The 54,882-nt window shown below is 36.8% G+C and overlaps 1 protein-coding gene across 1 annotated transcript; it reads left to right on the top strand.

Annotated features, from left to right (window-relative positions):
• Nucleotides 1–23,070: 23,070 nt before the first annotated feature.
• Nucleotides 23,071–48,460, top strand: TTK (TTK protein kinase; the record flags this gene model as incomplete). Its single annotated transcript, XM_079550151.1, has 21 exons — nt 23,071–23,218; nt 23,476–23,701; nt 25,298–25,404; nt 30,036–30,179; nt 33,287–33,395; nt 33,484–33,559; nt 33,641–33,738; nt 34,472–34,571; nt 35,253–35,376; nt 38,040–38,221; nt 38,336–38,472; nt 39,787–39,913; nt 40,622–40,714; nt 41,795–41,952; nt 42,032–42,183; nt 43,609–43,733; nt 43,909–43,992; nt 45,803–45,979; nt 46,695–46,785; nt 47,054–47,151; nt 48,371–48,460. 21 exons carry the CDS (start codon nt 23,071–23,073, stop codon nt 48,458–48,460), a joined length of 2,646 nt encoding a protein of 881 aa, XP_079406277.1.
• Nucleotides 48,461–54,882: the final 6,422 nt, after the last annotated feature.

The following is a 54,882-nucleotide window of genomic DNA, read 5'->3' as shown; positions in this document are numbered from 1 at the left end:
CATCTGCTATGACATAACTGAACAAAGGCTCTCACATCCTTTTCCTGGAGGATACAAGTGAAAGTAATGGAGAGGTTATGTGGCAATGGCAAAGAGGAATGATACACGACCACAAAGACCATGGGGTTCCTGTACTGGACTTACGAGGCAAGGTTTTGGTAGGGGTGATGTTGCAGGGATGGCTTCTGTGAGCAGATCTCAGCACTACCCCATGTCAGTTCAGAGCTCCAACTGCTCCAAAAGGGACCCGCTGCTGCCAGAGCTGAGCCATGAGTGGTGCTGCGGGTGCTCTGGGAGAGTAGATTTAAGAGAGGGAAAAACTGCTGTGCAACAGCAGCTGGGGGATGGGAGTGAGAAATGTGATAGACATGGTCTGCAGCCATCAAGATCAAAGCAACCTCTACAACAGGTACATACTGTAGTTCATAGTACGTTGAGTCCTCAGGTAATGAAGAAATCTCCTTCACTTGAAGAGGTGGAATTACACCTATCTTTTCCATACTTTTCTCTTTCTAGAATCTCCAAAAACAGTATACTTCAGGACTTACTGAGTATGAAGTAACAGTGAAACCAATTCTTTTAACAAGACCATGATGTGGTATTGTGTTGTATTATTATTTTCACTAGCAAATTCTCCTTCACTTTCCCAGTTGCTATAAGTTTTTATTTGTTAATAAATAAAGAAATAAAGAAAATGAGCATAAATAAAGTCCTAAATATAGTTTCTGTTTGTTTATTTTGGCAGCTTTTGATTCAAATATTTCAAAATGCACAGTATTTCAGATGGGAATAAGTGCGAGTCACGTTGATAAAAAGTCCTTGCTGGGCTTTTGGTTTTGCCTAGACAAAAGAAAAACATTTTAAAACTTTTTTTTTAAAAGTATTTTCAGTTGTTCTGCACATGCTTGTGGTTTTGGACATGCTTTTTTTGTTTTGTTTTGTTTTGATATATTGTGTGGGTACCCTTCAATTGGGATTATGTTCTTGATAGGTGAAGGAGAAGAAAGTTGTAGCACTCCAGTCTTAACAGTAAGTCTATTCAAGTTCAGTGAAACCAAAATATCTTATGCACAAAATCAAAACAGTCCATAATAGAAAATAAGATATGCATTCCGCAGCAATGCACAACGCCCCACATGCCCCATGTTTGCCTGGCATTCTTTCATTCCTGAGCCACATCACACTGCAATAAAGTATGTGGAAGCATGAGGCATCCCTCATTTTCCTTCAGTGCCTCCCCTTAGCCTCAAAGGGAGGAGATATGATTTTTGTCTGTACCAGATCTACAAGCTAAATGTATACAGAGCCTGCCATTACCTCCTCAGGTAATGAAAGGATAATGTAAGAAGTATGTAGGTGCTCTCTGCATAAGCTGCAGCATACTGCAATGATATGGCCAGGAGAGCATCCAGGTGTTTCCTTAAGTAATGACAGCCTGCACATTCGATTATCATCCTGCAATCACTTGGCATCGTGGTAGGAGCAGGTCAGTGGGATTCCTTGAAGCAGTGGTGGAAACACATGTGTTACTGACTACCTTGTTGGTAAGATTCTTGTTTTTCCAGAAAAGGAATGGAAAATCTCTTCCACAAGTTGAAAATATATGCCTGTGCCTTTGCTTCTTATATATACATAGATGCATAGGCACAGGCACATACACAAGCATGTTAAAGACAACATGAGAATGGTGGGATAGCAGTTTCAGTTATAGACCTTCCATATGTTCTTCCAATGGAGACGAGTGCCCCAAAGTACCTGGAGATCTTGTTAAATCCAATTTCAAATAGCTGCTACTTTAGCCATACCTGAAGAATTTGCCTACAATGTGTCATTTCAATGCCATTTTTACTGACTTCACATAGTGTCACTAACAAATGAATTAAAAGACGCAATAGCAATGATGTATATGGCTGTAGGGCTAGATTTTAATGCAAATAAGAAGACTGATGTGGATGAGGAAGGGTGTGGATCTTCCCGTTTGGGGAAAAATACATGAAGGCAGAGAGAGTAAGAGTATAGTTTTATCATGTGGAATTAGGAAGGCCTTCACCCAGATAGGATTGTTTTTTTTAAGAAGACGTATAAATACAGTAATGCCAAAATGATGTGAAGTGATAGGGCTGTCACTTATGAGTGTGCATGGAAAGCTGATGAGAATTTGGAGTGGAAAAAGGGGAAAAGGTGAATTAATGGCTAAGTGGGACCAGGCTCCAGCTTTTTTTTAATAAAACATGCATACATGTTGTGTTCCCAAAGAAAGGGAAAAGATCTATGAATGCTTCCATTTCAGTGGCTTTCAGAAGCTTGCTAAACAGCCAGAAGTATTTGCATGTGGTAGTCTTAAGACAAAAAGTAAAATAAACATGGCCATGTAATTTATAGCTCCAGGACATTTATTTGCAACAAAATCTGCTCTATAGTTAATGCTGCATTGGGAAGAAAATGGAATAAGGTAGTTACAGAGATAATGAGCTGATACTGATAAAAACTGGCATAATTCCATGGCAATTTCATTAGTACAAAAAGTTGTTTTGAATACTGTTGAGTAGGAGTTCCAAAATGTTCAGTGTTTTGTGGAATCTGGTGAAATGGACTTCTGCTTACCAGACAGTTTTCTTTTCTTTTTCCTTATCTGTCTTTCATTGTGTGGCAGGTTTTCAGTGCCAGTGTAATTTTGAAATCATGCTTCAGTAGTGACCAGAGCTACCTTATCCTGTGGGGAATTGTTCAGGTGGACATCTGACCAGCATACACAGCATTTTTTGCTGTATCACATTACAGTTGACTTTTAAACTCACTGTCAAGAAATCTCAAATTAGTTATTTCACAGAGTTTATATCATGTGGGACTATGAAATGAAAATCTGTGGTGACATGACTCACTGCATTGCATTTTATTTGCACTTACATACAGCAAAATACATTTTTTACTAAAATATACTTTCAGAAAGAATTTGATTAAAAGATTATTATTTGCCACTTTTAAAAGCTTTATTTCAATGGTAATGCTCATGCCATGCCTGGTTTCCATTTTAGATACATCCATTTTATCTTTCAGACATCATTTCCTTTGAACGTTTTTTCTACTACATTAGAGAGCACTGCAGTGCCTATTTTTGCTCCCAGTGAAGATACGTACATAAAATAACCAAGTTACCTCCCAAGCTTCATTTCTTTGCCTTTTCTTTAAATAACTAAGAAAGCATTTTTGTTCATATCTGAAGTACTTTTGTGATTCTTTTGTGAATTGTAATAACCTTTCTTTTAATGAATATTCTTTTGTCTAACATGAGATTCACCAGCACTGTATATGCAAATAAAATGGTTTACTACCTCCTACACCCTTTTACCTTATTTTTACATGAGACTTGAATAATTTCCTTCTGCAGTAAAATCAGAACTTTGAATTTTCTGTCCTTAAAATACACACAAATTTCAGAGTTTTATAAGATAGAGCAAAGGTTTGTAGTTACAAGACAAATTATAGACTGTTTCATTGCAAAAGGTCTCATTTGGTCTACTATGTGATCCAGACTAGCGTGTATATGAATGTCCTACACTGAACCTCATTCACCCTTACCACTTTGGTGACCTCTGTATCATCTCCACATTAATCTGTGGTCAATTGACAATCAAGAAAACTGATCTTAACAGATTATACCTTAACATTGATCCACAAAGAAACCCACTAGAGATAACAAGAAGCTCTCACCATGAGTCTTCAGTGCTATTTTTCTTTTTATCATGATCACATGCATTAGTCAATGAAAATATGAATTGTACATACATTGTATTTATGCACTTATTATCAAATAACTGTCCATCAAAGGGCATCAGGCTTGTTTAAGAGCATTTTATAAAGCCAGAATACTGATAATTTATTTCTATTTACCATCAGTTGATTAATAACACATTTTATTTTTCTCATGATTACTAATTGATTGACCATTCTGAAATTACTTCATTCTGGTTGCTTCTTGAGCACTGAAAAAATAGTATTACTTAATTTCTCCAGAATTTTCTGAAAATCATCAATAGAATGACATCATCTGTTTTACAACTTCAGATGCAAAATATTTGAGTTTACTGATTTTAAAAAAACTTATCTATGTGTTTTTTAATATTCCCCTTCATTACTAATATATACCAGATATAATTTGGCTTGAATATGTGAATATGGGTATATAATTCTTTACTGAGTAGAAGAACCTATTTTAAAATATTTTCTTTTTATACATTCTTAGTTTATTGTCTCGGTCTTCTACTTTATCCACATACTTGCCATTTTGCCTGTACCTCAGGATCACAAGATAATTAAAGTTGGCAGGGATGTCAGGAGTTCTGCAGTCCAACATCTTGCTTAAAGGAGAAATGGAGAAATGTCAGCTTCTCCTTACCCCAATACATATTTTTTTACGTTTATTATTGGACTTGTTCCACAGTACAGACTGAGCAGACTCCTTGGATCCCAAAAGAAATCTCCATTATTTTTTGGATCTTTTGTCCCTTTGACATCGTCTGCAATTTATATAATTGAATCATATCTAAGGTACGAACATTTGTGGAATTTTGCAGAGTGATAGAATAGATTGGAATAGGTTGGAAGAGACCTTTAAGACCATTTAGTTCCAGCTTCCTTGTCATGGGCAGGGACACTTTCAATTAGACCAGTCTGCTAAAAGCCCCATCCAACCTGGCCTTGATCTAAGCTTCTCTTGGCAGCCTGCTCCAGAGCCTTGCCACTCTCGCTTTTCCAACTTTTCCTTATATTTCATATGGTGAACTATGTTCTTGTCATTTAAATGGTAAGCAGTTTTTAATGTAAAGGTAATTTCAAATCACTGTTCACAGAATCACAGCACTGTGGAGGTCAGAAGCCTCTGAAGATCACCTCGTCCAATCTCCAATATTTCCTGAATGAAGGTAATTACTCTTCCCAAATGCAGTTACTGTCCGTTACCAATAAGCAACACAATTAACCACAGGTGAACAAAATGCCGGGTGGTAATTGAGGGATTTGACCTGCCTATGTGTTGATAGGTCATTGCTATCTGCTTATATGCCCATTCAAACCTTATGTTCAAAGGGAGGTCGCTGAGGGATGATATATTAGCCACATTCTTCAGAGATTAAATCAGATAGAAGTGCATGGTAATGTGGGCAATTGTGGAACAGCTGATTCATCATAAATTCATACCCTATCTTAGCCCACAGTAAGTGTCTGATAAGTTTGTGTCTTCAATTAGCTTGCCTGGTATTAATATGAGACCACACTTGGTTTCTTTTCAGAAAACGTGCAACATAAAAACTAAGGTGGGAAAAAAAAAAAAAAAAAAAAAAAAAAAAAAATGCAATATTATTGGTTGCTGTGACAGTTTAAAATATTTTGGGATTTTTAGACATGGCAATTCAGATTTCAATCTAACAGCCAACAAGGAGTGTAATGGTGTAGTATGGTGAGAAAAATTTAGTAGATCTGTCTAAAGTTGGGTGAGAACTCAAAGCACTTTTTTAAGGTACTTCATAGTTTCAAGGAAGAAGTGGTATAAACCAGATAGTCAGCTGCCATAGACTTCAGGAAGACAACAGAGTTTTTGGGGACAAAATAGGAAAAATGGAATTTTCACAGCAGATTAACATAAACTGTAAGGCATTAGATTTGTTCCACTAGGAATGTTGTTTTTTTCAATTTAACACAAAGAATAAAGATTTACTTCCTCATGTATTTTCATAGAATCATAGAACAGCTTGTGTTGGAAAGGAACTTAAAAAGAATATTAAATTCCAACCCCTGCCACTCAACAGCTCAGGCTGCCCAGGGCTCCATCCAATCTGGCCTTGAACTCCTTCAGGGATGGGGCATCCACAGCTTCTCTGGGCAACCTGTGCCAGTGTCTCATCAGCCACTGTGCAAAAAATCTCCTCCTAGCATCTGATCTAAATGTCTCTTTTAGTCTAAATGTCTCTTTTAGTTTAAAACTATTTTGCCTTGTCCTACCACTGTCAGACTTTGCAAAAAGCCAGTCTCAATTCTGTTTATAAGCTCTTCCTAAGTATTGCAAGGCCACCATGAGGTCTCTCAGGAGCCTTTCTTCTCCAGGCTGAACAAGTTGAGCTCTCACAGCTTTTCATTGTAAGGAGAGGTGCTCCAGCCTTCTGATCACCTTTATGGCCCTCCTGTGGGACCTCATTCAACAGCTCCACATCCCTCCTGTGCTGGGAGCCCTAGGTCTGGATGCAGTATTCCAGATTTGGCCTCACAAGGGCAGAGTAGAGGATTATCACCTCTCTCACCCTGCTGGCCACCCCTTTTTTGTCTAACTTAGGATACTGTTGGCCTTCTGGGCTGCAAGCAAACACTGTTGGCTCATGTCCAGACTTTCATCTACCAGAAACCTCAGCTCCTTTGAGTATGTTGGATTTGAAGGGTAAAGTGAATAATTACTACTCATGCTCTGATAAGTTTTATTAATTTACCTTCTATCATCTTAAGTCATCATTTATTTTTTGGAATGAATATCTTTGGTTAAGACAACTTTTACTTGTAAACTGTCTTTCTAAGGCATCTTGAAAATACTGTTAGGCAGTTCTATGTGAAGGAGTTAGTAGGAAGGTTTGAGACTTGCCTGCATTGGTTAGTGGCTTTATAAGTAGGAGTACCCATAAACACCAAGGACCTTTGTTTTATCTCTATTCACAGAAATGATAGAGATCATCTGCTGAAACCACCTTTAATATCTGTGGAGTAGTGTACATCATTCACTGATAGGTCAGATTAAGTGCTAACTCAAACATATTCCAGTCATCTCCTCTTTTAGCTCAGTCCTCAGTCTTTGCTGATGCCTTACTCAACACCCAGACTATCTCTAAAGGGTTCAATATTTTCTTAACATAAAGTGGAATTTCAGATACTAACAGTTTAAATTTTCCAATAACATTCATATTACAGTGTTAAGCTTAAAAGGTTTCTGATGTGTCTTTATTCAGAAGGCAGTCCTTTCATTGTTTTTTGGTCTGAAAGCATCTTCCTTTGTAATAATCAAGGAATTTCATTTCATCATAATTAAATTCCCTTCTTTCTATAGTGAAAAGGCACGAGTTTTTCAAACTAGTTATAAACCAGTAATAACCAGTTATAAACCAGTTATAAACCAGTATAAGCATACTCTACAGCTTCCTTTGGCAATATCAGTGCAGGGAATCCTTAGCTGAGAATGAAGCCAAGTGCTAACATTCTGTTGAGTGGCTACTGTTGCTAATCATCAAATTATATTTCCCTATAGGAACTGGCTGGCATAGGTAAGATCAAAATGTCAACCACTTTGCTTTACCTACCTGAGATGGTACTTCAGTTTTGACAGATATGATATTAGAAGTTTCAAGATCACTTAAGGTTCCCTGAGGTCTCTTAATCACTGAATTTCAGCATTTCCAGAGCATGAAGTTAAAAAAGAAAAGGACAGCTGGAGCGTTTTTCTCCTAGATAGCATCAGAAATCTGCACTCCCATGATGGCTCATCTTCTTTTGTTCCTCTATTTTTCTCCCTTGAGAGAAATCCTCCTGTGATGAAATCTCTTAAGTACTGAATAACTGGTTATTCTCATGTCTTTGATTAAATAAATAAATGAGGTTAGGTTTGTCTTATTTCCGGCTACCTGATTTGCTTTGCTAAACCCAGGTTTAGCTCCCTGGGTTGCAGACTGTAATATCTCAGCTGGCCTTTTCACGTCTGCCCACAAATGGGATGCACAGTGGCAGCGCTGCTAAACATTACATGTAAGGTATAACCTGGCTACCTCAGTTAACTGTAGCAGTGATAACTAACATCAGCAGTAGCAGGAGTTATGCAATGAAAATAAAATACATTGATTATTCGCTCACACTGTGCTGCCCATGTCTTAACAGCTAATTTTACCTCTGCTGATTAAATTATAGCTAAGTCATGCATGTCTATTCAAGGCTGCTCACACTTGCACTGAAAGCAGAGAGAACAAAACTTTCTCACTTCTTTTTATGAGTGCAATGTGTCTGGACATCTTTTAATTGTTAATTTTAGATCTCAGGCCTTCCATTACATCATTCTTGGTGGTTGATTCCTTTGTTCTATTTATCTGTGAGTTACTTTCTGAGTAAACTTCTTTCTTGAAAAACCTTGGGAGAAGGCATTGCTTCAGTGAGTTAACAGTAGTACATTTTGCTACCCAAGCATTGGTTCCTTTCCTAACTTTCAGCTGCTTTCATACCCACCAAGTAGAGAATTGTGCAGCTTGGCATGCAAGATTTGATTCCTAAGGAAGTAACCTGATTTTTTTCATTATCTGCATTTCTGCAGATCTGTCAGGACAGAATAGAGGAACTGGCTCTGCAAAAAATCAGGATCATATCTTAAGTTACAGACAGATTTCCACTGAGCAAGCAATACTTTTTATCAGCCTATTTAGCTTATACAGTGTCATATATTGTAGATATTCCTTAAAAAATGCTATTTGGGTACCAAAAGCAACAGTGAGAGCATGGAGAAGCACGTGGGATAGAGCACAGCCTCACAGCTCAACAGTTCTGGGCTGAGTGTGGGAGTCCACATTGATCTCTGTTGCTGCCCTTGGACTGCTTTCAATAACCAGGCTAGCTCATTTAAGATGAGCTAAAATTAAGAGCTCTAACAAAGATGTCCTGAGGTGGATGTTTTGGCTCTCTTGCCACTATTTACACCTGTGATAAAAATCAGTTACACATTTATTCCTAGTAATAAGATCTTAAAAAGCACCTCACTTTTGGCAGGCTTATTTTATTTATTTTTTTTTCTTTTAAGAAGCTCCTGAAGCTCAGTTCTGGGCAATCTGCCTAACAGCAGCTTCCACTTTCTTCATTTCATTGTGTCAGCTTGAACCACATTTTCAGCTGGGAGAATCAGGCCTTTTTATGGGAAAATATAATCCAGAATAATGATTTCAAACCTTTTAATAAGTCATTATCGAAGACCAGACTTTTTACTTGAGCTTGTAATTTAATGCTTTATAGAAACAGCGTCTGAAGCAATTTTGCATTTTCAGTTTTCATTCCTTTTGTGTAAGTATTTTAATTCCAGCAATGTAAATACACACAGTATTTGATATTTCAAATCCAACATACATTATTTCAGTTTAAGCAGTACTCACAAGCAGGTATTTTTCTGAGACAGCTCCACAGAGTTTATCTTTCAGAATAGTTTGCTCTCTGAAAAGGTCTGATTAATCTGTATACAGTATGTGATTAGAAATAACAGGGTCCACTTTCTCAACCATACTAATGAGTAGTAATTACTGTGTACCTCCACAGAACACTCAAGACGTTATCACCAAGATGATGCAACACAAACCTGACCTATCTGCACAGCACTTGAATCTTTACAAATAAAACTCATTCAGTTTTAATCCCTTTTTTTTTTTTTACCAACTCTGATTTTTTAATGCTTTTCTGAATGATTTCCAATTTGTGATTTGTATGATAAGTTGAAATGTAATAAAGAGAAGCAGCGCTAATCTTTTTGATGCAGTCTATCTAGAGCTGTTAAGAAAAAGAAAACAGGCATGTCTGATCTGCTAGTTTTGGCAGCAAAGGAATTTGTGTCCCCACTGTCCTGAGTAAATTAACATGCTTCTCTGGTAATAGATCATTATTTTGCTGTAGACTTACAGTTTATGTATGCTAACAGTTCATCTACCACATCAAAATCCTACTGAAGTGAGCGGATAAATGCTTAGCCCAGTTGGAGCCTCCCATAAATGTGAGACAAATGCCAAACATTGCATGTTGTTAGTATTTGAGTTGTTTTCACAAGATTATTGGCAAACACAGTGAGAACTTTGAAGATAGGAACAAATCTATCCATTAACAGGGATAGGATATGATTTTGACACTAATTGACCTGAACGTTTTGATCATGTTATTGATAAGAAGTGAACCAGTCTGAAAAAATCACTTCATCCCAATGCCAGAAGATACACTCCCTTAAAACAGAATAAAATATTTGAGCTGCATCATTTCAGCTGAGCATTCCATGTTCACTGGTATTTAAGAGGTGCACTACATTCTTCACCTGTGTTACAAAGATAGTGACCTCCAACAGAAGAGCAAGAAAATAGGTAAGGGGTGAAAAGCAGTATAAGCAGTATCTATGAGACCTTGCCTGTCAGAGTACTTAATTACTTAAAATGGTGATTTGGAGTGGCAGTTATGACACATTTATATCCTTGTGTAACATCATCTATATTTCCCCTGCAATACTATTGATTACCCACTTAGTTCTTTTTGAATGTTTCTACTTTTTCTTTTTTTTTAAATCATTTTCTTTTCTGTTTTGTATCCATCTAAGCTTGTTGTATTTTACTTCTGTTTCAACTCCTCCCATTCACTTCCAGTTTTGCTACTATTTTATTTACTACCTTCTTAAGGTCACCAGTAAGGATGAGAATTGGTCAGAATGCAATCTCTGTAGCATAATAATACATTGTTTGGATCTACTGATAATTCAGAGGGTGGAGCACTAATGATTGGCTGCTTAAGTAAATTCTGAATCCTTTTTCTTCCAGTCATGAGGGGGCTCTACATTCCAGTACAAATATATTATTATTTATGCAATGATGACAATAACTACATTTGCATGCTTATAACAGTATCTTTCACATGCAGATCTACTGTAATTAAAAATACATTATTATAATCACTTTTCATAGATAAGAAAGAGGAGAGAAAGCAAAGCCCAGAGATTTAGCAAAATGTCAGTTAGATAGTCAGATAGAAGACTCGTAAAGAAAAGGCAAGGAAAAAAGAAGTCTTTCATCAGCTTGGTTTTTATAATATTGTTGAGGGATGCTGGGAAAGGAGGCAGTTGGCAAGTCACATGTGGCATAGATGTGGACAGGTCCTTGCTTCTGAGGGCCAGAGCAAGTGTTCTGATCTGCTGGATTTGCAGTATCTGAAGGTCTGATCCTGTCTCAGTTTGTTGGACATCATTTGTATCTCTCAAAAAGCCTTGCTGTACTTTCATCCACACAGCTCTCCTAACTCGCTTGGTCTACTCTTTTCTAGCAGATGATGTCTGGAAGAACAATTCACCCACTGCATTATTTATCCTCCCCCATTTTTTTCTTCTGATGTTAAATATCATAATTTTGGTGGGCTTGTAGGAGCAGTGTATGAATCTAGTGTGATATGAGTGATATGAACTGAAATCTTTGTTAAAGATTTAAAGATGCTCCAGTTCACAGAATCACAGAATCAAAAATTTAGGTTATCTGAATCTACATTTTGCTATCACTTTTTCAGGACAGGTCAAAATTATACGTGGTATCTATTTTTGTTTTCACTGTCTGTGGCGAAGGAGTTATTAAAGGAGTCTTCCAACAACTATAATTGTGTCTATAGCTATTGAATCTGTAGATGTGGTAGTTTAACACTGGTAGGTAGCTGAATTCTACCATGTTGTCCTCCATGTTCTGAAAATTTCCAATATATGCACACACACACACACACACAAACTTGTTTTCTTCTGTTCTTTTTACACAGACTTTCAACAGAACCTGTGGATCCAGCATGACCCAAAGCTTAGAACCTGCACAATAATTATTCACCCTATTTCTCAATTTTGTTCTTTTCCAGTTACTTCCAGCCCACATGAATCTGTAATTCAGTCTAGTCAAATATGAAGTAAGCTGCTCAACAGCACCAGCTGGATCTGATGAAACAGACATGCACAGATGGATATTATCCTCCCACTGAAGGTACCACAACTCACATATCATCATTGATTTCCTGTGTGGCCTCATACTTTGTATTAGACATATAATAGAACAAAATATAGAAGAACTCCACTTGAAAAGTCATCCAAGGAAGATTAATAATTATCCAGTATCCAGATGAGTAATCACCTAATATTTGTTGTAGCTAGTGACAAACTGTAGAAATGGATATATTAATAGCTCTATAATTATCATTGTTTGAAGTGAGTATGTGTAATAATGCACTTTTTCTCAGAGATTATTGCAGCCAGTGATTACTAAATAAATTCTCAAACAAGAAAGTACTTAAAGTGCTGGAATTGCTATCAGGATCTCAGGGATTGAGGTCTCAGTGTCTTTTGAGCATCCTGTATGACATGAGATACACTGTTCATTTTCCCATGTCCTAGTTTTCTAGTATAAATTGTGGATAATAACTCTCAGCTTTACATAGGTGTTGAAAACAAAATCTCGGATATTTCAAGGTCCTCTCATGCAATGGCAATGCATAGAAAAGCATCTGAAAATGAACTGTCTTTGACAGGATAAGAATGCACATTTTGCTTGTGTAGCAATTAATTACTGCAATGAACAGGCTGCCTTTTTATTTCCAAGAGAAGTAAGTTAAGATCTGGAAGTAGGCAAGAAACTGAATTAAAGCCATTCCACCTTTAGCTTAAAAACAAGACACAGTGAAAAAGTATAAGTATATCCATGAAGGCAGAAGGCTAGTAACAAATTACGTTAGAAGATGCAGCAGAGGACAGGATAAGGAGAAGCAAGCAGTTTAGAAAGAGTTTGCTTTGCCTTATTTAATTGATAGTGAGTTTTGCATTTAGATCATAAAAAGTGTGGACATTTCCTCAACAATCAAGACAGATGATCAAGTATTCTTCCTGAATGTCCCTTACTGCATCTGCAGATTGGGAAGACGTAGGATTAGGAAGCCTTCCCTGCAATGGCTGCAGGTGGTCTGATGGTTGGTGACCCTGCACACAGCAGGGGGTTGAAACTAGGTGATCTTTGACGTCCTTTTCAACCCAGGCCATTCTATGATTCTACGATCACTGGCCTTTTAGATAGCTCAAAGGAAGTTAATTAACTCTGCTCTTCCAGTTTTTATGCTCTTAACAGTAGCCAAAAACTTAATGCTAGCAGTTATTTGAAACTGCAATAACAATTAAACATTGCACCACCAAATGAGTAAAGATATGTTGGAAATTAATTAATTTACTATAAAAGCAGTATAATTAACCCCATCTTCAACATGGCTCTTGCTTGTGCAATGGCTGTTTCCAGGCAAGTAGCAAAGGTTTACATCCAGATTAACTTGTTTGGCAGAGTATTGTTTGACCAGGTCTTAAGGAACAAAACAAAGAGAAGAACAAAGAAAGATAAAGTGCAAAAAATGGAAGAACAAAAAATTAAAACTTATATAAGGTGTAAGAAGTCTAATCAGAAATATTTATCTGATTCCCCAGGAAGCAGGTGCTTTGAAGAAACAAAACTGGAATAAACTGTGGAAGATAAGACCCATATTTTCCAAGCAATAAAGAATGCTGAACAATGCTTGAACACCATGGATGTCTCTCCTTAGACTTACGGATTCACATAGTTCAAGGTGGAAAGGACCATTGGATTATCCAGACTGATCTCTTCTTAGCACAGCTTAGAAATTTTTACGCAGTAGCCCTGAATATTGATCTGAACAAGTTATGCTTAAATATTCGTATATACATCTTATTACAATAATTCTCTTGGAGATGCCAAAAGCAGAATGAATGTGTTTCATTCCAGGTCTTTTCCAACTCTTTCTCTATTTCTCAGCTTTCTTTTTGTCCACTCTTGTGCCTCCTTCTTCTCTGTTACAGTCACCTCCCAAATACAGAACCCCCCTCTAATTTCTTTTTCTCCATTGTGTCCAGTTTTGATAAGTCTGTATTCAAGTTCTGCTACGTATGGTACCATTACCTAAGAGATCTCGCATGTGACCTTATTTCTAACACAGCTATGTACATGGTTTTGGTCATGTAGGACCATTCTTCACAGAAGGTTCCCTTTCAAAATATTCCCCTTCGGATATCTGTGAAGTATTTTTTATTTCTTACATAATATCCCTGTAAGCAAGTATTACTCAAAACATGGCACAGTTAGAACCAGACCCTGGAGTATTCTTCTGAAATGAACAGCACAAAAAATTCTTACTAACTCTTCCTTCTAGGGAGCTGTTGATTGAATCCATTTCTAAATTGGTCACATTTACATACAAACTGGTACCTATCAGATAACACACAGAATCTAGGCACAATGTTTCTTATTATTTTAGTGATCAAACATGTCTATCATTAGGGAAAAAAAATGATTATTCACAAAGTCCAGTCACAAAGCGTGAATCAAATGTGTAAATAAACAATTATGGAATAAAATCCATTGATGTAAATAACGATACTGTTCTCTCTTCCTCTCATTATTAAAACAAACAAAACCAATAAATTACACATAAAGTTTGAAGTAGCCAGTAATGAAAAGTAGTATGTCACAGAGATACAACACCTAGGATGAATGTGAATATTAGACACCTGGTGGTTATTCTTGCTGCTACAAATCTTTTGTTAAGCAACTACTTATTTCCAGAACAGCTTCTCAGTTGTTTAGTCAACTCCACCATCTAGAATGTTTGTCTCTTCTTGTGGACATATGTACGTTGTAGCAATGCAGAGGACTGGTTTGTGTGCTCTCAATAAATAAAGACTTTTAGTAAATAAATACTCATCAGAGCTCTCTCCAAATGCACTTTTAACCAAATCAGTTACACTGAATGTCTGTCATTAGCTGTAAACAATAAGCTACCACCTCTACAGTCAGGTTGGATATTTGAGAAAGGTTCTTTGTCAGAGGGTGTTCAGGCCTTGGAACAGGCTCACCAGGGCAGGGGCCATGGCAGTAACCCTGCTCAAGTTCAAGAAGCATTTGGACAACATTCTCAGACATAGGGTTTGAATTTTGGGTAGTCCTGTGTGGAGCCAGGAGTTGAACTTGATGTTTCTTGTAGGTCCATCCAAATTCGGTTGGAATTGGATTCTATGATTCTTAACTTTAGATCAGCCCTTCACAGCAGAGACACTGATTATCAAATACCTGTTCAAGAGGATGCATTGGTTACTGACAAATTTTCAACAGGAAGACAACCTTTTTCACATAAACATATCAGAAAACATCATAATGTGATATATAAAGGTTTTATTAACATTTGAAAAATTCTTTGTGATTCGTTTGTGTATTTATCACGCTTGGATTTGCAATAGGGACATTCAAAATAATCCAAAATCTTACATATGATCAATTATTAAAAATAATGAAATAGGATTCACCTGGTGCAACTCTTGACAAAAAACTGACCTCTTTTCTTTTGTCAGCCATTTTTTTCATCACATCATTGTTTTTCTGATTATCATGTCACTGCTGTCATTCAAACTGGAATCACCTTTAGGTGTAGACTTCAATTGGTATACTTCTTAAATTCCCTATACATCTATGATTTTAAAATGAATAACAACCATAAATAAGCAGTTAAGTAATGGTTCTGCCAGCAATCCAAACATCACACATTTTATAATTCACTGTAGGGTACTATATGGAAGCGTCTTTATATTTTTTTCTACTGGTATTACAGCCTTACAATCTTTCTTTCCTTGATCTCCTGTCTTTGACATTTTTTCCCCCTCTCCCAGAGGTCAACACATCTTCATTCTAATATTTGCTTCAGCTTTGCTTAGATTCTTTCTACAAAGCATTCTAAGTTCTACAGAACTCAAATGACCTGCCCTAGAATGACTCTCATCTCCTTAGGAACCAATCAAAACTCCTGCCAATAGAATACTATGAACTTGAGTAAAAACAGATCCAGACTGGATTCACATGACTTAAGCCGTGTCTTTCAGTTGTCACAAGGTTCAGATTCTAGTGCAATATTAGAGCTCCAAAACAACCACACCATCTCTAAATCCATCAAAGATGTATAAATACAACGAGTAATGTAGTGGAAGCTTTGCACACAGAGGGTGGTGATGCACTGGAACAGGTTGCTCAAGGAGGTTGTGGATGCCCCATCCCTGGAGGCATTCAAGGCCAGGCTGGATGTGGCTCTGGGCAGCCTGGTCTGCTGGTTGGTGACCCTGCACATAGCAGGGGGGTTGAAACTGGATGATCATTGCGGTCCTTTTCAACCCAGACCATTCTATGATTCTGTGATTCTCAGTACTTGAAGAAAAACAGGCATGCCCATAGGATGATCCAGTACATTCTAAAATAGGTGTTTGGACTTCATTTCTTTTTTCTCTCTTTGCTTTCAGTGCCAAATGAACTTGTATTGCTATGTAGGACAAGATACTTGTGTTTTATATGAGCACGAGATGACTGAGTTTAATTCCAATTAAAACCTTGTTTAAGTATTATCAACACCACACGTGTTCTCTAAGGAAAGTAATGTTAAGCAGCAAGTTATTAAATTAGCATTATATATATATATATATATATACATATATACATATACATACATATATATATATATATATACATATATATATATATATATATACGCTGCAGGGAAACACCCCCGGGGCGGGTAACGGCCCCATCACGATCCCGCTCCCTTATTGCGCCTGCGCATAACCTCCCACCCCTCCTTCACGAGGCACCAATAGAGAAGTCGCTGAGGATCTGTGACTGCTGTGGGGGCGGTACCACCGTGCCTCTCCTCCAATAGAAAGGCGTGTTCCCGATGTTTTTTGGTTGTTTTTTTTTACTCTCTTAGCCAATCAGCGCTGGCCTTGGGTGGGGGGGCATTTTCAAACTGGGAGAGGTGCGCGGCCTGGGTTAGTCCGCCCCGTGCGCGGCCTGGTCCCGGTCCGAGCTGGCGGCGGTGAGCGCGGAGCCGCGGTGAGTGCGGAGTCTGGCGCGGTGTTTCCGGCCGTGGGGTTCCGGGTACCCGAGCAACGCAGGCTGTGGGCCTTGGGCCGCTTGCAGCCGGGCTGGCTTCCCGCCTGCCCCGCCCTCGGCTCCGTGCCGCGGGTAGGAGGCGGGTGCTGCCCCGTGGGCTGGGGGAGCGGGGTCTGTGCGGGTGGCGGTGGGGCTGGCGGGGCTGCCGCAGCTGCCGCAGGTAGTGGGAAGGCACGAGGGTAGAGCTGGGCGGGGATGCCCGGGGCCTCCTAGGAGCATTGTAGCAGTCTGTGCCGGTAGTTGGGCGAATGTGGAGGGGCCTGTGGGCTAGGACGGAAAAAAAGAGACGGATCTTGATGTGTGCTCAGTTCAATTCCGGCTGGTGCAGGTGAGAACGCCACGGATAGAGGCACTATCCTGGGTTGTGCCCAGTATCCGGTTGCTGCTGAGCTGCATCTTTGAGCCTTTAGAACCGAAAGCCTCGTTGCCCTTTGTTGCTGCTCGGTTCTCCCCTGCCTGTTGGGAGCTCTCACACACCATGCAAGTTGCAGGTTGGTTGTGCTGCAGCTGCTCACCTGCATCACTGGTGCTGAGCCTTTTCCTGGCTGGCACTGTCCTTTATCTTCCTGAATCCTTTTGTGTTTTGTAGCCAACAGTTTCTGTATTTCCTACTTGGAGTTAATATTACTAATTCTCTCTTTGTGTGGTGATTTTTTTCTGGAGGTTGGGTTTCTCTTTCAAGAAATCATGATTTAGGTTTTAGTGTTTATAGGTGAATACGAACAATTATGTACATATGTATATTCTCTTACATTTGTGGAGAAGCTTAGTTACTGTGTTTCACTGTGCTTCTGCTGGTGAGGCCCCACCTTGAGTACTGCTTTCAATTTTGGGCCTCTCACTGCAAGTAAGACATTTGGGGCCCTGGAGTATGCCTAAAGAAAGAGCAATAAAGCTGGTGGGGGGCTTAGAACACAGGTTTTTTGGGGAGCAGTTGAGGGAGCTGGTATTGTTTAGTCTGGAGAAGAGGAGGCTTGGGGGAGACCCTATCACTCTCTACAATTAAGTGAGGGGAGGTTGTGGTGTGGAGGAGGTCAGCCTCTTCTCCCATGTGAGTAACAATAGGGTAGGAGGTAAGGGGCTTAAGCAGTGCCAGGAGAGGTTCAGGTTGGATATGAGGAAACACTTTTCAGAGTGGTAGTGCATTGGAGCAGGCTGCTTAATGAAATGGTGGAGTCACCATCCCTGGAGGTGTTCAAGAGAAGGGTAGATACTGAGGTGTATGGTTTAGTCGGCATGGTGGTGATGTGTTGATGGTTGAACTAAATAGATTATCTTGGTGGTCTCTTCCAACCTTAATGAATCTATGATTCTGTTTTGGTGAAAATAATGGCTAGACTTGGTGGCTACACTTGGGAATAGGCTAGAAGCAAGTTATTGGGTTTATCTAGTTGGATAGCTTACAAAATCTTGTAACAGTTATTGTAATCAGGGAATCATGCGGGATGTGAAGGGAGCTGAAGCTGGGGAGGATTTGTAAGGTAATGCAACTTGTTGGATAACAGGTTTTGTTCCACGAGCAGTTACCTGCTTTCTAGGAAGAACATCTTTTAAAATCTGTCCAGGCTAACAAAAGTTACAGAATTTTTTTTTGTATTCCTATCATTGCAATTTGTTCTTCTGACTTAAACCTAAAAAATTGCCTTTTTTTTTTTATTAAGCAAGCTCTCTGCTTTCATGACTTCTCCCATTTGTTTAAAAAAAACTCGGTGGTTTGTAAACTTGACTGTTCCTTCAAAGTTGTAATAAAGACTGGTTTCTGCTGCAGTACCTGTGGACTAAGTGGATATATGACAGAATGCCAGGCATTTCTGATGATTTGCCATGTGTTGGTACATGCTTCTGTTCTTCTTTGCCTTAAACACAAATGGTAAAGTCTTGAGGAGCGGGACTTTTATGTATTTACATAGTAGATTCTAACATTCATAAAAGGTCTGTATTATTACTGTTGTGCTTAAGCAGTGTTGATATAACTGCACTTATGAAGGATTGTAGTATAGTATTGCTCTGCTTTCTGTAATGGTGACAATTTTCTGTCCTACCAACAAGCATGTGCTTGAGCAGTCAGCAAATTTGAAATATTAAAGAGAGTACAAGAAAAACATAATGCAAATGCTGTAGAAGATAAAGGTTATGTTCTGTTTTACCTTCTTTATCTCCAGGGGCTGGAGCTCCATCCCTACAAAGACAAGCTGAGGGAGCTGGGCTTGTTCAGCCTGGAGAAAAGTAGGCTGCAGGGTGACCTCATTGCAGCCTTTCAGTACCTAAAGGGAGCCTACAAACAGGAGGGGAATCAACTCTTTGAAAGGGTTGATAACTAAAGGACAAGGGGAAATGGTTTTAAGTTGAGGGAGGGGAGATTCAGGTTGGATGTCAGGGGAAATTCTTTACTATGAGGGCGGTGAGGTGCTGGAACAGGCTGCCCAGAGAGGTTGTGGATGCCCCATCCCTGGAAGTGTTCAAGGCCAGATTGGATGGAGCCCTGGGCAGCCTGGTCTAGTGTTAAATGTGGAGGTTATTGGCCTTGCATGTGGCAGGGGGGTTGGAGCTTCATGATCCTTGAGGTCCCTTCCAACCCTGGCCACTCTGTGATTCTTCTCTGTGTGTAATTTCCCTGCCTGTAGGGAAGGCGAGATAGCTTAAACATAAGGGGAAAAGTGCTAGAAAAACAACAAAAACGTTCCTGATTTGGTGATGTTGGTGGCATTTTTCCTCTTCTGCACAAAAGATTTAACTTTGTTATTCACTGTGTAGTATCTTTGTAGAAACTTTAATTGGGCCATTGGAACAGAGCTAGACATATGTTTTATATAATAGCTCTCATAATAGTAGTCTGGAAGCATAAGAAAAATCTAGGTAATGGAGTGGCATAAGTGTCTTCTAGTAAACTGACTTATTTCCTTTTTTATAGTGTATAGTATAGTGCCAGGCAGGCTCTTGGGCACTTGCTTAAAATTTTGACTGCCTTCTGCACTTTCTTGGATAAGCAGATGTATTTTAGTAGATTCCAGGAGCAGGAAGAGTATGTCTTTTTTTAAGTATTATTTAACAACAAAACAACTTCATACTTTATTGAAGTTTCCATCTGTGGAAAAACTGCATCTTGATTTGTTGAGAAACATTGCGTGACATTGCAAATCCATCATTCCAAGTCTGATTGCTATTATTCTCTTTATTATCAAAAAGTTTTATTGGTTCTATTGCACATGGGAGCCTGTCTAACAGACGTGACCACTTCATGCTTTTACAATTGAATGTATGTATAATTGCATGTTGATGTTATAACTCTTCGCTGTCTTGTCAAATTTTGAAGATGCTTCACAAATTCATGGCAGATACTTTTTTTGAAAGTAATGTAGCAGGTTTAGCCATTGTGATACTCTGAATACTTGCTTGTGACTGGACTTTGGCATGAATGAAAGAGTAGTTGTGACTCATGACAATGCACAGATGATTATGCTCTCAAGGTATTTTTCATCTATACATTTCATATGCAGCAGATGCTTCTGGAAGTGTTTACATGTAGTCCACAAGTAATTCTTGAGCTTTTTTTTTTTTTTTTTGTTGGTTAGTACTGTTAGTAAATAGGAATAGCTTTATTGGTTTGTTTTTATGAAAACTCAGTTTTTGTGATGGTATGAGTATGCAGGAAGCTTACAGTATGTATTGATACCTGTGTACTTCTGAATATCTAATCATTCAATTTTTGATACTCAGGAACTTCTTCAGGATGAAGGACTGCATTTCTTGCCATTGCTGGATTCTTGGGATCATCTGAAGTAACCTGACCCTCATCCACTTCAACTTTTTGACAAAGCATATCAGTTCTTCAGAAGTTTTCTCCATATTGCACATACTGAATCTTTGTCAGTTAAGAAGCTACGTACCAGAAATGTAAGTTTGGCAACTGACTTAAGGTCAGGTATATATAGAAAATTACTGGGTTTTTGTCTGCTGCTGATGACAGTTTGTCACTAGAAAAATAAAACCTTAGTGTGGATGAGGAAAACAGAAATAGTGTTTTGAAAAAAATCTATCTGGGAATCATTAACAATTATAGTTTTAATGAAAAATTGTAGTACTGGAACATTGACATGAACATGACATTTCTTTTTATGTTCTTGCTGTTTAAAGTTGTCTAAGGCTTAGCTTCTGGAAGTTGACTTCATCCATACTCTTAATGGGAACAGCTCAAGGACTGATCTTTAAGAATGTTCTCAACTGTAAATAGGAGATCTGGAGTGAAAATTTCTGTATTAATTTAGGGCAAAACTAAAACAGGCACCAAAATCTTGTCAATAAGGAAATGATCTTATTCCTGTCAGGTAATTAAGTATCGTGTTTGGAATGGCGTGTAAACAGCCTTTGCTACAGTAATCACCTCTCATTTTTAACAGTGTGATTCCTAAAAGATGGGATTGTTTATAGATGCTGTCTCAGAACTTCTCCTCTATGTACTCTGGGGAGGAATGTGTGGTGAAGTACTTTTTTTTTCTTTAATATGTTTTTATTAAACGTATTTCTCTTGTGAAGAGAAATGGGGGGGGAAGTTCTAGTCTCATCTCACTGAAAAATTGCTTTTCAGATAGCACTGACTGATACGTTGTCTCTAGTTTTCATAGTCCTTTCTGTGTAGTTCTTGATTACATCTCTGGGGGTTATGTTTACTTGTGCTTAATTCCACTGAAAGTACTTATTTTTCTTAAGAAAGGAAGGAATCATTTGCAGAACTTAGTGGATCTTTTGCTGCTCTATAAAGATATTGTAAGGTGAATGTCTTTAGCACTTAACACACTTTGTCAGGCTAAATCTTGGGCTTTACATAGTAGGTTCAAAATGTTTCTAAAATAACCTTTTTATGTAGATTGGATTGTGCTTTACATTCCTGATAGCTATTTCTAGTGCAGGAAGGATATAAGTTACAGCAGCTTCTGCTGTATAAAGAAGTTCTGTAAGCATGGCGAACTTTCTGGTTGATGGTCTCTAGGAAGAGCCGAGTCTGCTGCTTTCAAAGAAGTGCGAACTTCGGATGATAACTGCTCTAAAAATTAATCTTGAGACTCCTGAAAAAGAGTGAAAAGCTTATCTTTTAGTAAGTGGGATTTGGAGGTGGATAGATGAACCTTTTCTTATTCCATTCTGTTGCTTCTCTGTAATTAATCTAAAATAGATCTTAATTCTCCCTTCAAGCAACTTTTCATCGACTTATACCTAAACGCAAACATTCTATAATATTTATTACAAGCAATGCTGTATAGTAATTTGTTGCTTATTTTCTGGTTCACCTTTATTCACTACATTCACTGTTTGTGTAATATCTTAGAATTATTTTGAAGTGAGGCCTAGGATGTAAAATTTTGCAGCAGGAAAAAGTAATGTGGACTAAAATGGGGAGATGTTTCAAAACGTTTGGTTTAGAAGCTCAGTAATATAAACAAATGCTGCATGTTTTTCAATTAGTGCTACTTTAAGGAAGAATTTTGTTAAAATTGAGGCATAACCAACCCAAATATACAGATATTTTTGAGTGTCTCACCATCCACCTGTATATCTGTATTAAAAAAAGAAAATTATCTTGCCCATGGAGGGAAGAAATAAGGCTGAAAGATGAGTCATAACTACAACATGGTTACTACCTCTACTGTAAGTTATACCTGTTATGGAAATGGAGAAAAATGAGAATTGTTGAAACTTCTAGTTCAGAGTATCAAACTTTCTTGTGTAAAACATGTTTACACTTGGTGGAGTTGTGGTAGATGAGACAGTTAAGCCAAAACACCAAGGTAATAATGAATAATGTAAAAATATGTATATATTATAAATCCTATCCCTATTTTTAAAGTGAGATTAATTTTTTGTGGAGTTTATCTCTGAGCCAGGTCACCATGAAGTCTGACAAGTCCTTGTTCTATTACTGTTTGTTTGAGAGGTGTGGCAGAATGTGTGGCTAGAAGGAGAAATTCCTAGTGATGCAAAACTGTGGATTTAGGTTGTAGGTTAATAAAATAATCCTATATGTTCAGGTACTACTTCTCTTGGACAGTTAAGACACTTTATTGGGAAGGGCGACTGTGATGCATGGACTAACATCTGGGCAGACCAGTGAAGTGTATTGAATGCTTTTGTTCGTTGAAGTTGACTTTTATGAAGTTTACTTGTGTGACTAAATTAACCAAGTCTTGTTAGACTAGTTATTTAATGTAAGTCTCAATTTGAAAAATATAAGTGAGGGACTCACCTGTGTTGATTCCAGTTAATGCCAGTTACAACTGGGCTCTTCAGTAACTTCCCTGGTTTCACCTTCTGTCTGCAGATGGAGGAGGAGGAGGATCTAAGTGAAAGAGGATTGCCACGAATTGCTTCAATCATGAGTAGGGTTAGAGACTTGAAAAACAAATACAAAAATGAAGACAATATCACAGATGAACTGAACTGTACTAAAATATCAGCTGATACAACAGGTATGTGTTTGTAATTTCTTTCAGGTATGCAACTGAAGGAAAAAGAACTATTAACCAAAAGGTTTTAAACTGTAGTGTTTCTCCAGTATTAGAGACCATGAGGTACATTTAATCTCCCTACTTAAAAAAAAAAAAAAAAACAATTGATAGAGGGGGAGAAAAAAACAAAAACCCCATAAGGCTAGTATTGCATGAAAACTTTTTTTCTTCTATTTGTATTGGCTATGTTTTATTCTGCTGTGTTATTTTTCTGTCAGATAACTCTGGAACTGTTAATCGAATAATGATGACAACAAATAATCCAGAAGATTGGCTGTGTTTTTTGCTTCGGCTGGAGAAAAAGGGTGTTCCTCACATGGACCTTAGTATACTGAATAGACTCATTGGTCGCTACAGTCAAGCAGTAACTGCACTACCTGCAGAAAAGCATAGTGAGGATGAGAACTATGCTCGCATCCTTGTGAGATTTGCAGAGCTGAAAGCGTAAGTACAAATTTTCAGTTTCCAGTACAAGAAATTTCATCAATGGCTTCTGGATTTTCATGGTGGTAAAATAATATGGTGTGTTCTTGTTACCGGCTCCTTGAAATTGAGCAGCTTTGGGTGCTCTATAGTGCTTGCATCTGTTGTATTTGCTAATGAAAAGTGATTCTTCAGAGAAATTTGATGTAGAGATGTTGGTGATCTTTCTGGACAATATATGTGAAGTTCATGGGGGAAAGCAGCGCGAAACACCTCGTTCTAATTTCAGATTTACACTGTAACTCAGAAGTTATATGAAGGAAATCTGATATAGAACTTTAACAAAGATCATAGTTTAGCAAATATTAAACTCTAAGTTCAGGATTATTTCTGACTCCTATAAATGTTCTATTGTGGCTGTGTGGTAGACAGCTTGCTATTATTGAATTCATCCAGCCAAACTCCAGTGGTCTCCAATTGCCTGTTCTTCCTTCACCCTTACTCTGAAAGGCATATCCCAGCTATATTAAATACACCTTTAGGGTTGGAAGAATGATTCTGTATTTTTAAAATACCATTCTATACTTTTACAACTTATGAAGTGAGTTCTGTTTGTAGTTTACTGCTTTGATTAGTGCAAATTTAAACTGTGATTATTCACGTATTTTCAGACCTATTTTAGGGCAAGATTATAATTTTTTGTAAGAAGTTCTATTGGCACTCTAAGTACTGTGAAATTGAAGATATTTTTGAAGAGCTGCATTTCAATGTCGTGGTAATCTTTAACAGTAGAAGTCTCAGTGCATATAGCTAGTATCGCTTTGTTCTTTATACCCCTCTTAGTACAACTCTAGCAGGTGTTTTGGTCTTAGTCTACTTCTTTTTCTGTACTGTCATCTCCATGGGTTTTGTTGCATTGGTTTTTACTTCTATTGTGTGGTTTTAGTTATTGGTTGAATCTGCTGCTGGTAAACAATCAGGAGTGAATAACATCCTGCTATGAATACATGGCATCCTGAAGATGGAAGTGGTTTCTTTTAAAGTGTTGGAGTAAAATATAGATCAGAAATACCTTCTATTTCTAAAGATATGGAAAGATCTTTCTTGATGGTCACTTGTTTTTCAAGGTTTATACGATGCTTTTTTGTTCCACACAAACTTCAGGAAAAACTGAAGTTTTTCCTCCCCACATATTCAAAATCAAATATCTTCAATGTAGTAATTGCTCCCTATTTTCCTCCCTTATCCCTCCATCCTGTTTTGCAGCCTCTTAGTGTAGAAGTGGATGCAGTTAGAGAAAGGTCCCCATTATCTGGTGTCAGCATGCAGCTTGGAAGGTGTTGATGAGTACTCTTGGGGGGGAAAAACAGCTATGTGTTCTTTATTACTATTGATGCTATTCCTCAAAATGAGCACCCAGTCTTTTTTCATATTTGAGCACGTTTTTCTGTTTGGAAAGGGTCAGTTTAATTTATTTCAATTACTAGATATCTTTTAAAGACTCTTTGCTTATATGTACTTCACGAATGATTCATTAATGATTCTGAAAAAAAAATGTAGAATGTTAGTATGTGTTTGATTCCATGCTTTGTAACTAGTGGTATGCTGTCTTTACAGTCTTCAAGATCCAGAGGAGGCAAGAGACCAATTTCATCTGGCCAGACTGAACTGCAAGAAATTTGCTTTTGTGCATGTGGCTTTTGCACAGTTTGAGCTATCACAAGGTATGTAAAAGAAGGTGTTTGTTGCTGTCTTGTGTTGCTCTAGGTTGTCTTTTAAACCTCTGCCGTTACATTTTGCAAGGAAACTGATAGGTATTGTCAGAAAATGAAATAACTGGATCTTGTTTTGATTTAAATTTAATTAGTGTCTTCATTTCTGATACCATTACATACAGATATTACTAGTTTTTTCCTTTTTAGAAAAAAACTTTGAAACAAGGTGAAAATTAGCTGTTTTAAAGCCTTGACTTCATTGACAAATTTGAGGCTCTTAGTGGTGTGAAAAATGATGATGATTATCAAATCTAGGTGATAATATTCCTTTAGATACTTCAAACTTGTGAGGAAGACCATCTTTCCAAAAAGCAACTGTAGATCTTTGTATTTTGCTCAACAAAACATTGAACTGTAAATGTGATCTGGTTGATACAAGTTTTCCTGTTGCTCAAGTTTTTAAGTAGCTTGACTGCTTTTGTTTCCTGTTTTGCTGTTGAAAGTTGGTATTGGGACAGTGGAGATGAATGATATCTTCTGTTGCTTAATACTAGTAGTAAGCTAACTTCATTCACAGTGTCATGGAAGTCATATTCCCATCAAGTCAGAGAGTAGGAGTTAGTTTTGTCAGTGTTTAAAATAGAATGGTACTCTGTCAAGTTTACTGCAGTGGTTTAGGCAAGCCATTTTGACACGGTGATAACATTTCTTTTTTAGAAAATGGAAGAATAATGGATGAAAAAAATGAAGAAATAGTGGAGGTTGTGGATGTCCCAGGCTGGATGTGGCTCTGGGCAGCATGGTCTAGTGGTTGACATACCTGCCCATGGCAGGGGGTTGAAACTAGGTGATCATTGTGGTCCTTTTCAACTCAACTCTGTGATTCAATGATGTGAATGTAATATTTGAACTGTCTGTCTCCAGTAGGATTAGTTGCACTGAGAGCAGGTTTCTTGAAAATAGTTTATGCTGTTACTGGGTGTACTGGATCTGCCTTGAGTGGAGGTTTTTCGTCATAGGTGCTGGCTTTTTAGGTTTGTGTATTTTTGTTAACGATGCTGATAACACACCAACATTTTAGCTGCCGTTGAACGCCATTTGCTCAATCTCAAGGCTTTTGCTCTCATTCTGCTTCTGACCACATTGAGTGTGCTGGCTGTGAGCAAAAGGACAGTTGATTCAAACTGACTGAAGGAATGTTCTATGGAAGATAATATAATGTTCAGCAGTAAAAACCGGGGGTAGCCTTTTCATGGTAGTTGCTTGGGAACTGGCAGGACACCAATCTGCTGGCAGGATCTGGGGATTGCTTTGTGTGACTTATTGGTCTTATTCCCTACTTTTTCTTTTTTTTACTAGGCACTATCTTGACCTATGAGTTGGTTTTGTTGTTGCTGTGGTTTTTTTTTTTTTTTTTTTTTTTTTGGTTTTGCTCTTCTAGCTCTCCCTTGCCCTTTTGGGGCGAGGAGAGAGTGAATGACTGGTGAAAGCTTCATTGCTGGCCAAATCCAATTCATGGCACTCAGAAAAGATCTTGATGTTTTAGATGATTTCAGGATTTATACCTCTTCAGTTTCTAGATGACTGAAGACTAAACCATTTTAGACTAAATGATCCCTTAGAATAACATATCCCCCATCCTGTGGGCCACTAGTCCACGAAGTTCATGTTAACTTATTTTGCTTTCTCTTTTCTGTATGGGGGGTGACCTGCGTACTTGGCAGCAGAACTGCTGAATATGAGAATTTCTCCACTGAATTTACTACAATAGATAAAACTAATCTACAATCTGGATTCTGAATACACTTTATTAGATACTCCTTTTCATGCTTGCATCTGTTTACACAGGACTACTGTGTGGAGAATAGACTTCAGCATTCCTTTGTTTTACTACCTTTTAGGATACAACTTAGATATTTGAAGTATGTCCAATAAATTGAACCGTTTCATATGAACCAATGAGTAAATACTAATTTCCTGTATTTCTGTTTTTTTTTCTTGATTTCAATGTCCCATTTGTAATGGGACAGGAGAGGCCATGGAATTTTTCCTCAGAAAACGCTTGCCACAAAATAACTGGGGAAGAATACTGAGTCGAGTATTTATTTTCTACAAAGCTGGGAGGAGAGGACAAATCTTAAATCTCTGATTTTAAATTCCATATTTTTTCAGATTAGTCAGTTGTGTGACCAGCATTGCTTGTTATTTTGAGCTTTATAAACAGTATTTAAACTGATTACATACAATGTTCACAAGACAAATTATTGGTTAATTAAGGTGATAAACTGATAGTACTGCAATAGTAAAGATACTGGTAAATACTCATTGCAAGTGTAAAACCCACTGTATAACTTAATTAAAATGTAGAAATGTTACAAGCGATTACTAATAACTAAATTTCATCCTTCTGTCACAATCACTCATGAACTTAGTAACCCCACAGTTAAGGGATATGCTCATGCAATCGTGGTTTTTTTTCCTTTTTACTTTGACAGCAGTCAACACGAAATGAAATCCTAATCCCAAAGGAATTTACATTTTGGCTTTGTCTTATCTCTTGTGTGGTTTCTGATTTGTATCTGTTACCTTTGATCAGGTTGATATGATGTTTGGCAATCTCCCTGCTTGGTGCTTCAAACAGGATTGGAGTAGCATGTGGATGCTACATAGTTAAAGAGTGCTGCTGCGTTTCAGTGAGCTTTGTCCAGTTATGACCAAAGGAAAAGGGAAGATTCACATGCTCTGGTACCTCCTCAGCAAGGTCGTTTCAGCAGTGCGTTGGCAATTTGGTTCTGAAGGAATCTTTTCCCTTTTGCATTAGGATGAAAAATTATACTTCACTTGTTTTGAGTGAAATTGTGAGAGAAAGCTGAAGTGAAAATTTTGAAACAATGTTTGACCATGATATTGATTTGCTTATAAACTGAAAGCTCATGACCTGAAAATGGACTAACAAAAGTGACCCTTTTTGTTTAAATAGGCCAGATGAGAAGCTGTATTTTCCTTTTGTGTCTGGGATTGGGTGCTTAAAGCAAGATTATTGTGAATTTCTCAAAGCTCATGACTGTAATTAAAATTCTTTTTTTGGGTCTATGAAGTGTGTTGCTTAAGTGTAGACCATTCAGGCTTCTTCGTGAGCCTGGCAGGCTCATAAGACACTTCTGGCTTTGCTTCTTTGCCTTTGTTTCCCATCTATTAAGGACTTTAGAATGATTTTTTTTTTTTTTTTTTTTTTTTTTTAAATGTAGGTGCCTTTCTCATATTCTTAGTTATTCCATGTGATGCTGAGATAAACTATTCTCATTCTGAATATCATGTCATCTTAATGAACTGCATAGTTAGCATTCTACCCATGGTTATAATAACTGATTAGGGGTTTGCAAACAATCCCAACATACCAACAAAAAACATTTCTGCAAAAAGCCCTATACACTTGCTAAGGATTTGGGAGAAAAATGGTGTTTGATCAAGGGATTTAAAAAACAGTCATTGTGACTATGCACAAAATAGACCTAAATGAAATCAGACAATTTTACTTTAACATTTACTTGTTTCCATGTCAATACTAAGGTTTATTCTTATATTTGCTTACTTGAGCGTAAGTTCTGCCCTTCTGGCTCCAATCTTAACTGCAGGCAACATTGACATTCACCTTCAGTTATCAGTGGAGTTTTGAGTGCTAGAGATGTGGAGATGTTAGAGATGATGGAGAGATGTTAGAGCGTAATAAAAACTTATTCTTACAGGTGCTATGTCTGTACAGTTGAAGTACTTTACATTTTGTTGCTCTGCAAATGAGAAATAAGACATCAAGAACTTTAAGGTACAGCTGTATATTAACAGCTGTAGCAACATTGCGTCATTTTCTCCTGATGCTTTCTGAACAAAAGCCAAGGGGAAGATTTTGGTCCCAGTGCATTCATTTCTTTATTCATGTCTGATACTTTTTTATAGCTACATGTATATATGCTCATACATGCAAACCAAATGCTTTAAGATGTCCTGTGGTAAAATATAGCCTATCTGTTCACTTCTATTTTAGCTTATGGCAAGTAGTAATATGTAAAACTAATTAAAGAATCACAAGATCAAAACTAAAACAAAAGCAAACTCATCATCCCTTTTCACCCTTCGTTTCTGAATTGTAGTGCATTCTGTATTGATGGTGTTTGACTCAACTGCTGTTTTTAACCTCGATTCTTAAGTGTGTTAAAGATATTTTATAATACACATATAATTTTATATCTGGTCAGATAAGTGCAAGTCCGTAAACCTCTTATGCTGCAGAGAAAATGACTGATTTTCAGCTTTTGTGTTCTGTTTTCTTATGGTTCTAATGCTGAAGAAATGCTGAGAATGCAGTTATGAAGTCATAAATCATATTTTGAGGCTCAATTACTTGTAGAAAAAGAACTGGCTTATGTGATTTATTTGTAAGTACTTCTAGGCAGTGTTCCAAAAGTGGGAAACTAAGGGGTAATGTGCAGACTTAACAATGCCTTGAGAGAATGATGGAAAATTAATATGACACCATAAACATAATTATGTCTTCCAAAGAAAAAAGTCTGTAAAGACCATGTTGCTACTGTGCAATTGTTTTCATTTGCTTTATCTCTAATGTTGTGTTCTTTATTACTTAGGAAATGTGAAGAAGTGTAAACAGCTCCTTCAGAAAGCTGTGGAGTGCTCTGCTGTTCCATTGGAAATGTTAGAAACTGCTCTACAAAACTTTAATTCACAAAAAAAGCAGTTGCTTTCAGATGAGGAAAAGGAGAACTTTGCAGGTAATTGCAATCTCTTAAAATACTGATTGATTTTAAGCACTCTGTACTGCTAAATGGAAAAATTATTTCAGCGTTTGTCCTTTGTAGATACAAACTCAAAATCCATTGCTGTCCAATAAACAGTCAAATTTGTCTATTCTCCATCTTAATTCTTCAGTACCTGGTTCCATCTCTTCTCAGGAGTCATCAGAAAGTAAACTTTTTTGTGAAGAGTGTATTTTTTGCTTTATATGAGGACAGAAGTAGTGCAAAATATATCTGATTTCATGAGGGATCTATCTTCAGAAGCATGATAGAGATTTGCTGTTTCCTTTTAAGTTGACCTTAATATGAAAGGTTATGAGGGGGCAGTAAGTATTTGGTAGCGCTTACAGTATTATTCAGCCATGGTGTTTGTTTTTAATAAGCTTTGTTTTCTTACTGACATCAATTGCATATCTGATGAACTGTGTCCCAGGATAAGTTAATCTTCATGGAGAGTGCAGTTTGTATTTGATATTATTTGCTTTACTTACTGCAAATCTTACAGGTATACCTGTGAAAGAATATGTGCAAAAGGCTTATCTGCCATTTAGGAATTAAAGAATTCAGGGGAAGAGTGGACTCATCTAGTTTTAGTTTATGGTAATTTGTAACAGTAAGTGCTTGAAAAGTGCTGCGTTTCAGTGCAACTATTTAAAGATGAAAGTTTTAAAAAGCAATAACACACTAGAATTGCAGCAACGTAGATGATTTAAATCACTGAGCTTTGCTTTAGTTGAATTTTGTTACTTCTGGAGCAATAAAAAGGCTTATCTCTTAATCTACAGGCATTTAAGACTTGTCTATTTAATATTCTTGCTTAAAGAGTTGCTTTTTGAAACTTACTTAAAGATAGTAATGCTGTGTAATGCATTTCTTCACACATGGAAAGATTGTTCAGAAAGCTTTGGACAAGAATTGCATGCAGTTGTAGAGTAATGATGCGAACATAAAAACCTCAGCAAGTCTAGAAGCTTTTGGTTTAATTCTGCCTCCCCTTCTTTCTTTCATGGATGACAATATAAATATCTGACATACTGGGGATGATTTGGAGGAATAAAAAACCACGTTTTTTCAGAATGTTCTGAATAGGATGAGAGAGAGGCTGTCTCAAACCAAGAAGAAATTAAAGTATTGTAGATCATTTGAATGTGAGAGTCCAATAGTAAACTTGGGCATGAAATACAGGGGAGAAAAAGGCATGGGAGATATTTATGGGAGTATGAGAATGATGATACTGAATGGGTCAACTGACAATTCAAAGCTATTCTCAGTGTTAAACTCTATATGTTTGAAGTACTTGTTTTGAACTATTTGACTAAATAGTATATATTGACTTGAGTAGTTCACAAAAAACCCTAGAAATAGCTAAAATGTCAGTGTTCATCTGCTGGAAGTCTAGCTTCTGCTGGCTGAAGACAGAAAGAAACGTGGGGAGGGTTCAAAGTAGAAATGAGTTAACTTTAATTGCTCTAGAACTTAAATGTTAGGCAAAATTGTATGTGAAAATGAAAGTCCTTAAGCTTGGATTTCTTGGAAGGTAGTGGATAACCATGGATTCTGTTTGGTCAGGCAATAAATCCCTGTAATGATGACAAGGTCTACACGATGAGGAAGATCTTCCCATAAATAGTTTAATGCATATTCTGTTGTGTGTATTTTTTTTTTAATGACCTTGTGTCGTAGATCAGCTTAGCTGTTTATCTGACTAATCAGATGGTAATTTCAAAGAGTCTCATCAGGGTGATAAACTGAAGTTGGGTTTAGTATCCATCTGAAGCTCTTAAAACAGCTCATACTTCAGTGTTCCCTAAATGGAGAGTTAAATTTTCTTTCTATATTATACCACAGTTATGCACTGTGTGCAGAGGAAGTTGCTGAAGTGTGATGTACCTTGGTATGTTTATTGTTCAGATTTCTCATGATAATTTTTTCATCCCTGAGGAGTTACCTTCCCTTCTATTTTCCAGCTTAACTCAAAAATAGTTTGGATGATGGGAATGTGCATTGCAGTGTTCAGTAGAGATTGGCTTTAGACTTCTGTTCTAAGGTTAATGTACAACTTCAGATAAGTATTCTCAAGTCCTTCATGACTGAGTGAGATTCTCTGTTGGGTTGAGATGGGGCTACTGAAGCTTGCTTTTGGCTTCTGTATCTTTTATGAAGTTGCAGTAGTAGAACACGGCTTGTAAGAGCACTCTCAAATTTGCCCTGAGCAAAATCAGGTAGTCAACTTAGACCCAACTAATTACTTTGTCTAATTCAGTTTAATTGTTCTGATATATGAGTACTCTTGTACGTGTGATGTTAGCATGCAAGTGAGAAAGGTCCAACAAACAGGCTTTGGTAGTGAGTTACTGAGTCTCTGTAGTAGTAGCAGAGAACTTGTTTATCTATGTTGTTGCACCTTTGAGGTAGTAACATTGGGACAAGCTGGATTTTGGTGCTTAATTTAGGATTTATTGTGGTTATTTAGATGTGGATGTGGAATAAACAGAGTCCTAATTTGAAAAGTTAATTTCAGAATTTCAAAAATCTAAATTTCCAGATGAATCCGTATAGGACAAGCTTCATATTCATTCTCACATAGTGCTGTTTTGGAGTGATGGCTTATTTTCAGAGAGGGGATCTGGAAAATGGGCTTGTCCTGAAAGTTGCTGTTTCTTCCTCATTCATTGTTATGCTACTTGAACCACTGTTTGGTATTTTCTTTGAATGTTCTTTTCCTTCTGCACAGTGGTTGAGGATTTTGAGTGAAAAGTTTAAATTGCTTGGATAGTCTTTGAATATGTTGAATCTCCCTTTGTTTTGAAGTAGTTTACAGTTATAGCTCTGCAGAAATCAAGCAGCTAATATATTTTAGCTGTTGCATGTCACTTTGTGCCTGTTCTAGATATCTCTCTCTGGCTGTAAATCTTTTAAAATTGTATAAAATGTATGCCTAGATTTATTGGAAATAATGATATTATATATTGATATTAGATTACTGCAAATGTATGTATTTCTTTCTAAATCGTTACAAATGCTTTTCTTTAGAAATGTTATCTGTTATACTGTCTGAACAATTCTAACTAATTTACCTACAGTATCAAGTATACAAGAGTCTGGACTTCAGAACATAGTTGGCAATCAGAGAAATATAAAAAGGAATGAGTCTACTGAAAATTCTTCTGCTGTTGCTAAACTTCTTCTTGGGTAATGGCTTTATTTCTTATCTCTTAAAATATTTACAAAAGAAAGCTGTATGCTACTGTATTTATTTATTTACTTATTTTACCTTCAGGGAAGAGAAATCACAAGAACTTGATTCTATGGTTAGTTTCCACAATCCATTAAGGCCACTAAACAGAACTAACCAGGTATATAACATAAGTTGTTTTCTTTCAAAATATTAAAATTTTAATACTTCATGCTTTTGGTAACTTGTGATTTACTCTTAGGCCTGCCCTTTTGGGAGGATTCCTGTTAAACTAGTAACTGATTTTGATGATGTGATGCAGGAGATGGATGTCCCTCTTACAGCTGGTGTTGTGAAAAGGTATGGTTGCTTGATTTTATTGCAATGCAGCAGGCTTCCATTCTCCTTTTCAGTGGGCATAGTTTTTCTTATAAGACAGTGGGAATATAAGGTATTAATAATGTTAAAAGTTAAAGATTGATAAATAGTTGTAATTGTGGTAGATATTAAACATCTTCCTAATATAATGCTGAGATTGTTTATATAGCAGCATGTTTCAATTTCTTATTCCAGCAAATCAATAGCCTCAACTGAGGCAGAGACTAAAACAAAAATGATTTCTGTTGAAAATTACGTTGGGATTTGTAATTCTAGTTCCAAAGATTGTCTTATTTTCCAAAATATTTTTAAAACCTCTTCTAGCCATACTGTTATAATTTTTCATAACAATGGAGACTTACTGATGCATATGTTAGTTCTATTATGAAAGCGACTATGCTTATTTTAATGTAACTGCTCAGCAGCAGAAGGATCTACCAACTTAAACACCATGTTGTTGTTGTGTGTTCCAGAGCTTGAAGTTTACTTTGAAGCCTATTGTTTGCTAGCTGTACTTTATTACCGTTTGCAGTAGAAGACAACCAGTTAGTCACTTCATGAGATGATAGTGGCAAGACTTGTGTTGTTTCTCACTTAGCTGTCAGTGGACCCATTTTCCTATGGTTTTTGAACTTCACACAACTGTCTTCATCTATCTCACGAAATACAATTGTTATGTTTGCATGTTATGCAATTAACAGTATTATTTCAATAGGCAAACATCTAGCTCCAAATGTACAGCCTTGATTCCACCTTTTCCACTCTCTGAACCAAAACCGAGTGAGAATGATTCATGTGACCTGGCAGACTCAAAGGTAATATAAATATTTTTCAGATGGACAGAATGAACCCTAGCTGGATGTCTGATGTTGTTAGAAAAAAAACGGTAACACTTCAAGTCTGATTAAGTAATACAGTAGGATTTTTCTGTTAAGCAATCAGTTGTGAACAGAAACGTTCATTGTACTTTTCAGAACTGAATAGTATTATGTGTAATCAGGTGTTAAGAAAAAGCTCTCTGTGAATCTGATGGGAGAAAGAGCACAGGGTGAGGAAGATTGAAAAATTCATCCTATTATTTATAAATAGGAAATGAGATTGCATCTTGACTACAGGACTCTTTCAGCTGCAGTCAGGAGTTTTATCTTGGGACGCATTCTATTTCCACGATGTTAATTCACTGAAGTCTGTGAAATGATTTATGGAGCTATAAATCATGGCTTTTGATGGAGTATAATTTTGAGCTGCATCTTGCACTTTTGGCTTGTCCTTCCAGAAGGAAAACATTTAGGTCTTTGTTAAACAAATTGTGTGATGGCAGTTGAGTGTATTCAATGGGTTTAAAAGCAGAATCAGTAATCTTTGTGTATCCTCTACTATTTTCTGAAATGTATTTATTTTACGGTATGCTGGTCATTTTTTATCAGATGGAAATGTCTTTTGGGCTCTATACTGAGGAACCATTTTACTTTTTAACATGCTTTTTGTTTTCTTAGTTGTTACAAGAAAAAAATTCTGTACAGCTACAGATGTTGGATGAGAACAGCTCAGAAATGGCTACCAATTCAGCTGTCACTCTGAAAAACAAAGTAGATACAAGTCTTATGATGAAAAGAGAAGGTAACTTATTAATATAATGTTCTGGGATGTTGAAATAGAATAAGTATTGAAAAATTGCTGTTCTGTATTTTAAACATAGGCTGCTAAAGAAAACATTCTTCTGTGGAGAAAAGGATCCGCTTGGAGTTTGAGAGCAATTAAAATATGAGTTTTGAGTGGTGCCTGTGGAAGTGCCAGAAAAAACTGCAATAACTGTTCAGAACTCAAATGTGTCCATCCTGCGTGTGGTTGACTGGGCTTGAGATAAAATGTCCAATAAAATGTGTAGTGCTAACTCTATATACCTAATTTTATTATAAAAATTATGTAAATAAGTATTGAAATAGCATCAATATAGGGTTTCAAGTTAAGACTTGCCAGCCTGAGCATGTAAAAATGCTGCCAGCACAGCAATTCCAACTGTGGATTAGAACATTCATGGAGTGTTGTCTTTTTAGGCTTTATTTTGGCACTCAAATTATACTAGTTTGCTTTCCTTGTATATGCTTGTAGTTTGCCATGTGGATGCCATAATTAGTTTCTTGTTTCATAATTAGTTTCTTCAAATTTATTTTAAGATGCTTTGTCTGAAGTAAGCTTTAAAAGATCACTGCAATTCTGTCTTCTGTTTTGGGGGAAAACAAAGTCCAGAGCTCCCTCAGTTCTCGTTGTCTGTAGCACATCCACATCATCCACTGTATTCAGCATTCCCTTCTTTCTCTCCTCTTTATATGTTAGTATGAGAAAGTAGGTTTTCTTTTCTGCTGCTCTTTATATGTGAGAAATTCCCTATTAAGATTAATTCAGACATGCAAACACTCACTTCTGTTTTGGTCAGGTTTCTCTTTCCCTTGTCTTTGTTCCACCTGTTAAGTTACACTTGCATTCTATTGTATTTGGTGAACTTCAGTGCCTCATGCAAATCTTAGCAGATTTGACATTTGGAAGTAACTTTGGACATTTCTTATCCTGTAATAATGTCTTTCTGACCTGAGTTTTATCACAACATATGCATTCATTTTAGTCTTTGGACAAACTATAGAATAGAGAACTTTCTCTGTTGTCCATTGCTGTTTTCTTAAGAGGTTTCTTAAAAGTATGAAAATGGAAGTTTGTCAAATGACAAGTTGTTTGCATTCTTTTAGGACACTGAAAAAAAAAAAGCCAACCAACCCACTTAATATCTCTTACTTTTCTTTCCATGTGCTCATTTACATCAGATTTATGAACTTGTACTGCTGGAATCCTTGGTTCATGTGAATGGCAATTGTACTAAATAAATGACATTGAGATTTAATGAGCCTCTAAAGACTTCACAGACAAATGCACTGTTACATTCTCAATTAACGTAATTGCGCTTGCTTTAAGTAATGTAATGCTTCTACCTTTCACTGTTGTGTTCCTTGATTATCTGCAGTGGTAGCACAGTTATGCTTTTATTTAATTTTTAAGCTCATTTTGAAGAAGAAAACTAAGTTTCATATCATTTGGCTTAGATTCTTATTGAAAATACTTAATACATTCATTTAGAAAAATTTCTAATTTAAGAACCGAATGTATTTTGAGAGTATTCTACAAGTAACTTATGTGCTAATGAAATATCTACCCAATGCATGGGGTCTGACCATTCCCTGATTTACCTCACAACATAGAACAAGAAGCGTTAGAAAAAGCCTCTTAATGTTTATAACAGTCCAGAAAAAACTCAGACTTGTATCAGGTATTTTAGGACGGTAAAGCTTGGAAGGATGCAAATAATGACTCTGACGAAAGTAAGTGAAAATGTCTAATGTAGTGTAATCCTACAAGGTTGGATTTAGGATTATGCGTGTACCTAACTACTTGTGGTAAGAAAGAGGAAAACTTAATCTGAACAATTTTTCAACTTCAGCCCCTTCCCTCCAACTAACTTAAATAAAAGAACACAGATCAAAACTACCCACACCACCAAACCTTACCCATTAGTTTGCATGTGAACAGTTTGGGTTTCAGGTCATACTTTGCCCGTTTGTGTTTTATTTAAGCTTCCAAAGGAAGTACTGTGGGGTGGTTTTTTTTTTTTTTTTTGGTCTTTTAAAAATTGCACCCAACTTCTGTTTAGCATATACTTTCTAGTTACATGAATCTGCACAAGCAGTTGGAGGAACACCCAAGCTATGCTATTTGCAGCCTGCTCTGCTGCAGTTTGTCCTGTTAACTCTGAAAAAGGAACCATCTGACTGAGCAACCTTGTTGCTTTATGCCTTTGGCTTCAGTAATTACTGGATTACAGATTGCCTGTTGCTACAGGCAACAGACTTCTGATGTGAAGTATTGCAGCAAGCTTATCCTAAATGCTATATAAACCTGCTCAGGGTGTCCCTGGGTGTGACTGGTGAATATGGCCTTACAAATATTTTCTTTGCCCATATGCAGAGCATTTGTGTTACTATTATAGTAATACTCTAAGTTTTTTAGGGAAGTTGCCATGTAACTGCACCAAGCTGAATATTAACACTGAATATTACACTAATGCCTTGTGAGTAACACTTGCTGTAAAAGATGTCAGAATCCAGTAAATCAATGATTCTCATTTATTCTGATGTAGAAAATGAGGGGGAAAAGTATCTAGAGATTGAGGTAAATTACCAGAAACTGTTTCAAGTACTGAATATTAAGTATTTTTAATTATCTGATTTATTCAGAAAATAAACTCCAGTATCAAGAGCTGAAGATACCAGAGCCAAGGAGCGTGGAAAGTCAACAGCAGCAATCCAGTTCTTCTGAAAGCTATAGAAAGCAATTTGATCACGTGAAACTGAACTGGGTTAACTCCAGAAAAAAATGGCCAAGTCAAGAAGTGATGCAGCAAAACTGCTATAGAGAGGTGAAGTAACAGGAATATGTGATGGTTTGCTACCTGAAGCTACTTTCACATATTGTGAAAAATGATTTCTTAACGGTGGCTTCTTGTGTGGAATAATACGTTTACTTTCTTTAGGGAAAGCGATCAAGTCTTGAGCAATCTGGTCTCCCCATTTCAAGAAGACTATCACCACCAGATGCTGTCTCAAAGAAAAATGAGCTATTGTATGTTTGTGGAACACCAAGCTCGACATGTGCTGATTATATGGAGTGGTAAGCTATGTCATTTAATTGCACAGCCATTTGGTCTCCAGAACTACTTCAGTGATTTTTAACAGGGATTTTAATTTTTAAGTTCTTTTGTTCAGATAGCAAAAAAGATTCCTGACTGCTTCTAATGCTGTATGTTGAGTTGGAATGTTTGTAGTGAGTGAAGCATGTCATCTCATGGTGTAGGTTAATTAAAAAAAAAAAAAAAAGTGGTTTGCAAGGAAATTGTGCTTGCTTCTTCCCTTTTTCCACCTTTTGACATCTTGGAAATTTCTGAAAATCAAATTTGTTTTACAGGGTACATAGTGGAGATAAGAAGTATGTATAGGAAGTATTGTTGAGTAATTATGTGATCAGTGAGAGCTGTGCTTTGAACTATATTGAAGGACTGAAAAATTTGTCACTTTACTCTCAACAGAATGAGTACTAAGTGTATAAAATTGTTCTCCAGTTCTGATATTTGCAGACTGATCACTCAGATTATTATTAGTGGTGTTTTAGCCCAGGTTAATTTAAAAAATGGAGTGACTTACGTTTCTGAATCACTAAATTAATATTGCAAGACCCTGGTTAGAGTTTGAGAAACTAATAGCTTTTCATTCAATGCAAGGTTCAAGCAGCCTGGTGCCATCTGTGTAATGCTCAAGTTTTTCTTTAAATACTTATTTGTAAGTCATGATTCATCCTGTGCCATTAATGAATGAAACAGGGGAAAATGTGTTTGTTAATGTAACTAAATATGTGGTAGACATATCAAGGGGACAAATCATAAGATATATAGAGGATTTATTGCAATCTTCAGTTTACTTAAATATATATGTTCTACTTTCTGCTCACAGGCAGCATAGATGACATTCTCAAGAATTCTCATGTTTATCTTGAAGCTCTGTCTCAATATGTTCACTTTCAGTAAAAAACAAAACAAAACAAAACAAAACATATTTCATTCCTAAATGTTTTCAACAAAGAATAGTAAGCTTAGGAATAACTGTAGCTTGCCTTGTCTTTTGGGCTGCCCTTCTATTTTTATGGTGCTTTCCCTTTCCAGCTTATGAGTGCCAGCTGGTGCCTGAAGAAGGGAGTAACTAAGGGTTACTGTTTTAAAGAAATATTTTCTGTTACAGTTACTCTGTAGATCTAAGGACTTTTAAGTCTAAGTGGAAGAGATCTTAATGCTAATCGTTGAATACTGCAGGAATTTGAACTATTGCTGATGGAGTTTAACTTTCAAGAAGGAATGGAGATGTTGTCTTAGAAAACTTCATTTAAAAAGAAGTCTAACTAAATGTAAATATTCTTAGCAATGATTTCCTTCAGTTTCAGAACACCAATTGTAAGGAACAATTTTTCACCAGGATATCAAATTTCTACTCCCTACAGTCAGCTCCCATATTTTCTATCACATACTCCAGCAGCTACATTTCAAAATCAAATGGGCTTGCAGGTAACAATTTTAAACTGTCTTCTACTGTTTTTAGCATGTTTTCATTAGAGACTTCTTTAGGGGGAATGTGTGTATTACATGTATTTTTAATTTAAAGTTGTTACTCATATTTGTGGAATAAGTAAGGGAAAGCAGGGTCGTTTAGTTATCTACAGAATAAACATTTTATTCTGTATTAGATCTATTCACTAATTTGAATTATGTGAGACTTTAAGGCAGAGGTAAATTGCAGTGGAGAACTGATATTAAATGTATTTTCACTTCGTGTATTTCTGTACACACGTAATCCTGGTTAGGTTGAATGATTTGAAATAAAAATGTGAAACAAAATAGAATAATTATACAGCTGTGGTGGGCTTAAATAGCAACTTTTGTTGGAATTACTCAACTGGCCATAGGTAATTGCATTTATTTTTAGGAGGACAGGAAGTTTTATGACCTCTATTCTGCAGTTTTGTAAGGCCTTTTCAAGGCCTGTGCTCAATGTGTTGATGGACAAGCGTATGAAATTGTGCTGCTTAGTAAACTTGTGATGATCATTATACAAGTTATGCTGTGGGAATCTCCTGCTTTTAGTAGATACATTTGAGGTTTCTTTCGTATGCTTTGCCTTGTTTGGGAAGATCAAGACAAATAGAAATAGAGCTCCTCCAAGTTCTGATGCATATGTACCAATAGTTACTTTCATTTATTTTTGTGTGTGCACAGGTTTCAGCTTCTATACCTTCAAATGAATGCATTGCTGTTAAAGGAAGAGTTTATACAATATTAAAGCAAATAGGTAGTGGAGGCTCAAGCAAGGTAAGATGCTGTATTAGCCTTTTAGATGTAGTCACTCATTTACACAGTGGTATTTAATACAAATATATATACTGTAGTTATCTAATACTGCTTGAGCTGTGTTTGGCTGACACAAAGAACCTGAAACAAAATTATAGGGCCAAGCTTACACTTTCTCTCATGGGTGCAAGGAAGAATAGCATGCAGATGAGATGTGTTACAGTGTTATTCTTCAGAGTTCTGAGTTCGCTGAATTATATTTTATGGCATTGCTATTTCAGAATGTTAAACAAGTATTGATTTCAGTGGAGAGATAGAAAGTCGAAACAGTGGAAGAATAAAGCCATGTGTGTTGAAATAAAGAAAACAGTAAACAAGTGTACTGAATGCATTTGCTTAGAAAACAGAACAGAAGCTACAGAGATAAGAAAGCAATCACTCAACTATCTTCTCTTAGATTAGTAAATGATGGTGGCAGCCCACTTCCTTGTTTTGCTTTCTACATAGGCCTTAAGTTACTGTTAGACTGTTTTACATTCCTGAAGATCATCTTTGAGATGAAGAGTCTTAAAATTCCTGGTATCACAGAATTGTCCAAAATAAGCTGAGATTGTTGGGGTTTCTAGTCCAACCCCTACTCATGCAGAGTGCCCAGGACTGTGTCCAGGTGGCTTTTCAAAATCTCCTAGGAGCAGACTGCACAACCTTCCTGGGCAACCTGTGGCCAGAGCTCTGTCAGTTGTACAGTAAATAAATGCTTCCTGATGTAGATAGGGAACCTCCTATGTTCCAGTTTGTGCCTGTTTCCTCTTTTCCTGTACCTGGGTGCCACCGAAAAGAGCCTGATTCCATTCTCTCAGCATTCTCCTTTCAGGTATTTATAGACACTGAGATTCCCTCTGAGCCTTCTCTTCTCCTACCTGTTTCTGTTGTAACCAATGAATTTTGATAAAACTTTAATTTCAGCAAACAAGATCTTCTGTAAATTTACTGTGCTTCTTCCTTTTCAAAAGGTATGTCTTTCCTTTTAAACTCTGGCTATGGTGAAATGGAGGACCATGAAATAAATTGGACTTAAGATTGCATTAACTGTTTTTTCAGGTGTTTCAAGTACTGAATGAAAAGAAGCAGCTGTATGCAGTCAAGTATGTGAATCTAGAAGAAGCTGATCAGCAGACTGTTGAAAGCTACAAGAATGAAATTGCTCATTTGAGTAAACTACAAGAGCATAGCGATAAGATAATCCGTCTTTATAGCTAGTGAGTAAACTTACTGTTCATATAATGCAGTATTGATTTAATAAAGCTGCCTTGAATTTTAACATTTATTTTGTTTTAGTGAAATTACTGATCAGCATATCTACATGGTAATGGAGTGTGGAAACATTGATCTCAATAGCTGGCTGAAAAAGAAAAAGAATATTGATCCACTGGAACGGAAGAGCTATTGGAAAAATATGTTGGAAGCTGTTCACACAATCCATGAACATGGTACTCTTGAATAATTCTTGGTATTTGAATAGGTTATTAGGCAGATGGTGTTGTGAATTTTGGAGGTGATACTGCTTTCAGTTTTGGTGTAAGCCTAGTGATCTTTGAAGGTGGTATTTACTGTATTGTAACAATGAAACCAAAGTGAGCATATCTTTATTGAAGTAGACTCTCTTGACTCAAAGGGATCAACAAGTATCCCTATAACGTGGGTAAGGACATTCGTTTTCTATTTCCTTGCAACAGCTAGAAAATGATTTATGTAATGGACTACAGTGTAGGCTTCTGGAACTTCTTGTTCTCCATAAAATTCTCATTAAAACCACTTATCCTCTCCAAAGAAATTTTGATTGCTTCTGCACAGATCTGTTGTCTTTACTTAATTCACCTTTTTCATTCCTTGTATTTCATGAGGCTCCCTCTCATCCTTACCCACGTTACTAAAATGCACGTATCTGTATTCTATTTCTGTGTAATATGGTGAAGATTGAAAAAAATTAAGAATAATTAGTTGATTATATGAAGTAAGAATGACCAAGACTCATAGTTTATAAAGCAAGCAGAGTGCATTTAAGACACCAATGCAGGTAATCTTCAGTGCATTCACTAGATTCATTCTTTTGCTAGATCAAGGAAGCAGAAAAATATTAAACTAAGCTATTTCTGTCTTCCTGGCACTCTTTTTTCCAAGTACCAGATTAGCTAATTAGTTAAAAGTAAACTGAAGTAAGCAAGCAGAACAGTTGATATGATGGCATTCCTGACCAGCAACAGCTAACTAAGAAATATTTTATTAGTTTTTTCCTGTCTTTTTTTTTTTTTTTTTTTTTTTAGGTCACATAGATGTTGTAGATCTGATGTGAACTTCTTTTTCTTCCTGGTTTTGGCTCTTAAAATTTCTAGTTTCCCTGCTTTTTAGCTACATCTTGTCTAATTTCCTGATTTTTTTTGTTATTACAACTGTACTGTATCCATTAATATTGAAATAGTACTCTGTACTTGTTTTACTTCCTTCTAATATAAATGAAAGCTACTAAAAATCTACTGCCTATGCCATAGCAAAGGAAAACTTGGGAATCTGAAGCTAAATGTTGACTCTGTTTTAAGTGAACGTGTATGCACCTTCAGCATAGGTCTAAATCCCCTTGATGGCCCATCCTTTACTGAGAGAAACTATTCAACTTGAGATTCATGAAGTTATTTCAGGGTTACTGAAGATTTTAGTACTTTGAACTATGAATTTATTATGCGAGTCTAACTGCCAATTAGGGGGAATGAAAAGAAACACTTTAAATGAAATCTGCAAAGAGTAATTTAGTTATCACCAAACAAGTGATCTGCATGTTCTCTCTGTGCAATGGTCAGGTAACTGAGCAATGAACATACTTCAGTAACAGCTTGCATTGACTTGAAACTGTTTTACAGGCATTGTTCACAGTGATCTTAAACCAGCAAACTTTCTGATAGTTGACGGAATGTTAAAACTGATTGACTTTGGCATTGCAAACCAAATGCAGCCAGATGTGACAAGCATCGTTAAAGATTCACAGGTGACAATTCTGGAAAATTGATGTATAGCTTTCAGAAAATGTTGTAGTACTTGTTGATTATGTTGATCTCACAGCTTGAATGAGTACTGTACTGATTTCCTATATGCTTTTCTGTACTTTAAGAGAAAAATCAAACTACTTATTAAGTACGTGCCTCATTAAATATTTTTACTAGGTTGGCACAATGAATTATATGCCACCTGAAGCAATACAAGATATGTCATCTTCCTATGGAGAAAATGGGAAATCACAATCTAAGGTAACGTGAATTTTTTTCCTCCTGTCCTGCATACTGTGTAGTTCAGGCATATAATTCAAAGTTTAGCTTTTTCAAAATCTTCTGCTGAAATAAAACAGAAATCCGCTATGCCAAGGTGGTGGTGGGCAGTTTGAAGGCTAAGTACTCTGTTTTCTGCAGAGAGTGTTTAGAGAAGTGCTGAATTGAATTAAATTGAAAGTAAGACAGGTGCATGGACTTGAGGGAGTTGAAGTAGATGACAGAAGACATTGAGAAGTATTAAATGTAAACCAATAATAAACAACTGTCTCAATGTGCAAGGAATGGTATAAAGCAATCTTGTGCTATCAGTATGAATGATATTCAGTGGTGATAATAGATCTGCATCAGACTTTGTGGAATATGTCACTGTGTGTTCTGAGGTTTGGGTTTCTAAGTTATTGATAGCTTTGTATAGTGAAGACTACTGATGGTATTTAAAATGAAAAGGGAGACTTTTTTTTCTTTTAAATTATCAGTCTAATTTGTTCTAGAAATTCTTCATATTTTTGGCTGTGGATGGTTTGCTCCTTAGGCCTTAATCCTGTGTTCAGTGCTTTTGTTGACTCATTTTTATGATTTCTTTGAAAGAATCCTCGTGAAAGTTTCTGAGGCTGCTTTCCATTTCCTGCTTTCCAGCCTCAAATTTTCTGACATCTGACAATCGCTTGTCTCTCTCTTTTTGCTGCTGTTTGGGATAAACCACAGGATACTCCATATCCTGTTGTGTCAGAAGTTTAACCTGAGCACTGTGTTCTTGAAAGGACACGTGTACCGTAGTTCAAGATCTCAGCATTTCATCTCAATTCTTATAATCAGGGTCTTCCATAGACTCAACTGAAGGAATCATTCTCTAGCCATTTTCTTGATTGCCTGTTGTATTGCTCATAGCCATCTGTTTTGTCTGTTCCAAAAATTGATGGAGCTCTTTACTCTATTGCTAGTATCTTTACAGCTGTATTTTAGTATTCTGCATAAGTAGATCTGGCTTAGATATCTTCCAATGGAAGTAAGAAAAAATTTATGCTGTAAAACGCTCTTTGTGTTTGCTTAAATGAAAGGTTAGGATAATGTCTGTGTCACTGCCATATCTTGAATCCTGTGAGATACAGGACAATGCTTTATAAATTGAGGTTTGTAAGTGATTCCTCTATTAAAAGATTGTATCTCTTGCCTTTAAAACTTCTACCTTTTAAATTCTTTAAAACTTGTAAATGAAGTGCAGACTTGTTCTGGCTCTTAGCTCATTTCAGTAAAAATCCAACCATCATACTGCTAAGTCAATGCAATGTCTCTTCCACATCCCTCCACTTCTCCCTACCCTCCAACTTCATCTTTTTTTTAAAAGCACTTCAGTAAGAGGAGTGGAAAGTCCTCCTTTAAAGAGCAGCCCAAATGTGGTGGTTGGAATTTGGATCTTGAATCCTGAAAGCCTAGAAGAACTGGACTGTAGTTTCCCACTTTGGGCACAAGCATACCTATGATGCTTTACTGGCTTCCAAGGTGATTTTAGTATATTTATTTGGATTTATGAATATATCCAAAATCAGAATACTGCTATTCAGCTTGAGGGCTTTTAAGTTATTAAAGCTGACTTTTTCAAACAACTTTGGAAAAAAAAAAAAAGCTTGCTTATTGAAAATTACTGAAAGTCACATTATAGTACAGTATTAATAGGTAACAGTGCACTGTTAATCATGTTATCCAATGTAAAAGAGCTAAGCTATCAAGTGAACTGTACAGTTACCATTTCCTAAGTGAGAAAACTTTTTTTTTTTTTTTTACTTGTTAGATAAGTCCAAAAAGTGATGTGTGGTCGTTGGGATGCATTTTATATTGTATGACATATGGAAGGACTCCATTTCAACATATAACAAATACACGTAAAAAACTGTATGCTATTGTTGATCCTCATTATGAAATAGAATTCCCAGATATTGCTGAGAAAGATCTTCAAGATGTGCTAAAGGTAATTTTCCCTGAAGATTATTTTTGATTCAAACAATGGCAACTTCTTTATTTAAAGCATATTTTCTTAAATTGAATGAATGAATTGTACTTGAGGAGCTTGTTTAACAAATAATGTTAATTGCTGCTAATAGTAACAGGCCTTTTTCCAAAAAACTAAAGCTAGCTATTTCATGGTTTCTATAGTAGAAGTCCATTTTCAGCTCAGTAGCAAGTAAGTAAATGTTTAAAGCAGTCTGGCCTAACTCCTTTGAGCCACCCAAAGTAAATTGAGTAGCTTTTGTACAGCCTTCGCCCCCTTCTCGTATCCTGCATGTTTGCCTGCATTTGAGACTTCACTTATTTGTTTTATGCAAAAGCCCTAATCGTGCTGCTCAGGAGGAAACGAAGTGAAATCCAGAAGCGTTTATCCCCAACTTTCAAATTCCAATATCATTTTGAGTTTTTCAAAGTAGAGAGATGTAAACACGAGAGCCAACAACTTCTTCCAATGTTGTTGCTAGAGTAAAACAGAATATCCAACCTTCTTTAGCAGTTATCTTCACAGAGTAATTAGGGTAATCTTTTGGTATATTTAGGGTTGTTAGTGACTTGACGGTAAGAAGTTTAGGCATGAATTTGATAGGTCTTGAAATATCCACAGTTTCAATTATAATTCTTAGGAATTAAGACTAATTCTCTTGATTTTTGAAGCAAAATATTCTTCTTGTTTGCAGCGCTGTTTAGTAAGAAATCCTAAACAAAGAATATCCGTTTCAGAGTTGCTGATACATCCCTATGTTCAAATTCAAACCCAATGTCAAACAGGTATGTCTGTTTTTAAAATATATTTGTTAAATAGCACTTTATGTTTAAGAAATCAAAAGGCTTTTTTTGTATATAGACATTTGCTGGTATTGAAGTAGGTGGTTTTGTTTGGTACCCATGTATGTTATATGTAAGACTTCACTTAAACTTATAATTTTTAATGTTTAGACCATTAATTTCAAAACTGACCTTTTGTCGGTGTCTTACAGACTTGTTGGTAATTATACACAATTGTATACAGCTCTAATGATTTTAAATTAACTGTTAGGTGTTGCAAATGCAAAAGGAGCAACAGAGGAAGTAAAGCGTATCCTTGGCCAGCTTGTTGGCCTAAATTCTCCCAACTCTATTTCCAGAGCTGCTAGGGTAAGTAAATTGGCTTTCCCTATGTCTGTCTTAGCACTGCATGTTCATGCAGTAATGTAAAACGTCTGGTAAGGAAAGACGAAGGGATGCATGTACTGTAGTTTTAACCACTGCTGCAAAATCATAGCGTATTGTCATGCTTTTGTTTGTGGGTGGTGTGTGATCTCTACCTACTCCTGAATTGGAAGATTTAAAAGGTGGTTATCTTGGTTTATTCTTGCCCTGTTTCTTTTCATTCAGCTCCCAGTATATCTGTATTATATCTCTTCATTTCCAATACCCACCATCTGGACTGGCCTTTGTGTCTCCTCCAGAACAGCCCTTACTGGGCTGCTTGTTTTGTTGGTTTTTTTTTGTTTTGTTTTGTTTTTTTTGTTTGTTTTTTGTTTTTTTTAGGCTGACTGGAAGTTAGAAAATGGCTGTGATCTTCCACTTGTCCTAGCTAATTCCTTGTTACTATGTTAAAGATATTGACAAACAAAGCCCTGACTCTCATTATCTCTCTTTCTGAAAGAAGACAGGCATCATGAAGAGTCCTATTCAAGTCTGTGGGTATTCCTACTTCTGGCACCATAGGGTTTTTTTGGTGGACGGTGCTTCTGTTTTGTCAGACTTTTCTGTAGCAACAATATCTGACCCTAAAATAATTGAATACAAAAGTGGCTCATATTCGTTATTGAAGTTGGGTCATTTATCACTGTAGATGATTCTTTCATTCATTGTTCTGAATGGTAACCTGAAACTTTTGTGTGAAGACATCTGTTCAGCAACATTGTGATGTGGCTATGCTTGTGGCCACTGTTTTTTGTGATTTCCTCACATGAAGTTTCCTTCCTTAAATACTCAGTATGAGCAAGCTTTATAAAAGTATCCCTCTTTCTATGCTGCTGTTTCTGCATCAGAGGCAGTTAATGGAGTGAACGTGGATTTAAATCTTGGTAATAAGTTCTCTTCAAACTTGTGAAATACTACTTTTTCTCACTAAGTCAGTATGTGTTTTCTTTCAGGCACTGCTGCATTACAGCTGCTAGGACTAAGCTGTTGATCTTAATTGCATCTTTATTTGCTGATTTCTGAGACAAATCTTAGTGCAGTTAGTAATATTAATATTTCAAATGAGAAGTTATTTCAAGTTGTAACATTTGCTATAAAGATTGTTTGAATCTATATGTGAAACAGCAGTGTTTACCTGAATACTTGTGTTTTTATTCATTTTCAGACTTTATATGAACAATGCAACAGTGGTAAAAGTCTCGACGTATCAGCATTTGCCAAATCTGGGAGTCAAAAATCATGGACAGCAAAGTGATGTACAGCTGTTTGGGGTGCAACATAACTGGTCTGTTCAAAAGAGTATTTAGTGCTGCTAGCTTGTAAAAGGACACTCAGCATAAAGTTCACACTTGAAAAATTAAATGTAAAAAATATATATCTATGTACAGTAAATCTTGACTTGCCTCTTGGATTGAGCAATGAAAATGGATAGGATAGTTTGTTACTATAGTCTTTTCTTTCTAACAATGCTGTACAGTTTTTGAATTACAAAAACTTGTACAAGACTTTCAAGCTCCTTTATACTCAAACTAAATTTTAAAAAAAGCTTTCTAAAACACCAATTGTAAAATTGGCTATGTAAAACTTGCAAGTCTCTTGAAATGTTCTACAATGTGAGTACAGTATTGTGCTGTTCTGTTCTTTGCTGCCAAGTAAAAGAAATGCCTCTAGTGTCCAGCCCAAAACTAAGGGAAAAAAAGCACTCTGCTTATATAAGCAATCAGTTACAGTTCTGGTAGATACATGTAAATGCCATCCAGTTCTTGAGCTGTTCTTTTGCTGACTGATAAATGGCATAGTGGAAGCATCACTCTCAAAGTGTAATAGGAATAAAATGGCTTATGTTCTATTTAAAAAAAAAAAAAAAAAAAAAAAGGCAACAACTGCTTTGCAAATCCAGTATGCTTTGCAAACTTAAAAATAGAAAAATTGTCAAGATTAATGATGCTCAGAAGACAATTTGGATTTTTAAGAGCACTAATACTAAGCAGTGTAAATAAAGTGTACTGAACATACTGGTTTTATACATGATTATTAGTGGATTGATCAGATTTTGTTGTCACTGAGGTATATTTCTGGTGCAAGAGTGAATTTTAAATTACTTGGAAGACATTTAAATATTTAAAAGTTTCAGATTGGGAGGGGAAAAAATAATCTTCAAGACAGCTGCCATATTTTCCTTTGAAAACATGATATTTGTTTGTTTACAGAATCTCTGAGCAAGTATTTTCAAGTTTGTGGTTTTTGCCTTTTCTTAAGTTATGCATATCAAGATCCTGGTTCATTGCTGAAGTGTCTGTTGTTAATTTTCATGTGTTAAGTGTCGTGCCCTTTGAACAGTGACAGAAGAAGAGGAAAGGTAGTAATAGAGAAGCTTTTCTTGATTATTTCTACATGTTAATTACAGAATTCATGCTTACTTCCCTTCAGATGAGTATTAAAATATTTGAACATCTTTATGGTAGCTTTTGTATTCTGTGCTTAATTTTGGATAACTCACCAGGAACAAAAAAGCTTGATAAAATACTGTAAAAAAGGCCCCCATTGAGGAGGAATTGTCTTTCACTGTAAACATACATGTAAACATTTACCAACCCCTATTCTGAGCATTCTTCTCCAGATCACCTGGTCTCACAGAATTTGTTTGCATTTTGATTTTTGGAGCACTGGGTTTCACTGATACCATCCAGTTGCTTTCTGTGGTTTTTGCTTCCGTGACTCAAGATTTAAAGGAATAAAAACGTGAGTGGCAGCAAAACAATCCTTCAAATAACTTGGTAATAAGAAGGCAATCTTTTGAAGAATGGGATTTATGTAACTTTCACACCTCTGCTTCAAGTCTATTTTAAAGACAAGCCTTCACCATCTTCCTATGCCAGTTAAGACCATCCTGCTGTGACAGTACCAAATGCTTGTAAAAAGAGCACTTATTACTCAGGTGTGTAGTATTCCTGTGGCTCAACAGGAGTACTGTGGTTCAACATCTGCTCTCTTTTAACTTAGTAGGTATTCTCTGGATTACTGGCTTGTTTCCTCCAATGATCCTGTTATTTCTGATTTAATTTATTACAAACATTTGTGCTCCTGTACTATAGCATGAGTGTATATGCTAACTTTATCCTGCTTGCCTCTTATATGAAAACTTCTTGTCAAGATTGAAGCTACCAAAGAAAAATAAGTTAACGTTCTGTACCTTTCACACTGTAGGCAGTTTGGGAAACTTCTTAGAGCATATGAACTGAAACATTCTCAGTGGCTTTATCTGGAGAGGGGAAATATTGTTTAAGAAGAAAACTTGTGGAGAAAACTTTTACTCTATAGAATACTCCTGTGTGAAGAGAAATTGAAATGTCTCCTAGCTGTTTCTCTGAATTACCCTTGAAAATATTTCTGCATAACTATTCAACTGTTACAGATGTTAAAACTTCCAGTGTTTTGCTTATCTGTTGCTTAATATTGAATATGCAGAGGAGGTGTGCCATGGTTTTTTTTTTTTTTTCGCAGAGTACATGCTTTTGCAATCCTTTCTCTCATGCAGTCACTGCTGAAAAAACCGCAACATGAGAGATTATGGAAAGACAACTGGGGCTAATGAGATGCAGTAGGTTGTTAGTCATGCTTTTTATTTAAAGTTTGAACAACTTATGTTCCTTATTTATATTCCTTTCCTGCCTGACAATTGTCTCTTACTGCCCCTCCATGCGTTCCTATTGTGGTGGATGTGTTTTCTTTTTAACAATTATCTGCTCCCCTTTTCAGGTTCTTTTGGGATCTCAGCGTGTGAATTACAGAATGGCTATGCATGAGTAATTTTTAAAAGGCAAAAAGCATGTTCTGTATGTCTGTTAACAGAGGTTGCTGCCTGGAGCTTCCTCAAGATTATAAAATGCCCATCCTGCATTGCTATCAACTACATTCAAGTCCACAGTTGCAGGACATTGTGCATATATAAAATAGGTGGAGAAGATGGTTTTCAAACCAGATTACTGTATGCCTGTTTGCAGTCACCATCTTTGGATGCGTATGTATAGTGTAGTGCTATATCAGCTGTTACTGATGTACTGTAACTACATGAAGAGTAAACAAGTAAATGAGAATATTTCATTAAGCTCCTTTTTGTAATTCTTGCAAAAAATGAATTTGAACAGTTATAATTTCTTCTAAATCTGATGCTGTGATCCAATAAAAGCCTTTAGTCAGCAGGCAACATTAAGAAATACAGAACTACAGAAAGATAGTTTCCATGTTTATGGATTAGCATAGCATTGTTCTGCCTGAGCAGCTGAGCTAGCTTCTCTGTAGGCATAGTTGTAATCCAAAGGCTAAATGGATTAATGTGTAAGTTCCGAAGGCTCTGATTTTCTTGGTGTGTCAGTGCACAAAATGGAATCCTTCTAAGACATGAGAAGAAAAAGGAGCTGTTCTCTAGCATAACTGCTCTCAGAACGTTTCTCCAAGGAATGAGAGATGCATCTATCCCAGCGGCTCAGTGGGCTCCTCTTTTCTTCTCTGGCTTTTGAAAGGCATTATCTATTTGTGCTGCTAAACAAGGAGGTGTGACGGAAGAGAATGTTAAATTCCAAGCAGAAGAGAGAGTGCATAGTGGGTTGTGTTTTAACCCTGAAAGTAAGTGGTCAAATGATCACTAGATTGTGGTCCCTGTTATGGGTTTCTGTTCTTTCTTTAAATGCCTGATAGTTTCATGACCAATTTTGTGAACAGCATTTATTATCAAATTAGAAGTTGAACAATTGATGTAAACTTGAATTATGGCATGCCTCTAAAGCCTGTCTTATTACTGGGGATGTCAGGAAGAATGAAAGGCTAATCCTTACAGGTGCCAATGATGTTGCTGTTGATACAGTAAGTGCTGAAAACTGACTGCTCTTATGTTCCTGTTGTCTCTACTGTTCCATCAGTTTTCATGGGTTCTCAGCAGCAAGGATAAAAGAAAATGCTGTTTTAGCATATTTTTATCATTGATACTTTTGTGGCTAGGAGATCCTATTTCAGGTAAATACACATAGTTAACACAAGTATTCTCTTCCTTCTAAATGCATGTATATCTTCTAAACTCAATTATTTGTTCACAAAGCCTTGTCTGTGTCAGTAAGCTTTCCAAGTATGCCCTTCTTTGCTCATTTGTTCCACATAAAGTAATTAAGAGAAATCTTGCAAGCTAAGAGATATAGTGAAGGAGGCACTATAGTGTGACTGTAGGATGTAGACCTGTATTGGAGCAGAAGTCTTGATATAGCCTATCCATATATTTTTCATGGGAGTTGCTGCAATGAAACCCAAGATAAAAATCTGACTCCTCACCTCAATTCCTTGCCTTAGCAGGTGAAATTGCAGCTAAACAATGATGTAATTCCAAGACGCCAGCTCTAATCAGATGAATTGCTAAAATCCAGGCAGCTTTTGCAATGAAAGAGATGATGAATTTAAGGAGGAATAGTGGTGCCACTGTTTTGAACCCGTAATAAACACAAGGAGAAAGTCAATATTTAAACAGCCCATTTCTCTCAACTGTAACTATATTCTAAATATCTCTGGCTTGTCTTGGTACCCACATAACGATGTTCTTGTTTTATGGTAAGTGCAAGTAAACTGGAGACCTGCTTTGTCTATCTCAAGCTGTTTCTTCTTTATTTTATGTAGTTGTTAATTAAAAATACAATTAAGTAGCAAGTATGTTTACGGAAATATAGTTTGGATTCTTGGCATTAATACTTCGTATGTGGTTTTGTATAAATTACTCGTTTGAAAATTTGTTCTCTACATGCTTTGTTTTGTCTGCTTACAGTTTGACAGAAATTGTTTCTTACCACAACTTCTGTACAAAGCTTGTTGTATTTAGTTTCTTGTGTGGGAAGGAGAGGGCTGTTAATGCTGCTGTAGTAGAGTGGCAGAGTGTTCCAGATTATTCTTAAGAGGGAATAAATCTTGCTGTCTGTGTGGTGTTTGGATGTTCATATAACAGGTCTCTGATCTCTGCAAGCACAATTCGATGTGGCAGATTGCAAACATGTCCCATGTTCTTGGTGAGTGAAGAGTGCTGGGCAACATCATGCCATGGAAGGACTCCAGAGCCATCCAGTGGGGAGCAGTGACCAACATCTCCCCCTCAGGCAAAGGAAGGGAAGGCCTGCAACCCACGTTTCACTTCACTGGTGAACATGCTAGCAATTGTGCTGTAAGGCAAAACTTCTGAGGCCGCCTCTGCTTTATGTGATTTGGACATATCTAGTAGCCTGGGCATTTAAGGAACCTGGTTGCTGAGATGGCATTTCCACCTTCCCAGTAGTTTGTGTAAGAGGCAGTCAGCTGCTCCCTTCTGTTGAGATGGTGGTGCTCGCTGGCATGTGTCAGTGAGTTTTTAAGGATAAAGGTACCTCACTAATAAGGAGCTAGAGTTTTTAAAGTGGAACTGAACTTGGGCACCTAACCAAAAAGTGAATGTCTGCTTAAATCTCTTCTGATCTGACTTAGGTATTCTTAGCAGAGGCTTATCACTGCAAAGGTGATGATGTTTCCTAACTGCAGTGATGCATGTTGAGCAATGCAAAGTGCAAATATTGACAAAGAATAATTTTAGGGAAAGCAGATGAAGATTCAAAGAAACCTTACATTTTGGCACATTGGAGTACTTCAGTGGAAGGGATCTACGAAGTCCTGGCCAACTTCCTGACCACTTGAGGACTAACCAAAAGTTAAAGCGTATTACTGAGGACATTATGTGAGTGCCCCTTAAACACTGACAAACTTGGGAAATCGACCGCTTCACTGGGAACACCTCATGTTGTTGCTTTGATTTTTTTTTTTTATTTTTTTTTTTAATTTTATTTTTAGAAGCCCCTTTTGCTGCTCATGCTGTTTATCTTTTTTTCAGGAAGAGAAGATCTACAGAAAAGTAGGTTATCTGCTTCAGTATTCAGCACAGAAGGACTCGCAAGGTTTCGTGTCAGAACCTTTCACTGTAAGAGAAAGCTTCAAGGAATTACTTGAATTCAGTGTCAGAAGTAGCTTTTTCAGGCACTAACATCTCCAGTTCCAGGTGGTGTTAACCAAAAGAGTTCTAAAGGAGTTAGTAGTAGTTGTAATAGAAGGTGTACTGTAACTAGAGATGGGAGACAGTAAATCTGATACTGGTCTTCAGAAATGTGGAGCTAGAGAATTAGAATGCTGAGTAAAATTTCAGAATAAAAATATTGAGGGGAGAAAATTACACTAAGGAGCAGATTCAGGGTACAGATGTACAAATACTGAGTAAACCCTTTGCATAGAGGGAAAAAAAAATCTTAGTTCTTTCTCCTGAGCCTGAGTATGTGGTATTTATATACAGTATATTTGGATTTTCCAAAAGCTGCTAACGCCAGGGGTCCTTCAATGTCTTGAAAATAAGCACATATATCAAGAGAAGGCTGAGGGGAGACCTTACTGCTCTTCCAGTATCTGAAAGGTGCGAGAGCGGGGTTGGTCTCTTCCCACTGATGACAGGTGACAGGACGAGGGGAAATGGCCTCAAGTTGTACCAGGGCTAGTTTAGGTTGGATATCAGGAAAAACTTCTTTACAAAAAAGGGTTGTTAAGCATTGGAATATGGTCTCCAGGGAGGTGGTTGAGTCACCATTTCTGGATGTGTTTAAAAACCATGTGGATGTGGTGCTCAGGGAC

Source organism: Tetrao urogallus, assembly GCF_951394365.1.
Source record: "Tetrao urogallus genome assembly, chromosome: 2".
Lineage (NCBI taxonomy): Eukaryota > Metazoa > Chordata > Aves > Galliformes > Phasianidae > Tetrao > Tetrao urogallus.
The sequence above is the reverse complement of the archived record's forward strand: the minus strand, read 5'-3'. Positions and strand labels throughout refer to the sequence as shown.